General features: G+C 39.2%; 5 protein-coding genes and 1 pseudogene across 5 annotated transcripts in view; 2 read left to right on the top strand and 4 right to left on the bottom strand.

Annotated features, from left to right (window-relative positions):
• LOC128604704 (E3 ubiquitin-protein ligase UBR2-like) overlaps window positions 1-4,827 on the top strand; it is a 134,347-nt gene extending 129,520 nt beyond the window's left edge. Inside the window, exons 18-21 of the mRNA XM_053619821.1 lie at window positions 2,653-2,699; window positions 2,890-2,954; window positions 3,851-3,979; window positions 4,103-4,827. Coding sequence (XP_053475796.1) covers window positions 2,653-2,699; window positions 2,890-2,954; window positions 3,851-3,946 — 208 coding nt within the window. The 3' untranslated portion in view covers window positions 3,947-3,979; window positions 4,103-4,827. The remainder of the gene's footprint in view (window positions 1-2,652; window positions 2,700-2,889; window positions 2,955-3,850; window positions 3,980-4,102) is intronic.
• A 2,925-nt stretch (window positions 4,828-7,752) lies between these two features.
• On the top strand, window positions 7,753-14,275 carry LOC128604712 (piwi-like protein 1; annotated as a pseudogene).
• A 23,918-nt stretch (window positions 14,276-38,193) lies between these two features.
• Window positions 38,194-45,078, bottom strand: LOC128604720 (histone H3). Its single transcript, XM_053619844.1, has 2 exons — window positions 44,205-45,078; window positions 38,194-43,064 (listed from the first exon to the last, which is right to left on the bottom strand). The coding sequence occupies exon 1, from the start codon at window positions 44,806-44,808 to the stop codon at window positions 44,398-44,400; it is 411 nt and encodes a 136-aa protein (XP_053475819.1). The 5' UTR covers window positions 44,809-45,078; the 3' UTR covers window positions 38,194-43,064; window positions 44,205-44,397.
• A 257-nt stretch (window positions 45,079-45,335) lies between these two features.
• Window positions 45,336-46,291, bottom strand: LOC128604723 (histone H2A). Its single transcript, XM_053619847.1, has one exon. It carries the CDS (start codon window positions 45,866-45,868, stop codon window positions 45,482-45,484), a length of 387 nt encoding a protein of 128 aa, XP_053475822.1. The 5' UTR covers window positions 45,869-46,291; the 3' UTR covers window positions 45,336-45,481.
• A 148-nt stretch (window positions 46,292-46,439) lies between these two features.
• LOC128604716 (histone H1-like) lies at window positions 46,440-47,896 on the bottom strand. The gene has a single exon (XM_053619841.1). It carries the CDS (start codon window positions 47,056-47,058, stop codon window positions 46,456-46,458), a length of 603 nt encoding a protein of 200 aa, XP_053475816.1. The 5' UTR covers window positions 47,059-47,896; the 3' UTR covers window positions 46,440-46,455.
• A 2,084-nt stretch (window positions 47,897-49,980) lies between these two features.
• LOC128604730 (histone H2B-like) lies at window positions 49,981-50,505 on the bottom strand. The gene has a single exon (XM_053619851.1). The coding sequence runs from the start codon at window positions 50,503-50,505 to the stop codon at window positions 50,131-50,133; it is 375 nt and encodes a 124-aa protein (XP_053475826.1). The 3' UTR covers window positions 49,981-50,130.
• Between the last annotated feature and the right edge of the window lie 21,584 nt (window positions 50,506-72,089).

The raw sequence follows: 72,089 nt of genomic DNA, 5'->3' as shown, positions 1-72,089 counted from the left end.
CGATAGGACGTGACATTGTTGGAGAGTTGCATACGAGCGGACATTCAACAATATTTAGTAGAAGCCTTGTGGATGTTTTCGTCTGTGTTTGTCTGTAATATACTGGACTGTCCTACCAAGAGTTCGACCACGTACACATTCAACTGAAGCTCATACAGTCAGCATACTGAACTCTCCTTTTTGCCATAGTGCGGCCGCTTAACAGGATAAGGCCTCAGAAGTCAAGCACCAGTAGCTTGTGGCTAAAAAGCTGCAGCAGAATTGAGCTCGGCTAGGAGGTGATGGGTGACGGAAAAAAGCTGGGGAACCTCGGAAAGGAAAACAGGGCTGTGTTCCAAATCTTTTATTGCCTCCTCTTCAAACTCCAAAAACCTCTGGGCCCTACAGCTAAATCCAAAGCTGAGGAAAACAACCATTCAACTAAGAAGGCCTTCTCAAACACAATGTTTGAGCGAAGGGAGGAAATGATCAAACACAGATCAATTGGAACACAGCCCATACAGCAAAACCGTAAAAAGTTGCCATAGAGTGTAAATGATTCAAAAAGACACAAATCTAAGCCCAAACACTTCATATGACCATTGATATGACTGCTAACGAAATCTATTGTACTGTAGCTACACTGCTACAAGTGTACATAAAGATACACTGATACAACCAGTTGAACATGAATAACACGCAAAGCACATTTCACAAGCACGATATCTTTCAAAAATCTCCAAAAGCACAAATTCCCTAATAAAGGAAAAAGACATGTTTGTGCTAACACGTAAGACTTGAGTTTCTACATCTTCCAAACAAGTACACTTGAGCGTCTTCGTTACTGTAAGCTTGGCTCTGAAAATCTGCTACCACTGTTGTACCAGTAAACACACACACAGACAGAGCAAGTTAGCAAAGATTGGTCAACAAGGTGTCTTCAACACAACCACCTTTTCATACACGTACGCTCACTTCATATTGACAGTCCCTTTTTAAAAGTGAAATAAACCATGAGCAGCTGTCTTCTCAAAAGTCCTGTTCAATTTCAGAGCCCAAAAAAACTGCCTATATACACAACAATTCAGTCCCACGGCTCTGAAAGAAATGCAGAGCACAAATGTACAAATCACTGTAATTTCTATTTTTCTTAAATGAGAAAAGGATGCTTGTAAAAAGATGATAAATCTTCACTGGGAATTACTTTAAGGTGATCATCAACAATTAATTTATAAATCAGGGGAGCCTGGCTCTGGTCCTGAATTCCTGTGATCATGCACAGTGTGATGATTTCTCATCTAACACTCCTACCTAATGACCCGAGGACTTAAATCGGGTGTGATTCAGGAAAATTCCCAAACTGTACTGGACTGTAATCTTACAGGACCACAGTAAGGCTTCCCCGCTCTAAAGCGTTTCCTATAGAAATATTTATTTGAACATGATGTGGATAATCTAATCACAGACTCTGGATTAATGGTGCACACAGCGATGCTTTCACACAAAAGTGTGATGGACACTAAAAAGCTGGAGCAGCACTAATGCATGAATAGTTTGTCTCAGAGTTTGTACTTTCAATTAGAAACACATTAAACCTCTGCACAGTTTCCAACTTCATATGAATAATATTGTAAACAGTCGTATTCGTGAGAATGAGGACAAACGGTTAAATATTCACAGAAAGTTTGACTTGGTCACAAAGCAGATGTCCCTCCCCTCCCCCCACTGAGAGCATGTATGCATTGAGCAGGCTGGGAGATGTATCACAGGTTACACCACGTTGTCTTCTGTGGGCGGCTCAGCGTTGGGGGGCTGGAGGAGAGTTTGTTGAACTGTAAAATGACATTTTCACTTAGGGGTGTACTCACTTTTGTTGCCAGCGGTTTAGACATTAATGGCTGTGTGTTGAGTTATTTTGAGGGGACAGCAAATTTACTCTGTTACACAAGCTGTACACTCACTACTTTACATTGTAGCAAAGTGTCATTTCTTCAGTGTTGTCACATGAAAAGATATAATCAAATATTTACAAAATGTGAGAGGTGTTCTCACTTTTTTGTGAAATACTGTACATCTTTTTATTTACTTTAATTTTTATTCATAGTGTATATATATATATATATATATATATATATATATATATATATATATATATATATATATATATATATTAGTGTATATATGTTTATTTCATTAGAAAAAGTGCAGTACATTTTCATGGTACGGTCAGTACTGTTTATTTTTGTAATAAAGTGAACTTAACTTTTCCACTGAGTGTTATATTTTCATTCAGTAGTAATCGGTTATTAGTAGGTGCTACCCGACTTGGTTATCGGCGTCTGTAAGATCCACTATCGGTCAGCCTTTAAAATAGATTAATGTGTATGACATGTTCTTCTTTAATTAATAAAGAAATGCACTTGTTGACAACTTGCTGTGGTATAAGGGGAATAAAACACTTCAGAATGTGCAGTTCTACCTTGGGGTGGTAACGGTCACTCCACTTCATTGGATTATTGACTACTTTCCTATAACCGCATGTTTATTCCTTACATAAATTAAACACAAATCATGTAGGGGTTCTACATGCATGTAATATTTGCACAATCAATAACCTATTAGAGTAATACATTGTGGTATATAAACTGAACTTTGTGTTTGATGTGTCTGCAGTGTCCAAAGCCCGTGGTGGTGGCAGTGCATGGCGTGTGTGGGAGCAGGTCTGTTGGGAGTGTTAAGTATCATCTCATACACTCAGCAAACAATATGGATGGAACTTTCCAGAATTGTGGTATCACTTTCCTGCAAAGCTTTAACCATCAGAGAGTTATCTTTTACTGGGGCTTTTAGCTGCAGGAGACTGAATTACTAACAGTTTTTTTTTTGTGGATCTGATTTCTTCTTTCACAGGAGTGGATCTAATCACAGTCTGTGATATTCGTCTGTGCACACAGGATGCCTGGTTTCAGGTGAAGGTATGAGGAACATTAACTTGCCATACATTGCTTGCTTACATGTTTACACCAAGATCTGTAAACAAGTTATTTTTGTCCATATGATCATATATAGAGACAGTAAGTGATGAGAAGATAAGAATGGGCTGATTGTTCTGACTTGTACAAGCCCCTATGAAAGAGTTGACCACAAGGGGGTGCACACTGAACAATTATTTACATTTGCAGTTTGTTGAAGATTAAATAAACCACAGTGAGCATCAGATGTCTGGTTTTAATACAAAGTGGACTATTTTATGATATTACCATCTTGTTATTTATCAAAGAAGAACTCCAAAACCTGAAATTTGTTCATTTTTAGACAGAAAAATTCTGCAGTGTAGCTGTTCTAGTGGGCTTTCACACTGGAAGTTTAGTCCAAAACAGAGCAGTTTGCATGAAAAGTTGGTAATGTGACCGTCGTAATGTGGACTGGGAAGTGCACTGCGGTACCGAACCCGAGACTACCTGTAGAAGGTGGTCGAGTTCGGTTACACTGGAACTGTGAATGTGAATTGTCCCATGAATGTGAACGTAACTTGTATCCGGGTCCTCACTTGTTCAGGAAGTAGAGTAACCTGTGCTGAAGGCCTGTTGTGGTGATGATGTGTCATGACATGTTTTGGCCCAAATCTGCAGTAACTTTGAAAAAGTGGAGGCTCCTCTGAATATTGTGGAATTTCTTGATTTTGCGTTAATTTCTGTAATCACAAAATGGTGAAATTCTGGACTGACACATGGAAGATATGGAATGATAACAGAAGAATGTGACTTTGGGTTGTACCGTGTATTTTTTTCATGTAGCTTCATTATTTAGTATAAATGAAGGCAAGTGTGTGTTCTGTTCTTCATCTCTGCAGTCGTGTGTTGCCTGATAGTCAATGATTGCTGGAGCTCTGGAAATAGCAGGTGAGATTGCAGGCCGGAGTCCCGTCGCTGTCCAGGGAACCAAAATCAACCTCCTCTACTCCTGAGACCACAGTGTAACTGAGAGCCTAGACTACATGGTAAGAATCTGCTTAAGACATGAATAGCATTTTTAGCCTCAAGGTAGACCCATGCACACAGAGTATGGCCACAAACACAAAGTAGTGCAGTCGAAATCTGAGATTTCTCCTCTGCGTCTCCAGGCTACTTGGAACATGAACATGTTGCAGACACAGGATCTTATGAAGTCAGCGCAGGCAGCCCTGGAAAAGAAGAGTCTGAAAGACGTGCCCTTCTCCAAGCTTTAAAGGAGAAGATCCAGGGCTGTTGAAGCTGTGGTGGAACTGAGACTTCATCATCCACATATCTTTAATTCTTCTTGCTAAGTCTGAGTTTCTTTTTAGTCTTTTTATTTTTAGACTGGTCAAAAGACTGATTAGTGGAAGTGAAATGATAGATGAACTTTTAATTACTTGCTTTATTATTTGCAGGTGCCTTGTACAGTAAGACAGTGTAACTAATACTCAAAAGCTTGTTTTGTGTGTTAACATGTACAGTAGATGTACATATTTTTTCTGGTGCTGTGTGACTGCAGAATGTAGTGCAGTTAGCACATTAAATTTCCTTGGATGCTCACTTTTAACTCGAGGAGGTCACAGTTTGCCCAGACATCTTTTATTTAAATCTGTCAATCTGTCACCCACACGTCATTCTGGGGGAAGAAGAGGAGGAAGCTGGACAGATAAATTTATTTATTTATTTATCATTGCTGTGTTTCCTCAATCGAGTGCAGAAAGAAGAAAAACAACACAACTGATTTAAAAATAAAAATATAGAAAACAATCTAATGTAAGGTTCTGATCCGGTTTGCTTTCAGCAGGAAGGCTGTCCTCTTTCCTGTTGCTCTTTCCCTTCTATTAGTCCATTTGTCCAGTCTGAATCGGTTTGCTATGTTTCGAGACGATTCGAAGTCAAATAATTTTCTAGTGAGAGTCACACACTTCCAAACGAACTAGACTGAGATGAGTATTTGATTCTCACTAGAAAGTGATTCGACTCTGAATCAACTCGAAATGAATCAGTCAAACTGATTCAGACTCTATAAAAGGACTATGAGATGTGATTAAGATATATAGTCCAATGTTTTGCTTTACAATTCCACTGTGTGTGTGTGTGTGTGTGTGTGTGTGTGTGTGCGCGCACGTGTGTTTTTCAGGAGAACGAGAAACTCTGACACAACAGTACATCCTGACCATTGGTACTGTGTACACATCAACATACACACACGTCTCCATGCTGGACATCTCAGGAGCTTTCACACACGGTGCTAGGAATATCCCGGGACAGAGAAATGCACCTCCTAAGTGAGCGAGTTTAGCGTCAACCGGTGAAATTTGCTGTAGCGTGAACACTTCGCCCCCGTAAGCTTCACTCTCCGTCAGGTTCACTGTAATTTGACATAAAATGTACATGATGTTTATTTTTCATACATTTAGGATTTAATGGGTTTTTTTTACTCTTCGAGGAGCAGAAATGATCTTTTGAGGCAGCTTCTTCATCACTACTTGCTCCGTTTGTCTGAAAAATGTAACGACCGGTTTCAAAAAGTCACGATGTCTTCAGTTCATGTGATTTTACTGTTGAATTTAAGCAGGAAATGTGAAATATTTTTTTCCTTTGTTTCCTCTACTGTCTTTTTGCTGTGATCTTGAACACAGTTGTATTTTTTTTTAAATAATAAATAAATGATCATTCTAGTTCTCTCACTTTCCCTGTCCTAATTGTCCTGTATCTGTTAAATCCGTTTCATCTCTGGTCTTTCTGTCTGTATGAACACTTGTAGAAATGACATGTAGTCCATATTTTTAAATGATTTTATTCATGATTTTGAATTTAAATAAAGATATTCTTTAATTCTGTATTTTGTCATTTAATTATCATTAGAAATCAGAAGATCAGATTAAAGCCACGGCTTCTTTACCTGCCGAAGCTGTAAAACGTTCAATAAACCAGTCAATAGATCAACTGAATAAATGTAGATTTTTATTTACTGATTAGATGTATTGATGGTGTTGATAGATTATTTGAAGATTTTTATTGATCTTGGACAGAATCATTCAGATAAATATTTTTTAAAAAATAAAAAATTGATAAATAGTTGATGAAATAAATGTAGTGTAATGTACTGAGTCAAATATGAAAACTACAAATAAATAAAATCTATTTATATCTGTGTATAATTAAAAACCTCACTTAATACAAGAAATTCATATCCTAAATGTTGCAAGTGATTAATCTGATCATTTTATTCACCTGTTTAATTATTACTTTCTAAATAATAAACAAATGAATGTTCTGGATTCATGAGGAATGTTTACATTTTGTGTCCAAACTCAAAAGTTTAAACAAAGTGTATATTTATGATAATAAAGCACAAAGAACGTGAAACATCAACACGACTACAATCATCGATTAATTAAATTAAATATTAATTTTAAAAAATTAAATTGAACAAGAGTAAGATAAAGTATATTTTTAATTAAAATGTAATTAGAAAGGAGCACTTTTAAAGTGGATTTGATTAAAATAATGATAAAGCTGTTTTTTATGTATTTGTATATATTATCCTCTATCGTGTTTAAGAAGAAGAGAATAATGAAGCTTTTTATGAAATAATATTTGGGTTTATTTTATTTTATTTTCTCCTCACAGATTCAAATTTACGTCAACGTCCGTTACGTTGGTGACGTCACCGCGAGCGCGAGAAGTCGAAGTGAGGAGCAGAAGGCGTTGTTAGTGTTAGTGTTAGTTCTGGCCCGTTTGGACCCAAACTAAAGTGAGTTTATTCGGTTCTGTGTAACCAAACCCGTTCTGTTCTGTATCGTGTGTATGTGTGTAGTTAACGGTGTTAACACCTGTGTTTCAGGTGTATCAGTATGAAGCAGGCGGTGACGGCGCAGTGGTTCACTCTCGGAGCTCGGTTCACTAATGACCGAATCACTGAGGAACCGACCAAAGATAACTCACACCCGCACGGAGAAGAAGAACAAGAGGAGGAGAAGTGAGAAATAACATTTTATAACTTTTTTTATTCACTCCTCTGGTTCAATATTAATGTTAATATTATACAAATATGCTAGCGGTGCTAGCTTTTGAGGAGGCAGTCCAGTCCACGCATGCGCAGTGTAATTAATGAGCAAGCTAATCGAAATGAGATTAGCAAATAGGTCGATGTTATTTTTGATTCTATTTAAAACGATGAATTCACTCTGTCAATAACTGCCCAGTCTGAGAATACTGCATGATTTACTTTTATAAGTGGACATGGCCACCTACTGGACTGGAGTGTGGGCAGTCGATTGGCAGAAAAAATCAAATAAAATGCGGAAAAAAAAACAAAAAATACAAAAACAATACTACGTAAATAAAGGAAAAATAAAGAGATAAATAACTATATACTAGATATTTAGCCACAGTTCTTGTATATTTACTTACAACCACTGCATATAGACACGCGTATAACCTAATAGACCTATATAAGATATAACCCAGCACACCTATACTATAGCACTTGCAATGGAAACATACACTACCGTCAAACGTTTAGACACATTCATTCTTTATTCACCCCTCAAAAAAAATTAATTTTTAATTTTTGGGATCTTCAAAGTAGACGCCCTTTTTCCAGAAATGTATTCTTGGCATTTCTCACTTGATATCTTGAGGAATTTCCCTGAGATGCTTTTTAAACAGTATTAAAGGAGCCTCATTTCACTGCTGACTTTGTTCCCGTCTTAATTTCTGTGTGAGATATAATATATATTTTTTAGGAATACGATCTGCAGATCACTGATAGGAACCAGTTTCTGCTGGTCAGTCACGTTAGGAGGTTGGGTCCTGCAGCAGCTCCTCCACCAGGACCTGTCTTACTCATCCCGGAGTTCTGCTAACTCACAGGTCTCCCTCACAGAGCGGGAGAAACACAGCGCTTAATCATTGTCTGCTTCTTATCGCACTAATTGTTGTAACTTGCTCAGGTCTGACTGATAAGATGCGCATGACTTTAACATCATGAAGGACCTTTCCACTCACACCAGACTGACCCCAGAACAGTGGGAGAACCGCCTCAACAGATTCATCAACAACATGAGCAGGTACTGGATAAAAGCGACTGCATTATTAATTCAATTCTGCTTTTGTCTGTATAGCGCGTTTAACAGCGTACGATGTCACAGAGCAGCTTTACAGAAACTTATACATTCTTTACATTTAGAAATTTATCCTTAACGTGCAAGCCAGAGACAAATTTTACAAAAGAAACATTTGTAGCATGCATATAAGGGATGTGTATTTACTTTACAGAGACTATCCCGGGCAACACGAGGCTGAACATATAGCGTGATGGTTTTTCTGATTATATCATTCTTAAGTTTAATGATAGATATACACTACCGATCAAAAGTTTGTGGACACCCGACTGAAATGTTTTTCATGATCTTAAAAGCCTTTTGATCTGAAGGTGTACGATTAAATGTTTGAAATGAACGTTATACCAATTTACACTGCTGAGTTTTTCAGTGAATCTCTTCCAGGAATGCCAGTGTTCAGACTACACTCAGCACATGGGGTCTAAGCTTTGAGAACGAGCTGCTGAATCTGACTGGAAGAGTCCTTCCTGCTGAAAGGATCCTACAGGGAGTGAGAGCAGTAAGGGGGACCACAGAACACAGAGAACACAACTGTACACGACACGTGTCGCACTCTTGCTGAGTAGAGTTTGTGTGTGTGTGTGTGTGTGTGTGTGTGTGTGTGTGTGTGTGTGTGCAGTACGAGTACAACCCATGTGACGCGGATTGGTCTAAAGAGATGCGAGGTCTTCCTCTGATGACCAGCATGCCTCTGGAGATCTGGCTGCTGTCCCATACGCGCCGTAACGCTGACGTCGCTCACTCACTGCTGCAGACCCTCAACAAAGTGCCCGTGGGCATCCACCTTCAGAGGCCGGGAATGTGAGCCAACACACTTGACCAATGTTTAGAAAGAAATTGTAGCCTGTGCCATTACTGCGTCCTGGGCTCTTTTTAAAATTCACTCCCCGTGAGCTTCATGAAAGGGACGCTAGTGTGTAGCACTGTTAATTTCAAATTATTAAAACGGTCCTCGTCAATTAGGTAGTGCAGAACTTTGCTCTAATATTGACCGTATTCAGCTGCAGTCCATCAGTTAGGCACAAACATTTCAATGGTCTCTGCAAATAAACGTGTTTTCCGAACTGCACGCTCTAAAATGAAGAGCTTCTCGACAGCTTTTCTTTCATTCATAGCGGAAGGCAGTGGTTACTGTGCGTAGTGTTTTATTTGAACCAGAGCCATGTTGAGCAAGGATCATGTCTTAATTGCAGCATTAACACTTTTTATTCTCCCCCACTTCATTTTTTTTCTGTGTGCAGGACGGAGTACGATGATCGACAGGAGGCTCTGCTGAGAGCTCTGCAGCAGAGAGTGGGGAAACAGGTTCAGATGGTGGGTCTCACACACTGGGTAGAATCAAATGTGACCATGTAGTTTGTTTAGGATTCAAATATTAAAGTATTTTACTATGCTGAAAATGTTCAGGTTAGCATCCGTACTTTTTAGGGGTTAAGGTATAGAAAATGTATTGTATTGCTTAGAAAAACCGTACATGTGACTAGCAATGTAACGACCGTTATATTCATTATTTGAATGAATAAGTAATGCACTCGCTGTCCATTTTATTAGAAACACCCTCACATTCATGTAGTTATTCAATCATGGGGCAGCGGCACGATGCATAAAAAGAACTTGAGTTAACGTTCACATCAATGCATAAAAAGTTACTGTTCACGTCAAGCATCACAATGGGTGAAAATTGTGACCTCTGTGACCTTTACCGTGGCATGGTTGTTTGTATCAGATGGGCTGGTTTGAGTATTTCAGAAATTGCTGATCTCCTGGGCTTTTCACACAGAACAGTCTGTAGAGTTTACTAAGAATGGTGCAAAAAACATTGAGAGAGCAACAGTTGTGTGTGGATGGAAACGCCTTATTCCTGAAATACTCAAACCAGCCCATTTGGTACCAGTAACCATGCCATGGTTGTCTGATGTACACATTAACTGAAGCTCTTGACCTGTACCTGCATGATTTTATGCAATGTGCTGCTGGCACATGATTGGCTGATTAGATAACTGCTTGAATGTGATATGAAATATATGATTGAAAGGACTTTGATTTAAAAATAAATAAAATAAAGGGGTGGTAGAAGAAAAAACCCACATTACTATGGGTAAATAATATAGATGGCACTAGTGCTGCACAATTAATCGAATATCGATCGCGATTACGATTTTGACGGCCCACGATTAAATGAACATGATCGACTGCGATATTAACGTTAAAAGTTCGTCCTCCGCTAATAGAAAACTCAGCTGCAGGTCAAATCAAGCGCTTCCTACACTTATAGCCAATCACCATAGGGCAGCGCAGGGATGACGTCATTTTGTAGTACCAAAACCCGGAAACGGGGTTAGCATTTTAGCCCTCGAGCTGCCAGGTTCGCTTCGAGCTCCAGCGCTTTGCGTGAGGAGAAATCATGACATTAACACGCTATAAGGTGGGTTTAATTCAAACTTCTTTATTAAAAAATTCCTCACCAATCATAATCAAGAGTAGCAACTGTTCCGTCTGTAAACATACAGTACACTGCCGCTCTCCTTCACCAACTCTAATTCACTTCATTTAAACTCACGGTTGCCAGATATCACTAGAAAAGTCAACTCCAGTTTCCATGTTTTGATTTAATCCCCCAAAACATTATCAGCAGACATGGACACGGTACTGGGGAACTGATCTAAAACTGATAAACAAAAATAAAACTACTAAAATGCTAAGACAGAAAATGTGCTTAGTTATAAATAAATCATTTTATATATATATATACACATACATACAAAAATAAATAAAAAAAAATATATATATATATATATATATATATATATATATATATATATATATATATATATATATAGGGCACACGGTGGCTTAGTGTTTAGCACGTTCGCCTCACACCACCAGGGTCGGGCTCGATTCCCGTGGCCCTGTGTGTGTGGAGTTTTCATGTTCTCCCCGTGCTGCGGGGGTTTCCTCTGGGTACTCCGGTTTCCTCCCCCAGTCCAAAGACATGCATGGTAGGCTGATTGGCGTGTCTAAAGTGTCCGTAGTGTATGAATGGGTGTGTGAGTGTGTATGTGATTGTGCCCTGCGATGGACTGTCCAGGGTGTACCCCTCCTTGCACCCGATGTTCCCTGGGATAAGCTCCAGGTTGGATGGATGGATGGATATATATTATTATAATAACTTCATTAAATATAAATGAAATGAGAAATGAAATAATGTTTAATTACTATGGGTCGCATTTAATATCACTTTGACATTAAGCTTAGTTCGCTATTTCATTGAAAGCTATTAGCCTTTTTCCTAATAAGGATCACTTTTGTGTTAGTCTACTTTTAATTAGGACTCTATTGTTTTTAAGATATCTAAAAATAAATATTTTATGTTTGTTTATTTATCAATCAACCAACAGTATCATTGCTATTATTTTAATTCAGTTAACAGTGACCATGAGCAGAGAGCTTACATTTAACTGTTTATGACAGACTTCCTGATTAAAGTTTAAATAAAAAAAGATTGGTATCTGGATCAGTATCATCTGTAAAAATCCTGATCGGCGCATCAGTAATGAACACCATTAAACTAAAGCGCTTTGCATCTGACAGGTAAATGAACTCACCCAATCGCATCCTATATGAGATTATTCAGATATCTACACAATACACACAGAGCGGTTCGAGAACTGACTCCAGCCCAGAACCATGACAGTGGAAATGTCTAATAGTGTAGCTTTAAATATATTTAAGAGGAGCAGACTTCAAACACTGAACATTGAGGTTTATTGTATTTGTTTACAAGGTAAACAGGTTAACGGTTGTTTTGTGCATACAGTCTGTAAAATGAACTGAAAATATTAGATTTAGTTTATCAGAAGGTAAATTAATGTCATGGCTCACACTATGTTCCTAAAGTCTGTTATAATTGACCAGCTCAAGTTTTCTCATGCCTACTTGTGTGTTGTATTGTGGCATGAGAGAACTTAATAAATGTGAAAGTGCAATAAAAAATATGTTATCACTGAATAATCGTGATAATCGAGATCTCAGTATTAATCTAAATAATCGGGATTATCATTTTGGCCATAATCGTGCATCCCTACATGGCACTGATCCAGGACCTGATAGCAGCAAAAAACCGGTGGATCAGCCATCAGAGATAACAGAAATCAAATCATATAACTGATGCATGTAAAAGAGACGTGACTGTTCTTTCACTAGGATTGAATTCATTATATTCATACTTTATGTATGGGTTTCTGTATGAAAGTTTAATGGTAAACGAGTGCTTCAGTTAAAATAATGAGCGTTGTAGATCTTAAAGAAAACAATATCGGATGGGTATCGGCTGATACTCAAGCTTTCCATTAAGGAAAATAAAAGCTAGTATCATGACACTTCTAGTAAATAAGTCAAATGAAACTGTATTTATTTATTTATTTATTTTTTTAATTGAACGTTTAAGGATATTGCTGTTTGATTTTCTTTGTTAAAGTCGTTTCACCTTTTGTGATGTGACACACGCAGTGCAGTGCAACTGCTTCTATGTGATTTTTGTCACAGTATATCCTTTTATGGGTCTAAGCATACGGCATAGGAATATTTCAGATTAACAGCCTCAGTCTACAGATTACCATTACTTCTTGTTCTGAAGCACTCACTTTAAATCATGTGTGTAAGGTGGTTGTGATCCTGTCAACCAACCGTAAGGATAAATACGATTGCATGAAGAAGTACCTGTGTGTGGACTGTCCCACTCCAAGCCAGTGTGTGGTGGCTCACACCCTCAGCAGACCTCAGACCCTCATGACCATAGCCACAAAGATCTCCTTGCAGATGAACTGCAAGATGGAAGGAGAGCCGTGGAGCGTCGAGATCCCGGTACGGTTCTGTTCTTCAAGCACTGGGAGTTTTTCAAGTAACTGAAATATATCCGGCATTGGGATTTCAACTAAAACCAAAATCATCACTTAAAAGCATATCTGATCTTGTAACTGATCAACAGTGGCACCTCCTAACCCTGATGTTATTCTATTAAAACATTGTTTTAGTGACTTCTCCTGCTCTTTCAGTTGAAGCACCTGATGATGTTGGTATCGACTGCTACCACGACAGTGCCGCAGGAAACAGATCCATCGGTGCACTGGTGGCCAGCCTCAACCCGGGCATGTCCAGGTACTTAAAGCATGACTTGTGTGGACTCTGTAAACAGCTTTAAGAAGGGTTGTGTTTAATGAACTAGATTTTAGATTTGAACTTTTCCACCAGTCTTCAGAAGAGAGGGCATTACCCTTTGTGGTTTATCGTAACTTTAAGAGAGAGAAAAAGTACAATATCGTTCTTTTAATGATTAAAATGTTTAATTGTCAAATTGCTGAGGTATAAGGAATAAAAAGCATCAGGAAGACCTGTTTAGCTTCGTGGTGCGTCACATTACACCATCCTGTCGTTGATTGATAATCTTTCTGCATATAGCAGCATGCTCATGGTTTCTTTATTTGTTGATATTTTTTAATCCCTCGTATATCTGCATATTGTTACCACTACAAACGATCAGTAAAGATTATGAATCCAACAAGAGTTTTTCAGCTCAGTGGTGGGAAATTTCAGAGACTTTTAACACTACTTCCTGCATCTCAGGATTCTTTACTCAGGCCTGAGCTGGTTCTCTTAATCGCACACACTGTTCTCTGTATTTCCATTTCCTTCCGGTTGAAGGACAGAATCACAATTTTTTAGTCTTGAATCCTCTGAACGTTGTTTTCCTCGCTGCTACCCCACCTTCATCTTCCTCATAAAGGGTCTGGGCCATGCTCTGTATGCTATGTGCTCTGTATGCTATGTGCCACTGCTCTGTAACCATGAGAGCACCGTCCTTCTCTCAGGTGGTTTTCAAAGTGTGCAGGGTATGAAATGCACTCTGGGAGGAACATCATGCTCATAAATGACCTCGTTACACTGCAGTCTCTTTGATTCCGACTTTACACTCAGGATGAAATACTCACACTGCAGTCTGACGGAACGTGGGAGAAAAAGCGAGCAATTTTAGAATTGTCACTTCAGTTAAGAAGCGCATTAAGACATCGCTTTTTGTTTTGATTTCTTTTCATCAGCTGTGCTGAAGGCCTACTTCAAATACAACGAATGTTTGCCGTCACGCATCGTGGTGTACCGAGACGGCATGGGCGACGGCGTGCTGCTGAGCGTAGTCGACTATGAAGTGCCTCAGTTCACGCAGTCCACCAAGGCCATGGGTGAAGATTACGCGTCTTTCTGATCGCAGCTTCAGGTTGCGTTCGGTGCGTTTTAAACACTGATGGCTTGATTCGTCAGGTACAACTTCTTCCTCGTGAGTCACAAAGTGCGCTTCGGGAGTGTGGCCCCCACTCACTACAACGTGGTGTACGACAGCAGTGGCCTCAAACCAGACCACATGCAGAGACTCGCCTACAAACTCTGCCACATGTATTACAACTGGCAGGTAAAAGCCACACACACACGTTCATACAAGCCCGCTTTCTACACAACCCCAGATCATGCTGATTGATGATGTAAGGATCGAGGATGTGGTCATTTTCTTTAATCGCACGTCTATCATTAGAGAATCCGCATCGTGTGATCAAAAACGGAGAACACGCATGAATTTGTTACAGAATTTGTCCAAGATTTTATTGGGAATGTTTCGTACAGTGTTGACGATCTAAATAGCTTAATTTAGCTTAAAACCGTGTAATTGCAGGGTTAAAGATACGAGCTATACGAGATCAAGCCTGCGATCGGAGAGTCCGTATACTCGATGTTTACAAAACCGCAAGAACGGAAGCGAAATGCTATCAGTCAAACACGTCAGAGTTAATGTATTGTTCTGATGGCTGAAGGAAAATTTTACTTAACGGTTACATCTTAAGGGTGAGCTGAGGTTGTGTATAATTAGTTCAGTAGAGAGAGAGAGTAAGAGAGAGAGTGAGTGATGTAGAAAAAAGGAAATACAGAATTAACAGGTGCTGTGAATTGAGGATGTGTAGAAAAAAAAGTATATTTAAAGCAGATGAATGAGTGTATTAGAAGCCGGGAAAGGTGAGGTTTCCTTCACGTGTTTCCTGGAGGATGCAGTAGAGGTGTGTGTGTGTGATTTCCTGTATACATAGATACACTTGTATAAAATATACACATATACACACGGTTGTGTGTAGTTTTAGAAACATCTGGGACTTGAATTTTCAGTGTGCACATGGTAGATGTGCTATATAATGTAATTTAGAAACAGGTGGATTACACTAATATTTTACACTAAATATGAAACTTATTCACTTCGACTGAACATTAGTTCATTATGAATTTAATCACAGTTTGCTATGATTGCCTACTGGATTTCCTTTTTTATTTTAGTAATGATGTCAATAATTAATACATTTAAATCGAATAAAACTATTTTAGTATTTCCCTCCAGATATTGTACACTTTAAAAAAAAAAAAAAAAGGAAAATAGACAAAGAAAAACACAGCTTCTCATTGTTGCCAGATCGAGAGACTGAATGCAAATTACATATAAATAATTTTATTAGCTCATTATTTGGTTACACTTTGTTCTGATTTATTCCCAAAATGGAAATAGGAATTTCCCTGCTGAAAAAAACAAAACAAAAAACAATCACAACAGAAACCCTCATAGAATCTGTAATGTCCCTGTAGGTCTACTGGTAATTTGTTGCTTTGGTGGCATGTTATGTCTAGTGGATACCATTAAGAACCAATAATGGTACTGGTTTTAATGGTTAACAAATTAACACGCGTTCTCCGTTTTTGATCACGTGATGCGGATTCTCTAGTGATAGAAGTGCGATTAAAGAAAATGACCACATCCTCAATCCTTACATCATCAATCAGCATGATCTGGGGTTGTGTAGAAAGCGGGCTTGTATGAACACAGGTGTGTGTGTGTGTAGTGAGTGGGGGCCACGCTGCCGAAGTGCACTTTGTGACTCACGATGAAGTCGTACCTGACAAATCAAGCCATCAGCGTTTAAAACACACCGAACGCAACCTGAAGCTGTGATCAGAAAGACCACCAGAGAAAGAGAAAAAGATGGATGAACTACGCCTGAACACACCACTCGGGTCACGTGACTTCGGCGTCGATGACCATTCCGGGAGGAGGGTTGCTCGGTCAACGATTTTCATTATCGATTATTATCAACTATTATGGATTAGATGTTGCGGCTCTATTTGCAACACATTATACTAAGAATTGTGTGGTATTTTAAGATGTTTGTTCAAGGTAATCCAGTTAATACCCATTGCAGTTCTTTATACTTCGTGGTTATTACTCAGATTATAAATGTATTTGAGTGAGGACATTTATCACCTGTATGCTTTTTCTGCATTGTTATGAGCATATGTACTGTATGATTTAGTAAAATAATCATTAGCCATTACGTTGTTATTCTGATTACTCTGGGTGTGTGTGAGTGAGTTCATGCTCTTGGGTGTGTGTGCTGTGTGCTGCACTTCCTCTTTTTGGTCAGGCCCTACGCCTTGCTGTAGTTAACTTTTAAGAGACACTGTCTATAAGGAAGAGAGCGTGACTCTGTTCTTTCCCTTATTCTCAATAAATTCTCATTCTCCATATTTTATTGCCCTTGTGTTTTATTTCTATCAAAAATCTTCTCCAACACTGATAACGATCGGTCTGATGAGACCTGAGCCAGGAGAAGACCGTTCCCTTAATGCCAACAACATTTTCTAATCTATCTAGCGCAGAGGCGCCCAAACTTTTTCCTGTGAAGGGCCAAGTTTGGCCCGCAGGCCCTAGTTTGGGGACCTCTGATCTAGCGTGTAGCGGAGCGTTGATGGGGTCGCCTGATCGAGTTCTGTCGGATCAGACGGTGATCCAAATCTTACTGATGTCTGTGCGAGGTTATTGATGAAGCTCGGTGCAGTAGCTGATGTGAAAGTACATTTTATGCGGTGGCGAGGTGGAAATATGATCCATACGTATTATGAACGAGATAAGAATGATCGGAGACAACTTCAGACTGTGGAAGTGTTACAATATTTTCTATATTTAATCCGTACGTATGAGGTCAAGAGTGTGACCACCATTATGAGTAGGCCCGATTACGTTCTGATTAATCCCTACTGAATCTAAGATGGACACAACCGCTGTTCTCAGAGGGTCTTCTGGGTTATCAAATCGAATATTAAAATCACAGACGATTAATGCTTTATCTACAGACACAACCAGGTTTGAGATAAAGTCTGCAAATTCACTAAGAAATTCAGTATATGGCCCTGGGGGTCTGTAAATAATAATTAGAGGAATTGACTTATTTTTTGTGGCTACATAAGTTATGCTGGTATAAAGAATTTCAAAAGAATTAAATTTATGACTAGGTTTTTGTGTGACGCCTAGATTTTGACTATGGATGAGACCAACACCTCCTCCTCTACCAGTTGAACGAGGCTGATGTACATAACTGTATCCAGGAGGACTGGCTTCATTTAATGCTATGTACTCGTTTGGTTTAATCCAAGTTTCCGTTAAACACATTAAATTACATTCCTGATCAGTAATGATGTCGTTAACAATAAGAGCCTTAGACGCAAGAGATCTAATGTTTAATAGTCCTAGCTTCAGATTAAAGGTGCTGGATGTGCACTCAGTATGATCTAATTTTAGGTTAATTAGGTTACTAAAACAAACATTCTGAAATTGTCTATGTATTTGTATAGCTCGGGGAACAGACACAGTCTCTATAGTATGTACTACTAGTTTTATTCTTGTTCTGTTTCATTCTCATGTGAGGATAACGACTCAGAAGGCCATGTGATGTCACTGAGATCAGAATGTTTATCTGCTTACAGAGACACAAACATGTTCTTCTGTTCAATGTTCGTCTAAACATCATCTAAGATCCTAAAACAAAGCCTGTTTGAACTGCCTCAAACTGCTTCTTATCGGTACACAGAATAATGTCATGCTCTGAGTTTCATATATATAGTAGTGGTTTAGTACAAGGACTTCAGAGCGCTCTCATTATTCTGTCCTGCTTTATTCTATCCTGTATTAACCATCTTTCTGTAATAAACCTTTTTACCTTCAGAGGACGAGTCTGTGAGTGTTGTCTAATTTCCACGACAGGAACAACGCACTACAATGCACACAATGAACACCTAAAGCCCTGTTCACACGGGGACGGGTTCAAAACGGTCTGTTTAACGCCCCCTGTCGCTGTCAATGAGTTTTCACACTCGGGCATAAAACACGTGGCGGCAAAGCAACAAAAACTGGCCGCCCAATGAGATTCGTGCTTTTGCTCACGTGCCCGGAGCCAGTGAAGTTACATAAAAGTACCACTTGATGGCACTCAAGTACAACACTGTCTTACAGACGAAGAAGAAGCTGAACAAGAAGACGCAAGCACCCGCCATTTTAATGAGCAAGTATGTGCATAAGTGACCTATCAAAAGTCAAGTTACTGAATTTAGTAAAGGCACATGCAAACCCTTCTGCTCTATATGTACATTTTACACAATCTCCCACAGAAAATAAGCTCTCTTTTAAAACAAATAACTACTAATTACAGATTTAAATATAATAAACGTTGTTTTTATAATTATTTAAATATAATAAACTTGTTGGTTTTATAATAATTATTATTTAAATATAATAAACGTTTTTTTCGTTTGGATGTTTTTTGTTTGGAGAGCAGAAATGAGAAATGCTAACTCTCCAAACACTCGTTTTTAGAGGAAAAGCCAAACATACACATAGATTTGAATTGATATTAAAGTGTAAAGTTCAAACAAATAGACAAATAAAACCATTGAGCAGTACCTTCTAACCCCCTGCAGAAAGATGGCGGTGACTCTCCAGATGAGCAGTAAACACCATTAACACTCTTCTGACCGTCACACAGGAACATGTCCCACACTCGGAGGACTGAGGCCCAGGGCAGAGTTTTGGAGAAGGTGCACATGAACCACTCCATCATGTAGAGCACCGGCTTGATCTTGTGCTTGTCCAGGTTCCGATATGCCACAGAACACATTTGCTTCAACAGCGCATGCAGGATCTCTCCGTCCAGCTGAACCGCCTCCTGCACACATAACGGTTCACAATAAGCGCTATAACTTGCTGTTAAAAACACAAAACAACTATTCTCCTACACAGAGAAGCCTTGTTTCTAATAATACACTGTGCAGTGCAGAAATCAGGGAGGAAGAAATAAAACACGTAAAATTACAAAACAAAACTACAGCTCACACTAAAATACATAAACACACACTCACAATAATATAGAACATTAAACCTTAAAGAAAAAACTAAGCAAAACTGCCTCATGAACACAGCAACACATACACAAACACAAGATGGCAGTGTTGAGTCTCCTCGTACAGCGGAGCAGGGTGGGGTTTGTAGCTCCGATACATAATTTCTAACAGACCTTATGATCTGTGTGGCGTTACAAAACTAAATTACCGAGTGCGAATGTTTCCTCTACAACTTCAGACTATCACTTTGTACTTCAACAATACCAGTCGCATGGAAAACATCGGTAGTTATTCCTGTTCCCAAAAAACCTCATCAAACAGAGTTAAATCATTACAGGCCAGTATCACTAACTTAAATCATAATGAAATGCTTTGAGACAATGGTTCAAAACATGATGCTTCCATATGTTTCACCCTTTTTGGACTGCCTCCAATTTGCATATAAACAGAGGAGAGGTACAGAGGATGCAGTGGCTTGTCTCTTGCACTGTCTACTACAACACCTGGATATTCCTGGAAACTATGCCAGACTTCTCTTCATTGACTTTAGCTCCGCCTTTAACGCAATTCAGCGTCATCAGATAATCAGGAAACTACAGTGTCTGCAAGTCCCATCACCACTAATACACTGGATTTATAATTTCCTTTCTAATAGACCACAAGTGGTAAAGGTGGACAATGCATTATCGCCCATTATTGTTCTCAACACTGGTGTCCCCCAGGGGTGTGTACTTAGTCCACTTCTTTATATTCTCTATACAAATGACTGTCAGAGTCCAGTCACTGCCACTCATTACTTTAAATATGCAGACGATACTGCTATTGTTGCATTGCTTAATAAGGACAATGATTTTTTTTTGGAGCATCAACGCTCCATAGCACATTTTAGTACACGGTGTGATGATAATTTTCTCCACCTTAATATCAAAAAGACTAAGGAACTGGTTTTAGCTCTTCCAAAACACTTACCCATCCTTCTGGTATTACCATTAACGGAGAGATGGTTGAAAGTGTGGAGCATTTCAGATATCTGGGCATTACATTGGATAAATATCTCAGCTTCAATCAGCACACTCTAGGTATTTACAAATGTTGTCAACAGAGACTCACAGTTATCCATAAACTTAAATATCTGTCTGTTCAGCCTAGTCTGCTTCTTCTTCTGTACCGAAGTATTATTGAACCGGTTCTTATGTATGGTGCCATTTGTTTTTTCCATATGCTAACAGTAACCAATAAGAACAAACTTTTGAAAATAACTAATTTAGCAAGGAAAATTATTGGTATTCCCATCCCTAATTTATCGGACTGTGTCAGTTTACTTACGCTTCGGAAGGCACATAAAATTTTGAATGACCCAAACCACCCGCTTTATCAATATTTCAGTCTCCTTCCATCTGGCCGCAGGTATAGACTACCCGTGTGCAGAAAGGCCAGCTATGGTAGGAGTTTTGTTAATATGGCTATACGAGCATTAAACACATAGGTACTCAGCCATTGTGATGTCAGATGCATTGTTGTATGATGATCCTGATGTTTTTCTCCTTGTCCCCTTTTCCTCTCTATGCCTGTGATTGTTTATGTTGGTCTTGTGAGGAATTAGCCCGGGGAAGGGCGGCGTACAGACCCACAGGAGGCAGAAGAACGTTCACAAACGGTGGTTTATTGGTGCAAGGGTGAAGTGAGTGGGTTGTGAGGGGATGAGTGCGGGGCTTGTGGAGGCGTGACTGCCGGTGTAGCCTACTCGTGGCGGAGGCGGGATTCCCGAGACGGGGGCGAGAGTTTTCCCGGGCCGGCGTCCTCCGTAGGTGGGACTCTCACCACCCCGTCCGCGCTTGCACCTTTTGGGGGGGGGGGAGAGATTAGCGTGGGGCGTGAGATTACCGTCGTGCTCGGTGATTGCGAGTCGCTATGTCGCTGGAAACCACGCACAGAGTCCGTCTTGTCGCTACGGTCTTCTCTCTCCCGTACGGCCGGAAGCGCGCCCTTTTATCCTCCTCCGCCGTCGCCTGAGTGGTGGAATTTCTCCGTTGGGTCCGCCAATCGCTGGCCGGCATCGCGTCAGTCCCGCCCCGCCGCGGCGGTCCTTCCGGCTGGCGGAATGTTCGGCACGAAGCTGCCCACGTCGTGCCGGTGCGGCAGTTGGAGAAGGAGCGATTTCCTTCTTGTGTGCGCCGGCTCTCTGCCCGTCGCGACAGTCTATATGTATGACGTTGTTATGTTTTTGTACGCACCTACTGTGGAAACAAATTTCCTCTTTTTGAGGACCAATAAAATTATCTATCTATCTATCTATCTACAGGACAACTCTGTGAATGTCCTTGAGTGGCCCAGCCAGAGCCCAGACTTGAACCCGATTGGACATCTCTGTAGAGATCTGAAAATGGCTGTGCACCGACGCTCCCCATCCAACCTGATGGAGCTTGAGAGGTCCTGCAAAGAAGAATGGGAGAAACTGCCCAAAAATAGGTGTGCCAAGCTTGTAGCATCATACTCAAAAAGACTTGAGGCTGTAATTGGTGCCAAAGGTGCTTCAACAAAGTATTGAGCAAAGGCTGTGAAGACTTATGTAAATGTGCTTTTTTTTTTTGTTTTTTATTTTTAATAAATTTGCAAAGATTTCAGACAAACTTCTTTCGAGTTGTCATTATGGGGTATTGTTTGTAGAATTTTGAGGAAAATAATGAGTTTAATCCATTTTGGAATAAGGCTGTAACATAACAAAATGTGGAAAAAGTCAAGCACTGTGAATACTTTCCGGATGCACTGTAGCTATTGATGAATTTTTTTTATATAAGAAAACTTAAAATTTAAGTCTCCACCTTCCTACATGAAAATAAAAGGAGCAGCGGGGTCATTTTGAACCACCGTTCTTCTACAGAGCAAAATCTGTGCTGCTTTTCCTAGAGCTCGGACGCCACGCACTGCTCGGATTTTCCGCAAGGATACTGAAGTGTCCTTGAGCAAAACACTGAACCCTGAGTTGCTCCCGATGGCAAGTTAGCACCTTGCATGACAGCTTTGCTACCATTGGTGTGTGAGTGTGTGTGAATGGGTGAATGAGACACAGTGTAAAGCGCTTTGGATTGTAAAATTTGATTCGTATATTATTTTTTTAAATAGATAACTTAGGAATTGCTTACGAATTGTACAAAAGCTATTACAGAGCCAAACAAGATCTTTTGAGGTGACTGTGTGATGATTTTGATGATTAACTATGTAGCTGGCATGCATGAAAATACTGTGGTAACTGACTATTTGGGGTTTACATAGGAGGACTTTACAACCATGCGAAAATGTTTTTAAAGAAATCGACCCACATACATGCACTATGTTAGCAATAACACAAGTGCACACAGTTTTAAAAGAAATACGTAACTCAATGCAAAACAATAGTTACACATGAGTTCATGCACACACTCCATAATGCCGTTCTTCCAAAAAATAAACGTTTTATTCATATTTTTTATATATTTTTTAAAGAGCACTTGCTTGAAAATAATAAACATAATAAAACGAGTAGATACAGCTATTATATTCCTCATTGCCATTGTTCTTTTAGTCCTATTTAATAAAAAGTCCCCATGAAAACAAAATTGAAGTTTTGTAGCGTTCAGTATGAATGTGAGCCTTAAGGTGATCTATAAACTAGTGCTGCTCCAAAACAACGACACAATTCGCATTTAGAAGATGTACGTGTTCATAATTTACAGTCGATCTCTACCGCCAATACGGATCAACTACTTTGATGACATCATAACCGGCATTATAAATATCACCCGTTGAGCAACTGGCTATTAAAAAAAGGGGGGGGGGGGCACTGGATATGCCCCGCCCTGACTTCCTATTTCAGTGGAAATTACTTCAACACATCAAACGACGCTGTTTGTTTCAAGACACGCTAAATAAATAAATAAACAAACAAAGAAATAAATAAGTGTTTTAAAGATGGACCGTATACCTAAAATATGAATAAGTCCGTTAATAACTGAATACATTAACACTTTTAAATAAATAAATAAATAAATCGGTCTTTAAAAATGTGAATTATTTATCAACAAATACCATTCATTCATTGAATAAACTATTAATCTATTAAATCAACAAATACATTAAAAAAAAGTCAAATACACAGAAGAGGTTCGCACAAGTCCTGACTGGTGTTATGCAGTGGTCTTTTATTCTTATTTGTATTTTTTAATTTTTAATTATTAATGAAAAATTTCATGTTCTATTATTTACATATACTGTGTAAATTTCCACTCAGAGGAGCAGCTTTCCTGATTTAAATGCAAAGAAAAAGCAGCAACAGAGACTGCTCTATTAAGTAAACACATAATGCACTAATCTAACACACACACGCACACACACGCACGCGCACGCACACACACGCACGCACACATATACGAACCCTCCTCTTTACTTGAGATCACACCAGTCCCAGCAGAAGCTTAAGAGAGCTTAGGAGAAGAGAGAGTGACACACACACACACACACACACACACACACACACACACACACAAGCTGTGTGAGGACAGTTCAGTGAGATGCCGTACTTGTCCACACACAACACGGCTAATGAGACAGTGAGGCAATGTGCAGGTGTCTGAGTAATTAGTCTCCAGAACAGAGAAATAAGAGGGAGATAAAGAGATGGTGCCGAATCGAGGGGAATTTTGAAAATGTTTACGTGCATGTCGGTGTTTCGGGGAGGGGAACCAGTTATTTCAAGTGTTTATTTGGGAACTTGGAAAAGCCTCCTGTGTGAAACGCCCTCATGAGTCAGGATCAGAAGACGTAGAGAACGTGCACAGCTTCACTGGGAATACTGTTACGAATTTAGACTCTGTTTAACACTTGTGGTCATCATCATCATCATCATTATTATTATTATTATAAACCAGCAGACACTATTCAAAATGAAGAAAATCCCTTCAATGAGCAGGTACAAGCTGTATATTAACCCATAGTGTATGTGCTGTACGTTTACCTTCTTAAATCTCTTGTTGATCCATTTGTCCCAGTTCTTCAGCATCTCTAACCATTTCAGCTCTCTCTGGCTCAACAGCTGCGGGGGAACGTCCTGAGCCCTGACGAACAAACACGGACACAAACACTGTGAGCAAGACGTTAAAAGTAAGACACGTGATCTCTACGTAATACAGGTCTAACAATAAATAGATTAAAAAGCGTGTTGTTTATCAAAAAAATCAATCAAAATCATATGTTGAAAGCAGACATGTGTTTTGGAAGGAGTCTCCAGTTTCAGTGCTGAGGGAACGGCTGTTTGTAGTTCTGAGCAAGTTTCTTTTAGTAAAGTTGTGTGTAAATGTTTGCCCAAGTCAAACCAAACTAAACGTTTCTGCCAGATTTATAAAAGTTTCGGAAACGCCGATGTTCTTTGTACTTGTGTACGCGTGTTGTTCACCTCTAAAGTGCAAACCGTGTTCCTGACACAGCTCATTTCCATGTAGCAATGCCCACAAAACTCCATAAAAGGAAATGGAAGTTATTTTTGACTCACTGTTACGACCCCGGTATAGGGTCGAGGTGTAACATAAAAAAAGTATAAACAAAAACAAATCAGACTGAGAAATAATGAGGTTGACACCTCATTATCTCATTACCTCACGTCTTTCAAATCTTACAAATTTAAAGATCACAAGAAAAATAATGCAAAACAAACAGAATCACTCGGAAAGCACCACTCTTCAGGGCTGGCAAGGCCAATGTAATAAACAAAACAGTCGATATCTTCCCTGTATCAGTTTAACTAACCTAACAAAAAAGGTATGTCAAAAGAAAATAGAGTCTAACCTGACTCCCTCACTGAGGCAAAAACAGCAAACAAAAGGTAGAGCCCAAAAATAAACGCCACACAACCCCTACAGCTTTCATGACCGTAAGAAGAGAAATATTTACAATGAAAGATATATTTACAATTCAGGCGTATACTCAGCCACAACACAAGACAAAACAGGGGAATGGGACAACACAATATACTTCCACTCACTTCTTTCACTCGTACACAACACAACAAGCAAGCGATTCCACACAAACACCAGGAAAAACATTCACTACTCAATCGTACACACGCAAACACAGACACCCCACACATCCGCATTCCTCCCAACATATTGTTCGTCCTCCTTTTTAAAAGAGGGACAATCTTCTCCTCTCCAATCCCCGTGCAGCACGTCAGCACGAATTAGGGCAGAGCGACCTGTGAGAAAAAAACAGGGGGAGGGAGAGAGAACACAAACCCACACAATACGTCAGCTGACTTAACATCACTTCCATACCTTTGGAAAATATTTAGCAGCGTAACAAACAAGGTCAAATCATTAGAGAATAATTATCCAATAAGATCAATGACTGGGTTTCACTAAATTTTCTCGATGTCCCTGCAAATGTGCTTCAGGGGTTTCCTCCCCCAGTCCAAAGACAACCGTTGTAGGTGGATTGGCATCTCCAAAATCGTCCAGTGTGTGTGTGCATGAGTGATTGTGCCCTGTGATGGGTTGGCACCCTGTCCAGGGTGTCCACTGCCTTGTGCCCCAAGTTCCCTGGGATAGACTCCAGGCTCCCCACAACCCTGTGTAGGATGGATGGATGGAAGTGTACTGTGGTATAAGAAGAATAAAACACTGTTATTGGAAAACTTCAGCAGCTAGTTTGTAGCTGTATCTTGCCAGTTACTGATGATTACTTTTCTATAACAGCACACCCCAAAATGTCTTATTTTTTCCTCACTTTCATTTATTTTTCAGATTTTTTTTGTTCATTGATTGTCAAACAACCAAACTTCAAACCGCATGCTTTGCTTTAATGAGCACTTTTCTGAGTTTGTGTGCAAATGATAACATAAGCCTTTCCTTCAGCTTTTCTGTGCTTACCACTTGCTAAAAAGCAGATGGAAGCAAACGCTTTTTCACAGCACAGTATGAGTATGCAGCCTTTTACTGAGGGTGGACAAGACAGTTACCATGGTGATGAGTGATGAAGCCTCAGAGGTCAGGAGGGTCATCTACTTACAGAGAGACAGAGAAAGGGCTGTTTATGCTGGAGACAGAGGAGAGCATAGCGAAAAAAGTGAAACAAAGAGAAGCAAAAAATATTTGTACAAAGAAGAGAATTTCAGACGTGCAGTGTTAAAGCGGTCAGACAAGGCAAGGGTAACACAAATTATAGCATTCATATAATCATCTCTGAATCCAATTCATTAATTCTGACTTAATCCTATTATCCTAATGATTTACGGTGATGTTTGAGAAGCTAAAATCATCTATTCTCTACTATTCCAAGCACACCATTTGCCCTTTAACCCTATATTATTTAAACTAGTCATGAAGTGAGATAGGAGAGAATGCACTTTTAGCTCAAGTTGGACATTAACCCCAGATAACTACTAGACCCGATTCCTGGTTTTATACACTTGTATACATTACTTTGCAAAAAAAAAAAAAAAAAAGGATTTTTTCTGACACCAGAGCCAGGCTCCCCTGATTAATTAATTGTTGATGATCACCTTAAAGTAATTCCCAGTGAAGATTTATCATCTTTTTACAAGCATCCTTTTCACATTTAAGAAAAATAGAAATTGCAGTGATTTGTACATTTGTGCTCTGCATTTCTTTCAGAGCCGTGGGACTGAATTGTTGTGTATATAGGCAGTTTTTTTGTGCTCTGAAATTGAACAGGACTTTTGAGAAGATAGCTGCTCATGGTTTAATTCACTTTTAAAAAGGGACTGTCAATATGAAGTGAGCGTACGTGTATGAAAAGGTGGTTGTGTTGAAGAAACCTTGTTGACCAATCTTTGCTAACTTGCTCTGTCTGTGTGTGTGTGTTTACTGGTACAACAGTGGTAGCAGATTTTCGGAGCCGAGCTTACAGTAACGAAGACACTCAAGTGTACTTGTTTGGAAGATGTAGAAACTCAAGGCTTACATGTTAGCACAAACATGTCTTTTTCCTTTATTAGGGAATTTGTGCTTTTGGACATTTTTGAAAGATATCGTGCTCGTGAAATGTGCTTTGCGTGTTATTCATGTTCAACTGGTTGTATCGGTGTATCTTTATGTACACTTGTAGCAGTGTAGCTACAGTACAATAGATTTCGTTAGCAGTCATATCAATGGTCATATGAAGTGTTTGGGCTTAGATTTGTGTCTTTTTGAATCATTTACACTCTATGGCACCTTTTTACGGTTTTGCTGTATGGACTGTGTTCCAATTGATCTGTGTTTGATCATTTCCTCCCTTCGCTCAGACACTGTGTTTGAGAAGGCCTTCTTAGTTGAACGGTTGTTTTCCTCAGCTCTGGATTTAGCTGTAGGGCCCAGAGGTTTTTGGAGTTTGAAGAGGAGGCAATAAAAGATTTGGAACACAGCCCTGTTTTCCTTTCCGAGGTTCCCCGGCTTTTTTCCGTCACCCATCACCTCCTAGCCGAGCTCAATTCTGCTGCAGCTTTTTAGCCACAAGCTGCTGGTGCTTGACTTCTGAGGCCTTATCCTGTTAAGCGGCCGCACTATGGCAAAAAGGAGAGTTCGGTATGCTGACTGTATGAGCTTCAGTTGAATGTGTATGTGGTCGAACTCTTGGTAGGACAATCCAGTATATTACAGACGAACACAGACAAAAACATCCACAAGGCTTCTACTAAATATTGTTGAATGTCCGCTCGTATGCAACTCTCCAACAATGTCACGCCCTATCGAGAGTTTCAGTCGATGTTTATAATCTAACCCAATGGGATTTTTTTACTCTGGTGTAATTTTCTTGACCACTTTAACGCAGCATCTCTGGTGTTACTTTTGTCAAAAATGTAGAACACCAAAGACAAGGCAATGACGACGCTATCTCGTTCCTTCGTGTGTTTTTGCCTCAGATTCTGGCGACTGTTCAGACTCGGTTTGTAGCGAAATTTCAAATTCACAAATGCCTTGAACAATGTACATTTTCAACAATCCGTTTAAATCGACTGGTCCATTTCCGCTGCACGGTGGATTTGAAGGATGCACTGTGATCGTTGTGGCGACGTCTGGGAATCGAGTTACTGAAAAGGCCACGAGTTGGAGGTTACATTTAGTTTCTAAGGACATCTGGGCCCTTGGTGTCTTTTGGATAGGAACTGCAAAACTTTTTCTATAAGGGTGAAAACAGATGCATGCTTAGATTCTTCAGCTGTAGACAGTTTATCTTGCTTTCTGCATTGACGTATGAAGTTTGGACGGGTTCTGTAGAAAGAGATTAACATGAAGGGGGAAAAAAACTAAACAAAAAAAAAGATTGAAAGTGAATTTGTCCTGGATTGTTTTATTTTTTTCCATTGGGATGTCAAAAGCTTCTTCAACTTGGCCACAAATCTAACAAAGTCAGGTACATTGTCAAGTATTGCCCCAAAATACCTCTATGGTAGATAGATGTGCTCACTGATCACTTGTACATGTGCTCATTCATACAATTATCCAATCAGCCAATCATATGGCAACACCACAATGTACAACATCAAGCAGGATCAGATGAAGAGCTTCAGTCAATATTCACATCAAACACCAGAATGTAATCCAGTGATTTTATCCGTGGCATGGTTGTAAATGGTCTGGTTTGAGTATTCCAGAAACTGCGGCTCTCCTAGGATTTCCACACACACATACTTGTGTGAAAAACATCCGGTAAGTGGCAGTTCTCGGGGTGGAAACACCTTGTTGACGAAAGGAGAATGGCCAGACTGGGTCAAGTTAATAGGACGGCCATGGTAACATCAAATCACCTCTCTTTACATACATGGTGAGCGGAAAAGCATCTCAGGATGCACAGCATGCCAAACCTTGAGAACAGTAGAAAACCTCATTGGATTCCACCCGTGTCACCCAATAACAGGAATGTGAGGCTACACAGACTGGAAAAAGAGCCGGTTATTCGAGTCTTCAATAGTCCCGTTTCGGTGAACCCCATACGTTGTGCTGATGTTACATGCTTTCAAAAAAAGAAATGAAAAGTTTTTCAGTGTTCATTAAATCAGATATTCCATCGATCTTACACAGGGTCACCCTGGAGTCTATCTCAGGGGACTCGGGGCACAAGGCGGGGGCCACCGTGGACGAGGTGTAAGCCCATCATACAACTGTTCACACACTACGGACAATTTACAACGCATGTCTTTGGACTAGGGGAGGAAACCAGAGTACAACCTGGGGGTGTGAAGCAAAGAAGCTAACTACAAAGCCACTGCGCCGACCCTGATACTCCAAAAACTGTATTTTTATTACAGCCTCTCTTTAAACTTGATTTTGTCCATTTTCTAAAATGTAAAAGCATAAATACAAAAACGTTTGTAGGATTATAAAGGATTATTGACTGGTTTAACTGCAGTTAATATTTTTGCAGTCTTCTTTGAGGGTTACACATTTGGCTCCCTTAAACAGTACGTATCTCCCCATGCTCTTCAGCAAAAAACTAAACAAATAAACCAAAATAAAAACCCCTTTATCCAGCACAACACGTGAAGAAACCAGTAACTTCCGGGTCATAGTCAATCGAAGAAAATAAATAAAATGTTCAAATGAAACCTGGACATTTGACCCGTTTTCTAATCGCTTATTTTTAACTTGAGCGTGAGATTGAAAGAACGGAAAACAACTTGTTTTTTTTTTTCCCTCTGTTTCGTTTTGGATCTGTAAATGAATAATGAAATAACAAGCCATTTTTCCATTTTCGGATAATTGGATAATTGAATGTGAAAAGAACGAATGATATGATACACGGATTCTATTAATTCAATGGTGTCGAAATTTCATTTCCAAATTCAATGGATTTTCACATTCAGATCTTTGTCTCTGTTTTGCTTCCCTATCAGTAACGACACTTTTCATTACCAGTTTGATTTATTCAAACGATACCGGTGAAAAGTCCACGAGGCAGGAAAGGCCGTACAACTCAACATTTTAACACCTCCTTACAGAAACATGACAAATTGACTGTTTATTTAGTGCTTCCATATATTAGCAAGGTGAAAGGAAGGTCTGTGAGAAATGAATAATACTGACATAACTATCACGCTTCAGTGTGATGACAGAGCGGACATAAAATGGAAAGTAACTAATAAAATACAAAAACAGATGGATGATTCACTTTGGGGGGAAAAAAACAAACAAAAACCTTCAAGTAGCTAAAAACTGTATTGAAATGTTAAAAGATGAAAGGGAGTTGGCACAGAGGAGCAAATGAGGCCACAGGGAAAGATGAACATGACGTGTAAGGACAAATATATTAATACTTCTCTTTTTTACATATTTACAGGTCAAATACTAGATCGTAAATACTATGAATTCATGCTGCAGACATGCTGACTATCATTCCAAGATCCATTTTTAAGTATTAAGGATTTATAAAATGTGACACTAGGTTACTTCTCTATAGTTAAAAAAAATTGCAAACAGGAATGTGTGTGTGTGTGTGTGTGTGTGTGTGTGTGTGTGCCCGCTTCATACTCATCCACTCCCTACTTGTGCCTGAGAGTGTATTCATTGAGTAAAGACAGCGTGTGCTCTTAAATGTGTGTGTGTGTGTGTGTGTGCGCACGTGTGTGTGCGCTTGTGTATTTAGACGGCAGTGTGAAGTGGTGTACCACTATGTGAGGAGGGAGAAGTATGCTCTGAGGATGAGGAGATGGAGCAGGATGACGTGGCCTCTCTCTGGAGCTCCTCCATGTTCTTCACGCAAAAACAATAACTCTCTCAAATTCTGATGGAGCGGCATCTACATAAGAATCAACAAAGCACACAAACATCCGTTTCGTTTTGGGACACCGATTTTCTAAATCATTACATTCGCTTTCTATTTATTTATGTATCATTATTAAAAGATCAATCATCAAGCCGGTGTAACCTTAATCTTTATCGCTAGCTGCTCCTGAAGTGTTTTGGAAATCGTTTCAGCCACATCATGTTCACTCACCGTCCACTTTATTAGGAACACCTGTACGTTCATGTAGTTTTCTAACCAGCCAATCATGAAATATACAGGAATATAGAGGAATCACAAGAAAACTCCATTTCAACACATTTAAAAAAAAAAAAATCTCACAATGTTGGATTTGAGTTTGTAATGCAGTGAGCACAACCAAGGAGTGCATTTTAAAAAGAAAACTTCACTGTTGAAGACTGAAACCTGTACCTACAAACTAGAACTGAAAATGGAACCACTGAAGAGTCAACAGTGTCAGAGATCCTCGTGTGTCCAGTTCCACTGTGTACGGCACTTTTTATGCTTACCGACCCATTACTCCAGCTTTTGTGTTTTTTTAGCTTTGTGCTGATACAAATGGTTTAGTTTTTTTAAAGCAAACTTGGTGTTAAAACCCAGAAACATCTAGTAATAAAAAGTGACATTCATCATGTGTTTGAAGTGACACTGTTCAGTTATACAAGTAACTAGGTATTTTGGTATATATTGGAAGCACTATTTTTGAGGATTTCCCCAGAATTTCATAGAGTGTGGTTTGCAGTATAAGCACCTGTGGTCTCATGCGTGAGTTCCAGCGCACATAATAACCCATCCAGAGCTCCAGATGTGCGAGACTGGCCAGTGGATACAGCACCTGGTTTTTACAGTCCACATAGAAGGGGTTAGTGAAGTCCTCCGGCTGACTGTTAATGTAGGACCGCAGTGACCGTTTTACCCTGTACTTCCTAAAAACAAAAGAGGAGAGAGAGAGAGAGAGAGAGAGAGAGAGAGAGAGAGAGAGAGAGAGACAGAGACAGAGAGACAAGTCATAATACACTTAGACAAATTCATTTCCATTCAGAAAAATCAAACAGGCTGGAAAGCCTCCGCCCATTAGTGGAGAAATGTGGAGCGTACCTTTTCCATTCTCTCCTGCTCACTGCTGTAGAGGAACGTACCAAACAGGCAGCTGTAGGGGCGATCCAAGATGGGGATGAGAAAAAGCTCTTTGAACTCAGAAGCAGAAGGAAACTGAAAGAAAGAACACAAACACTGGGTTTAACAGTGTATAGTAAGATGCTTAAATGTGGATCTGCACAATAACGCCTGAACAGATAATCAGTCTTTTGTTCAGTACGGAAATTATATTTATTTCTTACAAAAGTATTGGAACATCAAGGCCAATTCTATTGCTTTTGCTATACAGTGACTTTTGGGTTTGAGATAAAAGACGAATGTGAGACGATAGATCAGAATTTCAGCTTTCATTTCCTCATATTTACATCTAGACATGTTAAACAGATTAAAACATGACAGCTTTTTTTTTTGAAGCCACCCTATTCATTAAGTGTTCAAAAATACTGGAACGAGTGACTGATGGGTTTTTCTTGCTGCCCAGGTGTACCTTGTTAAATTAACTGTAAAGAATGAATAGCTCTGAATGTCTTCTCTTGGTTTGAGCCCTGGGTTTCACCTGTGGAGACAGCATTTGTTGTTAAAAAGAATAAACCGACATGAAGACCAGAGAGCTGTCTATGGGAGAAAAGCAAGCCATTTTGAAGCTGAGAAAAGAGGAAAAACCGGTCTGAGCCATTGCACAAACATGGGGCATAGCCAAAGAACAATTTGGAACAGGGCTCCAGGCAAAAAAAATAATCTAGGAGCCGTTGGCTCCTAAACCCAAAATATTTTGGCGCCAAATCAAATTTTCAGGTGCCAAAATAGAGTGTTGTCATATGACATATGATGATATTGTTAAATGGCTACCTCACACTGCCTTTTCTTTCCCCTCTGTACTGTCTGCCTTTGTTTACTCTGCATCCCATAGTTTACACAATGTATTCTTTACATCCACAATATGTGTAATGTTCAGTACATCATATTGAATCATATTACCGTAAATACTTAAATGTCCAGTCATTTGATTCTTTTTTTCACTTTCTTATTCAACTATGTACAATTAGTTGTTTCCTGCTTATTCAGGCTCAGTCATGTGGGAATTGCAGCCTACATCTCTTCTTCAGCGACTTTATCACTAGCACATTGCACTGCTGTCACGATTGGGGTGGTACGAGGGGCAGACCTAGCAATGACACAATCCCTGGCGTTCTTATGTTTTTTTACTGTCTCCATGCTTCTTCACGGTTTCTTTTTTTAAATGACTCGAACTGGTAATGAACTCTGTTTTACCAGCAATATCTTGTCCTGCTTTAGCACAAAAGGTGCAGTACATTTTCCCTTTGTCATAACGTAACCAGGCGTACTCTTGTAGCCAAGCTGATTTAAACTGTCTTGTCGGGATGAGAGCCGCAGGGACGGGAGAAGACTCAATTCGCTGCGCTTGGCTGTCATCATCTATAAAAGATTGCACACCGATTGAAACGGGCTGGGATGACTCAAATGTCACTTGAGAACTTTCACTGGTCGAGTTGGTCTCAACATCGTTGGCATCTGATGTAGAGGAGGCAGGGTTTGGACAGGCAGGGAATGAGGAAAAGTCTGATATTTTTCTTGTCAGCTGGCTAACATTAGTTAACTACGCAGTTAGCTAGCCTACATATAACAGATACAGTCAAATTCCAACGAACTACACCACATCAAACTAAATTAAACACCTTTAATAAAGTTCACTTCCAACTTTTTAACCCGATAAACGTGACGTTAAACCTGTTTCTGTTCATCTATGGAAACCATACAGGAGTGCAGGCGATAGGGCAGGTACACGCATGCGCAAGTGGGGATGTGAGTTCAGTAGCCCAACACAACAAGACGTATGGTCATTTCTATTTAATTCGTTTTTTAATTTTGTTTGTGGGTAACGGTGGCCACTGGCAGAAAAAACATGGTCGCAAAATTAAAAAGCACTAAAAACCATTTTAGTCGCCATCTGGAGCCCTGTGGAATGTCCTGGAAAAGAGAGTTAGTTCTCATTATGATCTCTTACTTTATAACATTAAAATAAAACAATAGTTCCCTCACAAACCTCTCTTTTTCTATGACGACCCATTGACCTCCACTTCACACCTATTGTAAATTTTCCTTTGACCAGGACGATTCTCATTTCACCCTGATACTTTATATCCGCAAAAACAACCTTAGCGCCTTCATTATGTCTGTTTCATGATGAATTCAGTTGAACCGTGAAAGGATTCTGAAGTTCTGATGTATTCACAGCATTGTAATTTCTCTGTTAATTTTAGTTATCATATTTTATAATGATAAAAGGGGGAATGTGAGGGAAATTATTCATTTCTACTTTGTAATAAGTTTGTTCTTGTTCTGTTTCATTCTCATGTGAGGATAACGACTCAGAAGGCCATGTGATGTCACTGAGATCAGTACAGAATGTTTCTGCTTACAGAGACACAAACACGTTCTTCTGTTCTAGGCTCGTCTAAACATCTTCTAAGATCCTGAAACAAAGCCTGTTTGAACTGCCTCAAACCGCTTCTTATCGGTACACAGAATGATGTCATGCTCTGAGTTTCATATATATAGTAGTGGTTTAGTACAAGCGCTTCGGAGCACTCTCATTAAGAGCGCTCTATTCTATTCTGCTTTATTCTATCCTGTATTAACCATCTTTCTGTAATAAACCTTTTTACCTTCAGAGGACGAGTCTGCGAATGTTGTCTAATTTCCACGACAGGTCAGAGGTCACATCAAGTACTCGGCGCAAACCTGTTAAATCTGTTAAGCGTTTATTTTAGAAACAAGCTTTTATACACATAATCAGAAGCTGTGTAACTATGAAACAGTGTGACTTCCTGTTACACAACCATCACAGATGTGTGTGTGTGTGTGTGTGTGTGTGTGTGTGTGTGAGTGTGTGTGAGTGTGTGTGAGTGTGTGTGCGTGTGTGTGTGTGTGTGTGTGTGTGTGTGTGTGTGTAAAATCTCAGTGTGTCTCATCGGTGAGGAGGTCGGACCTCTTTCTCCTGGCTCCTCCCTCTGATCCGTCCTTCCCTGGGCTTCTGGGTCCGGGACTCGAACACACACACACACATTCCGAGTTTTAAATAAAAGTTTTTAAGTTTAAATGAAATCACACCGCATTCGTATTGTCTGCATTTTACACTCACTCAGGAACGTCAGCACAATTCCACATCATTTCACAAAATACACTGACAAATCTAAAGAAATTATTTTTATTTTATTTATTTTTTTAAATACACTCCGACTTCTTCCCCCTTACATCTTGTCCAAAATCGAATGCCTCTCAGTTGACATTTTATGCAATATATGCACTTGTCACAGGTGTAATCAGTGTTTTTACTATAAATAATTCAGTGCAACAATGCTGTGATCAGTTTTTGGGTCAAAAAAAAACAAAAAGCCCGAATTAAACTATAGTCCTAAATTAATAATATATATTCTGGTGTGTGTGTGTGTGTGTGTGTGTGTGTGGGTTCTTTTCTGTTTTGTACAAACAGTTGTGTAATGTTTTACTGTGAAGTTTATATTTGTTACACTCAGCCTGTGGACTTTATTTTAAATAAACAAAAACAAATGGTACTGAAAGTTCGCTCCACCCCATCCGATTAATCAAAAAAATTATTGGCCAACTAATCGATTATGAAAATGATCGTTAGTTGCAGCCCTAATAATAATAATAATAATAATAATAATAATAATAATAATAATAACAATGCTGTTAAACAGTTCAGAAGCTCCGTGTATTGTCCTTGATACGTGAAAACTAGACAATGCACAGTAATAACACTGATGAGCTGCGTTATTATTATTATTATTCTATGAGAAATAAGCTCATAGCAACACTGATGAAATACACATACAGTACAAAAAACCACACACACAAATAGAGAATGTGTTTAGCATTTTTTACATCTGCACATAATTTAGTCTGCACATAGTTTAGCAGCTGTTTTAGAATTAAAAATGTCATGTATAAGTCTTTATTGGTCACATATTCAATAGAGCACAGTGAAATTGTTTTCTTCACATACCCCAACATGTCAGGAAGCTGGGGTCAGAGCACAGGGTCATGATATGGTGACCTGACCTTCTGATCAGTAAACCAGAGCCTTAACCACTAAGCCACCTCTGCCCCAGTGGTGAGAGAGACATGAATTTTCATAGCATCTAATACTTCTTACCCAACTATTTGCTAAGTACTACAAAGATAGACTTCTAAACACCGCCCTTAAAAGCTTAATAACAGAATACTGCAATTTTTGGGAAATTGCCGTTCGCGAGTTTGGCCACACGAGTCATGTTCCATCCAGCACAACACACGACGCCGCCTAAAACAGAAGGTAGGTTGTAGGTATTTTACTATTACTACTACTACTACTAATAATGACCTCAATCGAAGTAATTAAATACGTAATGAAAATTGTTGTCTATATAGCTGACCTCATTTTCCTACACAGTGAGTTAAAGGCGCACAACTATCAGAATCCCAGTTCATAATTGTGTTTGATTGGCCAAGTAGAATAAAGTGTGCGAGGAATCCGACTCTTTTTGAGCTTATTGGACATTACACATTGCTGAAACTATCTCATTGGCACTACTTAATTGCTCATAGTTTATTTGACGAATGCAACTGCTGCGACATATTTTGCCAATCTTAAACTCAGCTGTCATTCTGGAGGCGCAGTTTTGGTTGATGCATGACATTTAGGTTCAAACACAGTGCGTACTCTGACTGTAACACAGATAGTGAAAATGGAAATGGGAAAAGAGAAGGCCAGTGATTAGACAGTGCGAAGGCTGACTTTGTTTTCCTACTTGTGTGTGATGTGTGTTATGTTAGTTTCTCTTGCACAACTGTCGAAGTGCATATGCTTTCCTTGTGAGTGACACTTTTTAAGAATGAGATGAGGGTTTGAGACAATGTAGCTAATTTCGACCTTCGAGAGTCCATTATATCGTGCATTTGCGAGAGCTGATAAAGCAAGGCCTGAGTGCTGCTCTCCCACGAATGTTCAGGCTTTTGGGTAATTCTAGCAGTCTGCTAAATGCAGAGATGAGTAAATCTCAACAGGGTTGTAGCACGGTTTCTGGGGGTTGTATAATCTGAGCAATGCAAAATGGGGCTTTAGCAGCACAAAGTTATTCGTATTAAGATTGTAGCAACAGGAAGTAACTGAAAATGGTATTCTAGTAGCATGTAGAAATTCGAACTAAGGTTCTAGAAGCACATAAAAATTCTAAATACTGTTGTAATAGCATGTAGTCATTCAAAACAGTGTTCCAGCAGCACAAAGTCATTCAAAAGAATGTTCTAGCAGCATGGAATACAACACACACACACACACACAAGGCAATAGCGGAGCTGGGATAAAGGGCATTAGGGTGACTGTGCTCGTTAGGGTCAGGGAGGAATCGGACTGAGTTAAGAGGAGGAGGCCGGATGGGCTGGCTGGTGCTAACTAGGCGCGCCTGTTTGGCCCGGGACTACAAGAGCGGAGCGCCGCGCCGCGTACGAGGAGCGCCAGCCCGAGTGGCGAAGCCCGGACGCTGGCAATGACAGAGGGAGTCTTCTGACCTACACCTATAATCACATTTTCTTGTTGGACATGCTTTCTCCCCTACAACTAACAATGTCTTACTCTTGTCTTTGCTCCTCTGTTCAGCTCTTCCTACTTTCCTACTGACTGTTTCCCACCCACCTAGTCAACTTTTATTCAACATTTGTTCTTTTCATCTAGACTTTAAATTTATTTACTCTTCACCATCTATTCATATGCTTTCAGTTTGAATGAAAGTGAGCACATGTGATTTCTAGCATGCTAGCCGTGTTAATGAATGATAGCTACCATGCAAAGTTTGCTCCTGTCGAAGAATAGCTTGTTTCTCTATGAATGTGACTGTTGTGTAAACTTCTCCTTTGAAACTGCTTTATCCTCTTTACTCTGAAGCTAAAATTTTGTCTATATGATTAATGTGTGGGATTTTAGCTTGTTCTTATGAAATGGGGGTTTGACTCCTGCACTTATGTTGCTTTTTTCTAAAGCCGACAAACATTTGCCTTATCTGCCACAAGCTCTCCCATTTTCTCCAAACTACTGAATTTGTGATACAACAAACTTTTTTTGGACAAACAGTTTTGAGCCTTTGCTTTTATTTCTTTTAACTATATGCTTTGAGAACTAATAATTTTCCCCCAATATCTGATTTTAACTATTGTGCTGGTAGGTCATTAAGGCTTGAACCTTATGAAAACTTCATTAAGACTGATTTGCTAGCCTAAGCTCAATCGGTTTTGTCCGATCTAATCCACAAACTGAGCAGGAGTCACACCCGACTCCACCTGTTAAATCGGTCGATCTTGACTTTCAATAGACTCGGGTGTGGCTTCTGCTTGGTCAGAATGAAAACCTGCACCTGAGTTCTGAGTTCCTGAATACTAGATGTTCATACTAAATTACTACAGTCTTTCACTTATCCCAGTATTTTTTAGATAGTTTATTAGGGGACAGTGCATTTTCCCAGATGTTTTTTCCCCAGCAAGTTCTTTAGTGTCATGTTTTGCATTCCAATTCACATCTCTAGCTCAGTTCTCTCCTCCTGATATCTTTTGCAGTCTAACAGAATGTGTTTTACCGTCTCTTGTGTATTGCAGTGTGTGCAGAGTCCAGTGGGGTGTTTTCCTATTCTGTGTAATGTTAGATTTAAGCCAGCATGAACTATTCTAAGACACATAATTATCATCTCTTCCTTTGGGTTCCTGCTTTGCCTCATACATATGTCCCAGTATTCCTGCCGTATTTTATGTGTCTCTTTATAATGGTTTTAACATCTGCTCTACTTAATGGTACTTGTATATCAACTGTTTCATGCTTTATCAATCTTTTTGCCAGTACATCCACAGTTTCATTTTCTTCCACCCCTACATGTGCAGGAACCCAAAAGAAGGAAACATTCAGCTCCCTACCATGGAGTATGAGAAGCAGATAATATATTTGTTAACCAATGTCTTGTCTACATGATGTTTTCCCAGACTGTATATTTGATAGTGCAGATAGACTGTCAGAAGCTATAGCGACATCTTAGTTCTGATTATTTTTTTCCGACCGCTGCAGTGACAATAGGACTCCTGATAGTTCTACGGTGTACGCTGATAAATGATCGGTCGCTCTTTTTTTGACTGCTACTTCACGAGGAATGAACAAAGCCACACCGGTGTGGCCAGTCTTGAGCCATCTGTATATACAAGTCATTTATCCTGATAATGGTCCATATATTTTTGAAGTATTATCCACTGTGGTGCTATTTTAGATTCCTCTTTTAATATTTGTTGTAATCTTGTATCTACAGATGGTTGTATGAATTTCCAGGGTGGTACAGTTCACCTCAATGGGGCTTTCTTGTAGCTGGCTGAGGCCTGCATTTTGTGCCTTTACATTTCTTACCCATCCCAAACTCTTAAAGAAGTTAGTCCTATAAAACTCTGAGCATTCTTGGGGTACACCCTGCTATGCCCTCATAGATTTATCCAATATAAATCACAGCATCTCTCCTGTCTCGACCTGTAACGCAGTCACTGGTGATGATTTAAATGCTCTAGTACAGATCCAGAGTTCTTGCGCCTGTTCCACGTCAAGCTTTTTAAGATTTTTAAGATACATTAGGCGACCGTAATCAAAGACAACTCTTGTAAGAGCCTGATAGATATTTATGAGCGATGCCCTACTTGCTCCCCGGTCTCAGAACATTATTCATCTTTTTACATTTGTTCTTAATTTTATCAGTATGCTGACACCAGGTAAACTTCTCATCAAAAAGCTCTCCTAAAAATCACACAGCCTTGACCTGTTCAAGATCTTGCCTGTACAGTTTCAATGGTGCTGTTTTATGACGTTTAGAAAAACATATACCTTGTGATTTTGAAATTGATAGTTTAAAACCCTATTCATTTGCCCACTGTTCTACTTTCCCTATTGCGTGTTGCATTTTCTTTCTTACATATTCTATATCCCGACCCCTAACCTCGTCAGCTGCATAAAGCGACTTACCTATATTTTCTCCGACCTGATCAAATGTCTTTAATCATAATATTATACAGTATTGGGCTACATACACTGCCTTGTGGGGTAAAATTTTCCACTGCATATCTATTTGAGTACTCTGCACCTACTCTAACTTCTATTGGCCTTCTGTTCAGGAAGTCTAATACCCAATTATATATATCTTTCCGTTTATTCCTAATTCGTCAAGTTTAATAAGAAGTCCATCCTTCCCAAGGGTATCATACATCTTTTCGACATTGAAAAATACAGAGATGACACTTTCTTTGTTAGTTCGAGCTTTCCTAACTTCTGGCTCTAGGCATAAAATGGATTCTACCATTCTCCCCCTCCCTTTACGAAATCCTGACTGATACGGTGAGAGAAGAATTTTACTTTCTATATAGTGATCTAATCTATCTGTTATCATCCTCTCTGTAGTTTTCCCTGTGACGTTAACACTGTGGGTCTGTAACTTGACGGATCTGACTGTATTTGCCGGGTTTGAGTATTGGAACCGTTTCCGTGTTAGTGGGATTTTTCCTGTATTCCATACCATATTGAACAGTCTTAATAATACATCAAGCGTGATGTCTCTCATGTGGCCTAACATGCTATAGCATGTACTGTACTTCCCTGATGTCGTTTGCCGTGCGTTTGATATAACTCTTTTGAACTCAAATAGAGTAAATGGCAAGTCCTTCTTTCTACTATCACTGGATTTTGGGCAAGTGTCTGATCTCTACACTGCTTGGCTGTTGAGGATAGGTTTTCAGTACTGTGGAGCTTCACAAAAGTTTTTACCAAAAGTTCTGTTTTTTTTCTGCATTGCTGATTGCATTTTTATTGTTGCTATTTAACACTGGTATTTACACATTGTTTCTTATTCCACTCATTTTCCTAATTGTTCTCCATATGTCTGATAGCTGGGTTTCTCTTCCAATTTTACTGCAGAATTGTCTCCAATATACACGTTTGGCTGATCTGATTGTTTTCTTACCTACTGCTTGCGCCATTTTATAGTTAATCAAAGTTTCCAGTGTACGGTGAGCTTCGAGTTTCCTAAAAGCTTTATTTCTCTTTTTAATTGCTACAGTACAGCTCTCATCCCACCGTGGCACGCTCTTTCTTCGTTTACTTCCTATCTTTTTTGGCATTGTTTCTTCATCTGGTCGTATAATGGCCGTGGTCACTTTTCCGTTCGTTTCTTCGACATCTGTTATATCCTTATTCGCTAATCCCACACGTTTCATTTCGCTCTACGTTTGGAACATCTGCTGGTCGGCTTTCTCTAACTTCCACCTTGGCGTTCTCGCTACCTACTGTCGAATGGTCTAAACCCTCCCGGGTGTTGATTCCTGCAATTTCAGTTGACGTTATTGTCAGATCGATAGCGCTTTCTGCATTATGTGAACTACAATACCACGTGTCCTTCCCGTCATTAACACATACCAAATTTTTATCGTGTATAAATTCCTCGATCACTGATTCATTTATATCTGTATTCTTACTCCCCTGTATTGTGCTGTGTGTGTGTGTGTGTGTTAAAATCCCCACACCGTACTAATTTCCCTCACGTCAACCCACATACTGCATTTGGAGTATCAGTGCTCTGTCTATTACGGGGATTGTAAAAGTTGAATATCGTTATACTGTCTTTTCCTGTCCGTATTTTGACTACCACAGATTCGTGTTCTTTCCCTTTATTGATTAGATTATATCTCACATCATTTCTTACAAAAGTTGCTACCCCTCCACCTTTACCCTTTTCCCAATCATTTCTGATTGTACACAGCAAATTTTAAAGTGTTATTTTTACACTCACAGTGTTAAAATTAACACTTATCAAGAGTTTATATAGGTCCACACTAAATAGAGTTCAATTTACACTTTCAGTATTGTTTTTTTTTCTACACTCTCATAGTGTTGAACAAGCACTGTAAGTGTTCACTGTTAGCACCATTGGTGTAGTTTTTTTACTCCTCACAGGCTCCATTTACACTAAGAAAGTGTTGAATCTACAGTAAATGTGTCAATAGCTCAACCTGATTGAGTTATTTTCAACACTAGTGTAATTAAATGTGATCTACACCCTGTCTGCCTAAAAATGCAGACCTTTAAAATGTGTGTACTCGTCAATAAAAGAACAGCTAACACATCAGTTGCTGTATAAGGTTGAACTTTTATTTTCAACACAGTATCTTAGATGTAACAAACCAGCATGAATTGAGGTGCAATATATTCACCTCATAGTGAATATATTCATCTGACCCATTTGGACCCTGTAGATCAAAAGGCATGTAGAACTTCAAACTCCGGGCTTTTACAAGTTCACCCAAGTCACATACTGTCGGCTACAGCCACGCTGTGCACATAATAACTTAAACTTTAACGAAGGATAGAAACTGTGCGTGACTCTCGTGGCTTTGCATGCAGACTTTGACAACAGAAACACTAACATTTAACCTAGTGCAAAAGCTTTGCACGCAATTCCTTTACTCTGGGAGACTGACTGGTAAGACCAACATCAATGTTGTAGATCGTAGTCTGCAGGAAGGTAAAGATGTTGACAAGGGCTTCCTCATATGACAGTTTGAACACATAGTGGACTTTGAAGAGTTCATCTATAGCACTCAAGGAGCTGGTTCCTGTGCAAGGGATGAGGTGCTTATCCACTACCACGTAGAATTTGTCAATCCTGCCCTTGATCCTTCCTAATGCCAGTAGAGACGGCTGGAGGCCCTCCCTGGCACTGAGATGGCCTTCAATACTGGTGGATGACTAGAAAAAAAACCCAGCAACGATAAAAACTAGATTAAAAATACAAAATACACCAATTACGATGTGCAATGACGAAATCCCTGAAATGTGGTCCTTGACACATTCAGACATTGTGATGAAAAATGTGCTATAATCATAACTAGGAAACACAACAAACCTTAATTCAATATGTGCAAAATAACTCCAGTTCGTATCATTCTTTATGTATTACTGCAACAGGACAACTTCATCAAAGGAATATTTCAACCAAAAAAGAAAGTTCTTATGTGACTTTCTTTCTTCATCCGAGCACAAAGAATTTTCAAAGGAAATTCGAGTTCTGTAAGTCAGTAGAATGCACGTGAATGGGTGCCATCTTTTTGAGAGTCCAAAATGTACATTTAGACAGTGTCACAGTAATAAAAGAACAGTTATTCAAAGAGCTCACAAGCTGTACACTCACTACTGTACTACTACACTGTAGCAAAGTGTCATTTCTTCAGTGTTGTCACATGAAAAGATATAATCAAATATTTCCAAAAATGCAAGGGGTGTACTCACTTTTGTGAGATACTGATATATATATATATATATATATATATATATATATATATATATATATATATAATGTGTGTGTATGAGAGAGAGAAATATAGAGGTATGTTTCTACTAAAACCGTCTTCTAACTCGTTTTAAACAAACACATTAAATAATATTTAATACAGTGCACATACATACATATATATATATATATATATATATATAGACACAGAGAGAGAGAGAGAGAATATCCACAAATAGGGAAGAAGATTTCAAAGATAAGGTCATGTCTACAATTATTAAATTACAAAAACAATTATCATGGACGGGACAAAAGGGATGATGGATGAAATGTATGTATGATGTAATAGCTCTTGCCCAGAAATCCGCTTCTAGAAAGTTGCCGTTCCCGAGTTTGGACACACGGGGGCAGTCAAGCTCCATCCAGCACAACGCCGCCCGAAACAGAAGGTAGGTTTGGGCTATTTTACAGACACAGTTCATTACTGTGCATTGTATTGTTCGGACATAACCACAATTAACGGCTCATCTATAAAAACAAACATTATGTAATACTCATAGGACTATATTTATCATGAAAATGTAAAATAAATAACCAACCTTTTTCTAATGTTGATAGATATAGAAAGCCGTGTACTTCATTTACACACACACATACATAATTATTACTGTTCCTTCTCCCTCTGTACCACGTTCTAATACTTAAACTGCCCAAGAAAGAAAATTTGCTGTTTTCTGAGACGATGAAGTGGCTCTTAAAAGAGCCTTTGTGTCTATTAGACGGATTTGTAGTTTAAGCGCGTTCTCCGCGAATACGGCGGGCCAGCTGAATATCCTTGGGCATGATGGTCACTCTCTTGGCGTGGATAGCGCACAGGTTGGTGTCCTCGAACAGACCGACCAGGTATGCCTCGCTCGCCTCCTGCAGGGCCATGACGGCCGAACTCTGGAAACGCAAGTCGGTCTTGAAATCCTGAGCGATTTCTCTCACCAGGCGCTGGAAGGGCAGCTTGCGGATGAGCAGCTCAGTAGACTTCTGATAACGGCGGATCTCCCTCAGAGCCACGGTGCCAGGCCTGTAACGGTGAGGCTTCTTCACGCCGCCGGTAGCCGGCGCGCTCTTGCGGGCAGCCTTAGTGGCGAGCTGCTTCCTTGGCGCTTTGCCACCGGTGGACTTACGGGCGGTCTGCTTGGTTCTTGCCATAGCGTCGAGCTCTGTATTTCACGGATAGAAAAACAGAATAAACGGCGCGCTCGAACGCGGCCTTTTTAAGCCATAACGCCGCCCTGCGCTGATTGGGCGTCTCGAACGCGCTCGTCTGCTATTCGATAGAACGTTTTACGTCACCTGTTGACTATTGGACCGTCTTCTCTGCCACCGTTCGAAACACAAGACGCCCGCCACAATTCTATTCTATTGGCGCTCTCTCTAACACAAATGCTTTGTTCATTAGGAACACACACAACGCCGTCACAAACCATTTTCACTCCTGACTTCATTTAACCATCACGCTAACTGCTATTGTTCTTATAGTCATTACTTAAATATGGTATCAAATCATGACTAGAAAATTATCAAGTCCTTTTTTATTTATAAATATGCTGTCTTAGAAGTGCACTTTCACCCCTTGGATTTCATTTAAGCAACAGGCTAACTACCACTATTATTATTATTATTATTATTATTATTACTACTATTACTTAACGTTAATCACGTAATTATTAGCAAAGTATAACGCTTGTGTTTTCATTTCAAACGTGCTGACTTTCTAGTGCACACTTTCAGTAGAAAAAGGGGTGTAAAATTGCACTTTTGAAGCAGAGATGGTGGCTCTTAAAAGAGCCTTTGGGTACTGACAAAGCAGCAGTGGACGAGTTTACTTGGTCTTGACGGCCTTCTCGGTCTTTTTAGGCAGAAGCACAGCCTGAATGTTCGGTAGCACACCACCCTGAGCGATGGTCACTCCGCCGAGCAGTTTGTTCAGCTCCTCGTCGTTACGCACGGCGAGCTGCAAGTGGCGGGGAATGATACGAGTTTTCTTATTGTCACGGGCGGCGTTACCGGCCAATTCCAGGATCTCAGCGGTCAGATACTCCAACACTGCGGCCAGGTAGACCGGAGCGCCGGCACCGACGCGCTCGGCATAGTTGCCTTTACGCAGAAGCCTGTGCACACGTCCCACGGGGAACTGAAGTCCAGCCCTGGATGAACGAGTCTTGGCCTTAGCTCTAGCCTTTCCGCCGGTTTTTCCTCTGCCACTCATCTTGATGCTCAGATCTGTTCTAACAACAACTCCGAAATAAACGTTACACCCCGAGCTCTCCGTGATATAGACAAAACGGCCACTCTCTTATTCGCTAAGAACGCAGTGGCACATTAGCCAATCACAAACAGGCCGTCGAATTCCAGCGTCACCCCTCCCACCCCTGTTTGTGCGTGTGTGAGTGTGTGAGAGAGAGAGCGCGCGAATGAAAACAGACAGAAGGGAATATTCATACAAAAGCACAAAGTAACAACTATATACTGAATTCATTTATTCTTATCATTAACATTGATTTATTATGCATCAATATGTTATCCTACATATTCTGTGATGGTTTTGGAGATCAGGAATGACGTTAAGGAATCACGATCAGGATTCTATTCTACTGTACTAAAATCAGCATCAGCGTGTGGTTATGTATACATATGTAGCAGATATGTGTATCCATAGTATTGTATGTTTCTAACGTGTATTGCTTTGATTCCATAAAGCTTGACTGAAAATGAATTGTCGCTCTTTAAAGGAAAATATGGGTGGCTCTTAAAAGAGCCGTTTAAGGAACAAAAGCATGAAAGAAACAAACGTCTTTACTTCTTTTTGGGTGCTGCCTTCTTCGCCTTTGTCGCTTTAGGTTTTGTGGTCTTGGGCTTGACAGCTTTCGCTTTCTTGGGGCTCTTGGCTGCCTTTTTAGGGGTTGCGGGCTTTTTCGCCTTCTTCGGGCTCTTGGTGGCTTTCTTTGCGGCGGCTGTGGGCTTCTTCGCCTTCTTAGGAGACTTCTTGGCCGCGGCGGCGGGTTTCTTGGCTGCTACCTTCTTGGGCTTCTTAGTAGCGGCGGGCTTTTTCGCTTTGGGCGCGGCTTTCTTCACGGGCTTCTTGGCTTCGGTCTGCTTCTTGTTCAGCTTGAAAGAGCCAGACGCGCCGGTCCCTTTGGTCTGCACCAGAGTGCCTTTAGTCACGAGACCCTTAACGGCGATCTTGACGCGGGAGTTGTTCTTCTCCACATCATATCCGCCGGCAGCCAGCGCTTTCTTCAGAGCAGCGAGAGACACGCCGCTCCTCTCCTTAGACGAGGAAACGGCTTTGACGATCAGCTCGCCGACGCTAGGGCCGGCTTTTTGTGCTCTCGAAGCTGCTTTCTTCTTGGGCGCTTTGGCCGGCGCGGCAGCGGGAGCGGGTGCGACTTCTGCCATCTCTCTTGGAACTACGTAGAATACACGAGTCGTACGCTGTACGTTAGTGTGTAACACAGGATCCTCCCTCCCCGCGGCCGGGGGGGCTGGTCTTAAAAACAGATATGAGAGCGTTGTAGACTCAACTCGGGCGCCGCTGAATGAATGCACGGACGCGGCGCGCGCTCAGATGTGTTTTCTCATGGCATTTCTCGGTGAAAATCCCACTCGCAAGACGAGATTCAAAACGTTGAAGCACACGCTGAGCGAGGACGGGCTTTCTCGTTTCTCCCGTGGCCCGGCCTGGCCGGCTAGAGAGCAACAGTCTCGCGCAGCGCACATGAAAAGGCGCGGCGCGCGTTGTACTCAAGCCGGCGGGCTGCGCATTTGGTGCGATGTGGTGTGTAAAAACGGGCGAAAAGCAGGCACGGCCGTCGTATGCGTTCTGGGCCGAGTTAAAGAGGAGCCTTGTGAACGAGCCTGATGTCTTTGCAGCTGTCGAGTGGTGTGTGTAGTATCGGAAGCAGAGCGCGTTGGGGGCCGTGTAAAGCACAGCGCGCGTGACTATAGGCTCCGCTATAGCCTTGTGTGTGTGTGTGTGTGTGTTGTATTCCATGCTGCTAGAACATTCTTTTCAATATCTATGTGCTACTAGAACATTCTTTTGAATGTCTTTGTGCTAATTAATTGATGCTGATCTTCATTTCTAATTTAACATTTTTTTAAATTTATTTTTGAGCTACAAAAAATGTAAATTGAAATTAAATGTAGAGAATAAGAATTAGAATTTTATTTAATGTACATGCGTACTTCAAGGCCAGCATGCATCGCGACAGTCAACAAACAGGTAATAATGGAGAGATCCAGGCACTGGCACACAGACAAGAGGAAATTTAAAAAGGTTTGGCAAGTTGACTTTTTATTTACTGAAATCAATTCAAAGGCAGTGTGTCTAGTTTGCAAGCAGTCAGTTGCTGTTTTGAAAGAGTACAATATCCGTCATTATGAAACAAAACGTTCTTCAGCTTTCTCAAAGGACAGCGGCGAGGCATGAAAACAGAAGGCTAACGACCTGCTTGCTAAACTTCGATCTGAGCAGAGCGCGCTGCTACGTCCTTCATCAGCTCAAGAAAGTGCCACACGGGCCAGCTATCAGATTTCCTGTATTTTACATCAAGAACAGCTATGTGCCCAATCCATCGGGCTTGTGGATGTGATGCGTGACGTCGTCAAAATTGTGAATGATATACGCTCCAAGGCGCTCTCTCTCACCTGCAGTTCAAGGTACTGTTGGATGAGATGGATGTGCAATATGGTGATGTGTTGTACCACCAGGAGGTTAGATGGCTGAGCAGAGGAAAAGTTCTCAGGAGATTTTTTGATCTGCGTGATGAGATCAGAGCTTTTCAGGAAAGCAAGATTGGTAGTATTCAAGTGCCCATGGATAAGAAATGGTTTTCTGACCTGGCTTTCCTGGTGGACGTCACAGAGCTGCTCAATGTTTTAAATGTTCAGCTCCAGGGAAAAGACCAGATTATCACCCAGCATTTTTATCACGTCAGAGCCTTCAAACAAAAACTACTGCTGCTCAGAAGACATCTCTCAGCAGCTAACATTCACAATTATAATATTCACCATAGTTTTATGTGCAGTTATTGTTATTATTAATACTTATATTTAGTTAGCATTTATATCCAGTGGTGTCAGCTTTGGGTTTTTTTGTTAATCAAGCTGATAAATTTTGTGTCAAAGTTCTCTTAAATGATCATGATTTAATTTCCTTGTTTTGTCAGTTATTTATTCTATTTTCCTCCCTCTCTCTTCTTTCACTCCCCATCTCACACTGTTCCTCTCTCTCATCTCCACATCCAGGAAATGTAGCCCATTTTCCCTGTTTTAGAGAGGCAGGCATGATGAAAGAGAAGGTACCCGAGTATGATGCTGTTCTCAGCAACCTTTTCCAGGAGTTTGACAGTCGCTTTGAGGACTTCAGACACAATGCTTCTGACTGAGTGGTTTGTTCAACCCTTCACCATCAGTGTGGACACAGTCAGTGATGATCTACAGATGGAACCAATTGAGCTTCAGTGTGATTCAGAACTCAAACACAAGTTCAGGTCCCTTCCCTTGACAGACTTCTACAAATGTGTCCCAGCAAACAGGTACAGATGTGCAAACGGGCACAAGTGATGCTGTCTCTGTTTGGCAGTACCTACCACTGTGAACAGACTTTCAGTCTGATGAACTTAAACAAGTGTAAACTGAGATGCAAAGTAACTGACTCTTACCACCATAATATCCTGACTTTGACAGTAAGTCCGCTGCATCCCAATTTGGAAAAACGTTTGAAAAATAAGGACCAGCTTCATGTGTCTCATTAGAGGTCACTGATATTGCAGGCATGTGGCTGTATTGCTTATAGCTTGAATAGTTGTATTAGGTATTGAACATGTATTATAAATGGGATTGGTTCTATGTTTTAATTATACTATAAGTTTCATTGAACTATAGAACTCTGAAAATAAAACTGCATTAGTGCAGCAGATACAGACTAACATTTTCTATTAATTTATTTGTAAATATTATGAAATGATAAATGAGAACCATGGCAACTTTAATTTTAATATAATATAGTTTGGTATAATGCAACATTTACTTTTGGCCCACAGCCCTCAATCAAGTTTGATTTTTGGCCCTTCACAGGAAAAAGTTTGGGCACCCCTGATTTAGAATGATTATGTGCTACTAGAAAACCATTTTCAACTACTTCCTGTTAGTACAATCTTAATACGAATAACTTCGTGCTGCTAAAGTCCCATTTTGCATTGCTCAGATTATACAACCCCCTAAACCGTGCTACAACCCTGTTTAGATTTACTCATCTCTGCATTTAACAGACTGCTAGAATTACCCAAAAGCCTGAACATCCGCGGGAGTGCAGCGCTTCAGAAGTCCCCCTCCCCCTCACACACACACACACACACACACACACAGCGAGAGAGAGAAAGCGAAAGAGAGGAAATTACTCTTTGTATGAAAAGTGGGTGGCTCTTAAAAGAGCCGTTGGGTTGATGAAGACGGCGGTAACGCGCTTTACTTGGAGCTGGTGTACTTGGTGACGGCTTTTGTACCCTCGGACACGGCGTGCTTGGCCAGCTCGCCGGGAAGCAACAGGCGCACGGCGGTCTGGATCTCCCTGGAGGTGATGGTGGAGCGTTTGTTGTAATGAGCCAGACGAGAAGACTCACCAGCGATGCGCTCAAAAATATCATTCACGAAGGAGTTCATGATGCCCATGGCCTTGGATGAGATGCCGGTGTCAGGGTGCACCTGCTTCAGGACCTTGTACACGTAGATGGCGTAGCTCTCCTTCCGGGATTTTCTGCGCTTCTTGCCTCCTTTGCCGGCCGTCTTGGTCACGGCTTTCTTTGATCCCTTCTTGGGCGCGGTCTTGGCTGGATCGGGCATGCTGCTGTTTCTCGAATAAACGAATAGAAAATGACTGGCGCCCGCCTCGCGCCCGCTCTATTTACAGACCCACATGCTAATGACGCCCAGACAAGACACCTTTTTTTGATTGGCCAAAATTCGATACCTCCCCCTGCATGGCGCCTCCTACTGCACTCTGCTTCCTCCCTGCCTCCATGCTTCCTCCCTCCTCCTCGTCCTCCGCTACGCTTTGTTTCCCTTCCCGCCCTTGTACTTTCAGGACAACGTGCACTATGAAAAAACAATTGGCTTGAGAAAAAATCGTTTTATATTATATATGCATGTATGCGTGTGTATGAGAGAGAGAGAGAGAGAGAAATATAGAAGTTTCTACTAAAATCATCTTCTAAATCGTTTTAATCAAGCATTTCATAATATTTAATACTGTGCATATATATAGAGTTTATTACAAAAAATACAAATAGACCTACCACTTATGCTACTTCTGTACAGCGTTTGATGCCTTATGCTTCATGAAAGAAAAAGCCTTTTTTTTTTCCACACGGAACAGCTCTTTTTCTAGACATGTGGGTGGCTCTTAAAAGAGCCGTTGTATTCGCGTCGTTCGGTGTTAGAGCGTTTAACCGCCGAAGCCGTACAGGGTGCGTCCCTGGCGTTTCAGGGCGTACACCACATCCATGGCGGTCACGGTCTTTCTCTTGGCATGCTCGGTGTAGGTGACGGCGTCGCGGATCACGTTCTCTAGAAACACCTTCAGCACACCGCGAGTCTCTTCATAGATCAGACCAGAAATACGCTTTACACCACCACGGCGAGCCAGACGGCGAATAGCCAGCTTGGTGATCCCCTGGATGTTATCACGAAGCACCTTGCGATGACGCTTAGCGCCTCCTTTGCCGAGTCCTTTACCACCCTTGCTTTTTTTTTTTTTAATGAGTTTTATTGAATTTATGCAAAATTTACAATCTTACACAAGTCATATTCAGAAAGAAAGGGAGAAAAAAAAAAAAAAACTTACATAGTCAAAGTACAATTACACGCAAATATTGTCCCACACTGAAGAGTCTTTAAACCAAGATGTGCTGCTTTTTAGTCTTCTTAGCTCTTTTTGAATGTCCTTGAATACAACATCACTGGATATAAACGTTTGATTTATAGTCATTCTAGACCTTGTTTTCCAGAGTTTAGATTTAGTCAAACATATTATGAACCAAATGAAGTCATGCTTGGTCTTGCTACAATTTTCTTTAAAAATGCCATAGAAAATTGAGTTCATATTTATTTCTATATTGAGACCAATGATTTTTAATTTAGCCCATGTTTCTTTAGAGCGATAACACTCTAACAGGAAATGTTCGAGTGTTTCCTCTTCATTACAGTTAGGCATCGGGCATTTACTGGTTTTTACAAAACAGCTCCATTTCACAACCGCTCTTACTGGGAGCCTTCTTACAGCGACTAACCAAGTTGTATCTCTCAGGTGTTCAGATAGGATTTTATTCTGTAAATTTTGGAGACATTCTTTGTTTTGGTCTTCCTCCAAATTTCTGAAAGCCACAGGGTTACTATAAACTCGATCAACAATTAAAAGATATATTTCTTTGCTCGAGTCTTCCACCCAATCGTTGTTTAGATCTTTAAATTTGTTAGTGAAGTCGGAAAACATCAGTTTATAATACGGAATTCCTTTCCTCGATGGACCTTTTTTAGATTTCCAGTTGGAGATGTTCCCTATCCATTCGGTTTGCCTGGCAATACCACTCGCGATGATTTTGCACACTGCTATTTTAGTTTTTAGGGATATATCGACAGCCCCAAGGCCTCCCAGTTCCCTTCTCTTAAAAAGGAGCTCACGTTTTGTAACCTCACGAGTTGTATCCCATATGAAATTACAGCATATTTTATGAAGTCTTTTTATCCAAACTTCTGTCGGAGGTAAGATGCATGATAAAAACAGTATTTTTGATAATAGAAAAGTTTTATAATATTTATTCTAGTTTTATAACTTAGATTACATGATTTCCATTTATCAATTTCATCTTGTATTACTTCTTCTTTTTTTGACCAGTTATGGTCGACACAGCCATTATTATCTATATATATACCTAAAACCTTTAATTGCTGAACTTCTAGGACATCTATGGGAAATTTGTTTTTTTCATTTCCAATCCAGACACATTCCGTTTTAGCTTTATTTAGGGAGGCTCCAGAGACTTGCTCATACTCGCTAAAATATTCAAAGATGATGTCTAGTTCTTGTTTAGATTTCACAAATACAGTTATGTCATCAGCATAAGCAGAGATCACGACTCTGTTCTTTCCTATTTGAAGACCCTTAAGTCTATGATCATCTTGGATTTTTTGTACAAGTGGGTTTATAGATAAAATATATAGGGCTGCACTCAGAGGGCACCCTTGCTTTACACCCCGCATAACTTCAAATGGTTCAGTCAAGGAACCGTTAACATTTACTTCAACCGTCGATTTAACATAAAGGCATTTAATCATGTTTATGAAATTTTCAGGGAATTGATACAGTTTTAAAATCTCCCACAAATAGTCTCTTGAGATATAGTCAAATGCTTTTCTTTGGTCCAAAGCCACAATGTAAAAACTGTCACCATTTTTATCAAAAACTAGTTCTCTTAATGTGTTCAAGTTGTCCCACATAAATCTTCCCTTTATTGCACATGTTTGTTGTTTAGCTATTATTACGTCCAAATAGTCACTCATCCTGTTCATAATGGTCTTTGCAAAAATCTTATAATCGACATTCATTAGGGTGAGATGTCTCCAGTTGTTGATATCACACATTTCACCCTTTTTATACAACAAGGATAAAACGCCTTCATAGAACGAGTCATGCATGTAACCTCTAGCGATCCCATCATTGAAGGCTTGCGTTAATAATTCAGCCAAATCTATGGCGCATGCATGATAAAAATCAGACGGGAGACCATCTTTCCCTGGAGACTTTTTTAAATTTAATTGTTTAATGGCATCAACAACCTCAGCCTCTTTTATTTCCTCACCTAAGCTCTTGGAAGGATGGATCGACACTATTTTTTACATTCAAAAAGGTTTTTAGAAGTTTAGCATCTATTTCAATTGAGTTATACATGTTTGAACAAAGGATCCGAACAGCATCTCTGACATCTTTAGGATTTTTCGCTATAGTTCCATTATCTGTTTTAATGGCTTCGATATATTGGGCTTCTTTCCTTTTATTAAATAGTGAAATTGCTTTTGTTTGATTTAGAAGTTCATCGGAAATTATTCCTGCTCGGACTTGAATGTTCAGTAAAAACTCATTATTTAAAGTTTGTATCTCTTTTTTCAAATCCTTTAAGTTGTTTTCCTCACTTTCATCTCTTGTATTTTTTAGTTTTAGGTTTATATATTGTGTCATAATTGTATTGTACTTCTCATTTTTTTCTTTATTAAAACATAGACATTTGTATTTAAGTAATTTTTTAATCTGGATCTTAAAAACTTCCCACAAATCACAATAATTGGTAGTGAGGATATCTAAAGTTTTAATCCTATTAATTTCTTCTTTTAATTGTATAATCAATAAAGGACTTTTCAAAATTTGTGTGTTTAATTTCCAATAGTTTCTTCTTTCATCATTTTTAAATCTAATGCCACATATAACTGTCAAGTGGTCCGACTCAACCAAGAGTTTTGTTGTATAAAATTTTGCCTCAAAATTATTATTAATATATATCCTGTCAATTCTAGTTTTACATGTTTTATCAAACCTTGTGAAGTCCACTTTCTCTGGATATAATGTCCTAAATATGTCGGTGAAATGTTGTTCATTCATTATAGATTTAAGGACACCACCTTCTCTCCTAATTTTACATATTTTGGAAGAAATTTTATCATTATCATCTGTGATTGTATTAAAATCACCGCATACAATGGTATAGAAACCGACACACAGGAGCATTTTAAGCTTTTTAAAAAGCCGGATTTTACCAACAGTATCCTGTGCTGTGTATACATTTATTACTCTAATTTTTTTTGTGCAATAAAACACATCTATAAACATTAATCGACCAGGAATTATTTCACGGCTCTTAATTATTTTAAATTTATTGTTATAAAATAAGGTCGCAATACCATCAGCTTTACTTTCACCTATTGAAAAGATTGAAGGACCTTTGATCCATAAACTTTGGGCGTTCTGTACGTCTGCAAAACTGCTTAATCTGGTCTCTTGTATACATAAAATATCAACATGTTCTCCACTCAATATATTTAACTTTTTCACTTGATTAATTTTTGCCTGAATCCCTCTAACATTACATGTGGCAACAGTTAAATTTGAAAAAACCATAAAAATTAAGATAAGGATCTTCTCCGATAGATATTATTGTATGTCCATTAGTCCACATTTTCTCAACATTATCCACATCATTTAACCTCAATTCCTGCAGACATATATCACATTTCTTTTTAAGTAATATAGGAATTGAAGTTAAAATCAAAGACATTGTGTCAAAAAAAAAAAAAAAGGGAAGAAAAGTAGGCAATATACATCATTCCTTAACCTTTTTTGCATTGTCAACATTTCCAGGAGAATTCCTCTTTCGCCTTTGGCAGTTTATATGGATAGTCTAAAGTGTTTTTACCTTTCGCCAGCGTGGGAGTGTCCGCAGTGTCACCTGTGTTGTCGGCGATTGTCTGGGTTGTTCCACTTTCACCAGCTGGATGCGATGACTCCTCTCGGCACTGTAGACTTCCTGCAGGTGTAGAAATGATCTGGGTCGCTCCGGTCTCTCCCTCTGAGCACGTAGGCTCCTCTGGGGCTTGTAGACCTCCTTCAGGGGTTGAGCCGATCCGAGTCTCGCCGACTTCTACAGCTGATAGCGCAGGAAACTCCGATGCTTGCCGTTTCTCCACAGACGAAAGACTGGGCGGAGATGCTCCGCTGCTTCCAGCAGGTACTTCCGGTGTCTTCCGTCTCCCTTCCGGGGTCAGAGATTCGGCGCTGCTCTCAGAGTCCTCGCCGTCTTCGCTGTCGCTGGTATCGGTGCTGCTTGAGTCACTCCCAGATGTCGAGTCGTCCTCACTTGTGTGTAGTTTATTTTCTTCCCAGTTGTTATCCGCTTTATCGTTTGTTTTGGTTTCTGTGTTATGTGCGCTTTGTGTTACATTCTGGTCAATGTCTTTTTGATTTTTCGGCATTCTTAGTTTATAGCTGTAAGAATTTGGGCATTGAAAATATATATGCCCGGTTTCATTACATAAATTACATACTTGTGTATTTCTACAACTCTTTCCTTTGTGGCCAAAGCTTCCGCATTTCCAGCACTTTGTTTTCTCACAGTCCTTTGCCTGATGGTCGGAATCGTTACATATAAAACATCGTTTTGTTTGGCCGGGATATGTAATCGTTCCATTGTATGGTCCCATGGAAATGGAATTTGGTATCTGGAATATACTTCCGTCGGGGTTTTTCTTAAGTTTTATTTTATATCTCCTGACTCCATACCATATCCCGAACTGGTCCAGCGGCTTGTCAACAGGGTTCAGTATCTCACCAAACCTTAAGAGGTATTGTTCTACATCCGAGTCAGCGATTCTCCCAGTCCAAAACTTTACTACAATGCTCTTTATGTCTTGGGGAGCTGATGTAGTCATCTCCCAGTTTTTCCAGAATTCACTTCCTGTATTATTATTAAAAATTTGAGAAAATGTTTGAAGTGCCTGTTCTTTGGTAAAACATATTTCATACTCTTTTCTGTTAGGCATTGCAATAAAAGAGTATACATCTGTAGTCGATATCCATTGACTACTTAAAAGGTTTACTCCGACTTCAGACCTGTCTGGCGCTTCTCCTTCTCCACTGTAACGTAGTCTGACCCAGTGCCTCCCCGCCGACGGCGAGGAGGCCACACGGGGTGACATACCGAACCCCGGGTGGCGATAATTATCACCTCGTTAAAGGTGTTTTTGTTGTTGATGTTGTTGTCGTTAAAGTCTTTAGTTTCAAATTACTAACGAGGATACCACTTGCAAAAAGAGAGTATTAATTACCACCCTTGCTTTTTTTTTTTTTTTTAATGAGTTTTATTGAAATTATGCAAAATTCACAATCTTACACAAGTCATATTCAGAAAGAAAGGGAGAAAAAAACAAAAAACAAAAAACAAAACAAACTTACATAGTCAAAGTACAATTACACGCAAATATTGTCCCACACTGAAGAGTCTTTAAACCAAGATGTGCTGCTTTTTAGTCTTCTTAGCTCTTTTTGAATGTCCTTGAATACAACATCACTGGATATAAACGTTTGATTTATAGTCATTCTACACCTTGTTTTCCAGAGTTTAGATTTAGTCAAACATATTATGAACCAAATGAAGTCATGCTTGGTCTTGCTACAATTTTCTTTAAAAATGCCATAGAAAATTGAGTTCATATTTATTTCTATATTGAGACCAATGATTTTTAATTTAGCCCATGTTTCTTTAGAGCGATAACACTCTAACAGGAAATGTTCGAGTGTTTCCTCTTCATTACAATTAGGCATCGGGCATTTACTGGTTTTTACAAAACAGCTCCATTTTACAACCGCTCTTACTGGGAGCCTTCTTACAGCGACTAACCAAGTTGTATCTCTCAGGTGTTCCGATAGGATTTTATTCTGTAAATTTTGGAGACATTCTTTGTTTTGGTCTTCCTCCAAATTTCTGAAAGCCACAGGGTTACTATAAACTCGATCAACAATTAAAAGATATATTTCTTTGCTTGAGTCTTTCACCCAATCGATGTTTAGATCTTTAAATTTGTTAGTGAAGTCGGAAAACATCAGTTTATAATACGGAATTCCTTTCCTTGATGGACCTTTTTTAGATTTCCAGTTAGAGATGTTCCCTATCCATTCAGTTTGCCTGGCAATACCACTCGCGATGATTTTACACACTGCTATTTTAGTTTTTACGGATATATCGACAGCCCCAAGGCCTCCCAGTTCCCTTCTCTTAAAAAGGAGCTCACGTTTTGTAACCTCACGAGTCGTATCCCATATGAAATTACAGCATATTTTATGAAGTCTTTTTATCCAAACTTCTGTCGGAGGTAAGATGCATGATAAAAACAGTATTTTTGATAATAGAAAAGTTTTAATAATATTTATTCTAGTTTTATAACTTAGATTACACGATTTCCATTTATCAATTTCATCTTGTATTATTTCTTCTTTTTTTGACCAGTTATGGTCGACACAGCCATTATTATCTATATATATACCTAAAACCTTTAATTGCTGAACTTCTGGGACATCTATGGGAAATTTGTTTTTTTCATTTCCAATCCAGACACATTCCGTTTTAGCTTTATTTAAGGAGGCTCCAGAGACTTGCTCATACTCGCTAAAATATTCAAAGATGATGTCTAGTTCTTGTTTAGATTTCACAAATACAGTTATGTCATCAGCATAAGCAGAGATCACGACTCTGTTCTTTCCTATTTGAAGACCCTTAAGTCTATGATCATCTTGGATTTTTTGTACAAGTGGGTTTATAGATAAAATATATAGGGCTGCACTCAGAGGGCACCCTTGCTTTACACCCCGCATAACTTCAAATGGTTCAGTCAAAGAACCGTTAACATTTACTTCAACTGTCGATTTAACATAAAGGCATTTAATCATGTTTATGAAATTTTCAGGGAATTGATACAGTTTTAAAATCTCCCACAAATAGTCTCTTGAGATATAATCAAATGCTTTTCTTTGGTCCAAAGCCACAATGTAAAAACTGTCACCATTTTTATCAAAAACTAGTTCTCTTAATGTGTTCAAGTTGTCCCACATAAATCTTCCCTTTATTGCACATGTTTGTTGTTTAGCTATTATTACGTCCAAATAGTCACTCATCCTGTTCATAATGGTCTTTGCAAAAATCTTATAATCGACATTCATTAGGGTGAGATGTCTCCAGTTGTTGATATCACACATTTCACCCTTTTTATACAACAAGGATAAAACGCCTTCATAGAACGAGTCATGCATGTAACCTCTAGCGATCCCATCATTGAAGGCTTGCGTTAATAATTTAGCCAAATCTATGGCGCATGCATGATAAAAATCAGACGGGAGACCATCTTTCCCTGGAGACTTTTTTAAATTTAATTGTTTAATGGCATCAACAACCTCAGCCTCTTTTATTTCCTCACCTAAGCTCTTGGAAGGCGGGTCAACACTATTTTTTACATTCAAAAAGGTTTTTAGAAGTTTAGCATCTATTTCAATTGAGTTATACATGTTTGAACAAAGGATCCGAACAGCATCTCTGACATCTTTAGGATTTTTCGCTATAGTTCCATTATCTGTTTTAATGGCTTCGATATATTGGGCTTCTTTCCTTTTATTAAATAGTGAAATTGCTTTTGTTTGATTTAGAAGTTCATCGGAAATTATTCCTGCTCGGACTTGAATGTTCAGTAAAAACTCATTATTTAAAGTTTCTATCTCTTTTTTCAAATCCTTTAAGTTGTTTTCCTCACTTTCATCTCTTGTATTTTTTAGTTTTAGGTTTATATATTGTGTCATAATTGTATTGTACTTCTCATTTTTTTCTTTATTAAAACATAGACATTTGTATTTAAGAAATTTTTTAATCTGGATCTTAAAAACTTCCCACAAATCACAATAATTGGTAGTGAGGATATCTAAAGTTTTAATCCTATTAATTTCTTCTTTTAATTGTATAATCAATAAAGGACTTTTCAAAATTTGTGTGTTTAATTTCCAATAGTTTCTTCTTTCTTCATTTTTAAATCTGATGCCACATATAACTGTCAAGTGGTCCGACTCAACCAAGAGTTTTGTTGTATAAAATTTTGCCTCAAAATTATTATTAATATATATCCTGTCAATTCTAGTTTTACATGTTTTATCAAACCTCGTGAAGTCCACTTTCTCTGGATATAATGTCCTAAATATGTCGGTGAAATGCTGTTCATTCATTATAGATCTAAGGACACCACCTTCTCTCCTAATTTTACATATTTTGGAAGAAATTTTATCATTATCATCTGTGATTGTATTAAAATCACCGCATACAATGGTATAGAAACCGACACACAGGAGCATTTTAAGCTTTTTAAAAAGCCGGATTTTACCAACAGTATCCTGTGCTGTGTATACATTTATTACTCTAATTTTTTTTGTGCAATAAAACACATCTATAAACATTAATCGACCAGGAATTATTTCACGGCTCTTAATTATTTTAAATTTATTGTTATAAAATAAGGTCGCAATACCATCAGCTTTACTTTCACCTATTGAAAAGATTGAAGGACCTTTGATCCATAAACTTTGGGCGTTCTGTACGTCTGCAAAACTGCTTAATCTGGTCTCTTGTATACATAAAATATCAACATGTTCTCCACTCAATATATTTAACTTTTTCACTTGATTAATTTTTGCCTGAATCCCTCTAACATTACATGTGGCAACAGTTAAATTTGAAAAAACCATAAAAATTAAGATAAGGATCTTCTCCGATAGATATTATTGTATGTCCATTAGTCCACATTTTCTCAACATTATCCACATCATTTAACCTCAATTCCTGCAGACATATATCACATTTCTTTTTAAGTAATATAGGAATTGAAGTTAAAATCAAAGACATTGTGTCAAAAAAAAAAAAAAAAAAGGGAAGAAAAGTAGGCAATATACATCATTCCTTAACCTTTTTTGCATTGTCAACATTTCCAGGAGAATTCCTCTTTCGCCTTTGGCGTTTATATGGATAGTCTAAAGTGTTTTTACCTTTCGCCAGCGTGGGAGTGTCCGCAGTGTCACCTGTGTTGTCGGCGATTGTCTGGGTTGTTCCACTTTCACCAGCTGGATGCGATGACTCCTCTCGGCCCTGTAGACTTCCTGCAGGTGTAGAAATGATCTGGGTCGCTCCGGTCTCTCCCTCTGAGCACGTAGGCTCCTCTGGGGCTTGTAGACCTCCTTCAGGGGTTGAGCCGATCCGAGTCTCGCCGACTTCTACAGCTGATAGCGCAGGAAACTCCGATGCTTGCCGTTTCTCCACAGACGAAAGACTGGGCGGAGATGCTCCGCTGCTTCCAGCAGGTACTTCCGGTGTCTTCCGTCTCCCTTCCGGGGTCAGAGATTCGGCGCTGCTCTCAGAGTCCTCGCCGTCTTCGCTGTCGCTGGTATCGGTGCTGCTTGAGTCACTCCCAGATGTCGAGTCATCCTCACTTGTGTGTAGTTTATTTTCTTCCCAGTTGTTATCCGCTTTATCGTTTGTTTTGGTTTCTGTGTTATGTGCGCTTTGTGTTACATTCTGGTCAATGTCTTTTTGATTTTTCGGCATTCTTAGTTTATAGCTGTAAGAATTTGGGCATTGAAAATATATATGCCCGGTTTCATTACATAAATTACATACTTGTGTATTTCTACAACTCTTTCCTTTGTGGCCAAAGCTTCCGCATTTCCAGCACTTTGTTTTCTCACAGTCCTTTGCCTGATGGTCGGAATCGTTACATATAAAACATCGTTTTGTTTGGCCGGGATATGTAATCGTTCCATTGTATGGTCCCATGGAAATGGAATTTGGTATCTGGAATATACTTCCGTCGGGGTTTTTCTTAAGTTTTATTTTATATCTCCTGACTCCATACCATATCCCGAACTGGTCCAGCGGCTTGTCAACAGGGTTCAGTATCTCACCAAACCTTAAGAGGTATTGTTCTACATCCGAGTCAGCGATTCTCCCAGTCCAAAACTTTACTACAATGCTCTTTATGTCTTGGGGAGCTGATGTAGTCATCTCCCAGTTTTTCCAGAATTCACTTCCTGTATTATTATTAAAAATTTGAGAAAATGTTTGAAGTGCCTGTTCTTTGGTAAAACATATTTCATACTCTTTTCTGTTAGGCATTGCAATAAAAGAGTATACATCTGTAGTCGATATCCATTGACTACTTAAAAGGTTTACTCCGACTTCAGACCTGTCTGGCGCTTCTCCTTCTCCACTGTAACGTAGTCTGACCCAGTGCCTCCCCGCCGACGGCGAGGAGGCCACACGGGGTGACATACCGAACCCCGGGTGGCGATAATTATCACCTCGTTAAAGGTGTTTTTGTTGTTGATGTTGTTGTCGTTAAAGTCTTTAGTTTCAAATTACTAACGAGGGTACCACTTGCAAAAAGAGAGTATTAATTACCACCCTTGCCTCTGCCAGACATGATGCTGCTCTCGAAGTCAAGCCACTCAATGAAAGTTCTCGCGCAGCGCCCACCTATTTATCCACACTCGACAGGACCTAGTTGAGAACAGGCGAGGAGGCGGGCCTTACACCAACGGTCACACAATAGCTCTCTTTTTCGAAAACAATCACTAGGCACTGCTTTTCACCTGCTAACGTCTTCTTCTTCCCCATTCTCTCTCTCTCTCTCTACAAACACACACAGATACAAAACATTATTAGTATTTTCAGTACTAATGTTTTGGTTCAATTAGTAGTAGTAGTAGTAGTAGTAGTAGTACAACACAATAGTCAGGAACTTTGGGTAAAACATACATAGTAAAGCATACAGCCAAAACACTCATCAGCGTAAGGAGGTTAGAAAAAGCTGTCTGTGTTTGTACAACATTGACATTACTGTTTCAAACACAAGACGTTCCTTTTGAGCACGTCCTTGGACTCAAGGCCCGTATATACTACAGTCCTACGTCCACTGCAACTACAGGTCACACATAGCAGCACAAGCCTTTATTAGTAGGCCCAGCATTCAGCGGATCAGCACCAATGTCTGTGTTCACTTTGAAGCCAGTCCACATTCTACCACACAAGTACTTCACTAACTTACAAGCACCACAGAAAGGAATGCAAACACAACTCTCAGGCCTTGCTTTATCAGCTCTCGCAAATGCATGATATAATGGACTCTCGAAGGTCGAAATTAGCTACATTGTCTCAAACCCTCATCTCATTCTTAAAAAGTGTCACTCACAAGGAAAGCATATGCACTTCGACAGTTGTGCAAGAGAAACTAACATAACAAACATCACACACAAGTAGGAATACAAAGTCAGCCTTCACACTGTCTAATCACTGGCCTTCTCTTTTCCCATACGCACTGTGTTTGAACCTAAATGTCATGCATCAACCAAAACTGCACCTCCAGAATGACAGCTGAGTTTAAGATTGGCAAAATATGTCGCAGCAGTTGCATTCGTCAAATAAACTATGAGCAATTAAGTAGTGCCAATGAGATAGTTACAGCAATGTGTAATGTCCAATAAGCTCAAAAAGAGTCGGACACTTTATTCTACTTGGCCAATCAAACACAATTATGAACTGGGATTCTGATAGTTGTGCGCCTTTAACTCACTGTGTAGGAAAATGAGGTCAGCTATATAGACAACACCTTTCATTACGTATTTAATTACTTCGATTGACGTCATTACTAGAATCAGTAGTAGTAGTACAATACCTACAACCTACCTTCTGTTTTAGGCGGCGTCGTGTGTTGTGCCGGATGGGACATGACTGCCCTCGTGTGGCCAAAATCGGGAACGGCAATTTCCCAAAAATTGCAGTATTCTGTTATTAAGCTTTTATTGGCAGTGTTCAGAAGTCTATATTTGTAGTAGTTAGAAAACAGTGGGGTAAGAAGTAGTAGATGCTATGAAAATTCACTCACTCACTCACTCACTCACTCTCACTCACTCACTCACTCTCTCTCTCTCGCTCTCTCTCCTCTCTCACATCTCTCACCCCATACCCCTCTCACCCCTCTCACTCCCACACACTGGGGCAGTGGTGGCTTAGCGGTTAATGCTCTTGCTTACTGATCAGTAGGTTGGGGGTTCAATCCCCAGCACTGTCAAGCTGCCCATTGAGCAAGGTCCTTAACCCTCTCTGCTCCTGGGGTGCCATATCATGACCCTGCACTCTGACCCCAGCCTCCTGACATGTTGGAGTATGTGAAGAAAACAATTTCACTGTACTCTACTGTATATGTGACCAATAAAGACTCATTATATAGACTTATACATGACTTTTTTTATTCTAAAAAAGCTGCTAAACTAATAATTATGGGCAGATGTAAAAAAAAAAAAATGCTAAACACATTCTCTATTTGTGTGTGTGGTTTTTTTTGTACTGTATGTGTATTTCATCAGTGTTGCTATGAGCGTATTTCTCGTAGTAGCAATCTTCTTATAGCCTAGGCCATCTTTATGTAGAGCAACAATTCTTTTTTCAGATCCTCAGAGAGTTCTTTGCCATGAGGTGCCATGTTGAACTTCCAGTGACCAGTATGAGGGAGTGTGAGAGCGATGACACCAAATTTAACACACCTGCTCCCCATTCACACCTGAGACCTTGTAACACTAACAAGTCACATGATACCGGGGAGGGAAAATGGCTAATTGGGCCCAATTTGGACATTTTCACTTAGGGGTGTACTCACTTTTGTTGCCAGCGGTTTAGACATTAATGGCTGTGTGTTGAGTTATTTTGAGGGGACAGCAAATTTACACTGTTACACAAGCTGTACACTCACTACTTTACATTGTAGCAAAGTGTCATTTCTTTAGTGTTGTCACATGAAAAGATATAATCAAATATTTACAAAAATGTGAGGGGTGTACTCACTTTTGTGAGATACTGTAGAAGGGGAAAATAAGAGAAAGAAACTGAAAAAAACCTCAGTCTTCCACACACGCTCTCACCAACACGCTTCACTCACTCCACTGTACTCATGCATGCGCACACACACACACACACACACACACACACACACACACACACAGAGAGAGAGAGAGAGAGAGAGAGAGAGAGAGAGAGAGAGAGAGAAATGAGGGGAACTGTATTTAGTTTTACATATTAAGTTAAATCCAAAGTTAATAATGTTTAATAAATCTGTCACCACCCTGAAGTTGATTATTTTCATACCAGAGTGTGCAGAAGAATTTCTTATTTTATTAAAGAATGACACATCATACTTTTTCTCAGTTTATAGTCATGTTTAATGTTACAGAACACCTGTGAGACAAGTTAGTTCCTGTTATCCCTTACATTATAGCAGCTATAGACAGTCATTCATGCACCACCCTCTATTTTTTCTCTCCCCCAAAGTTAATAAGAAAAATGCAGCCCTCCATTCTAAAGAATTTCCCATGAAAGGAAAATAAAATGAAATAAAAACCTTCCTAATTAAACCCTTCTGTGCTTCATACTGTGTCACTATTCATCCATCCATCCATCTTCAACCGCTTAGTCCTTTTCAGGGTCACGGGGAACCTGGAGCCTATCCCAGGGAGCATCAGGCACAAGGCGGGGTACGCCCTGGACAGGGTGCCAGTCCATCGCAGGGCACTGTGTCACTATTCCTTCTAAGAAATAGACGGATTCCCCATTGTCTGGAGGGAAGATGAGAAAATTTATTATGTAGTTAAGTTACTATGTAGTTACTGTATAGCACACACACACACACACACACACAGAGAGAGAGAGAGAGACATACTGCAGTATTCTAATATCCATCCATGTCCTTGTATAAGTTTTAATTATAGGACTAACATGTTACAGTGAGAGCAATCATTTAAACCTGCAATTTGGCATGTAGCCAGAACTACTTTCAGTAAGTAGTAATTCATTCCTTGTCAATTTACATGTCAGAATTACACAATTTATACAATTAAAAATGTCCTTGCCAATCAGATAAAGATCTGCAGTAATATATTTTACGTAGATTTTCTGTAATAAGTTTGTTTAAATGTTGCTGAGTTATACTTCAGTAAAATAAAGTGTACAATACTAAATGAGCAATACTACAGTAAACTTATGAGTGACTATTTAAGCATTAATTAATGTCATTTAAAATATTTCACAATCTATTTATTAAGTCTTAAAGTGCTTTATAATTATGTATATTACATAAAGAACAGTTTTACTGGAATGTTGTAATGCCTCATTAGAGTTGTAAATATATACAATTATTTGTTACCAAATTGCAAAGCCTTATATTCAGCAAGCTTTTTAAAATGTTAATAAAATTCTATAAATAAACTCTTACTCATTTAGGCCGATATTTTTATATAAATTATTTTTTTTTATATTTCACCTGGGGTTGTTGTTGACCAAGGAGTTGCTAATGTGAATCTCAGCACCATTTATCCGTTCTGAACAGCAGTCGCCTCTGTTAGTGACGATTACACTGCTAATATCATACACCGCCAATGATCCACCCTCCACCATGGGTTATACTGAGGATTTGTAGCAGTACATGAGTTGAAATTCATGTTAGATGCTTTGTTGTCATCAATAGCAAAGTAAGCAGGATAATTGTTAGTGTAAAGAAGATTGTATTGCTATTCCTCCTAAGGCCACATCGACTGGAGGGGAGAAGAGAACATATTTATTCATTCATTTATCTTACACAAAATTTTATTTTCATTAATAGTTTGTTTACATACACACAGACACACACGCACACGCACGCACGCACGCACGCACACACACACACACACACACACACACACACACACACACACACAGTCGGGGCCAAAAGTCTGAGAGCACTAGTGGAAAATGTTTCTATTTTACTTTTTTTTTATTTATTTAATTTTAGAATTTTCATTCGAAATTGTATTATTGACTACAACTTCAGTAAAAAAAAAAAAGTAGAATCTTTAAAATATTTACAAGAGATTCAGAGTTTCTTAATGTTTACAGTTGCAGAATTTTAAAAATTAAATATCCAAAATATTAAACATTTACTTTCTTTGTTTTAAATATTAATAAAATAAATTCTAAAACCTATTTATTTCAAAATGTAAAAGAGAAAAAAAATCCAGATTTTCAATGTGGTCTCAGACATTTGTGTGTGTGTGTGTGTGTGTGTGTGTGTGTGTGTGTGTGTGTGTGTGTGTGTGTGTGTGTGTATTTCTGTATTCTACTATACTGTATTCTTACCTTGCTGATGGGTCAGAATCGACTGCAATGAGAAAATGCATATCCCTGCACAAAAAATATATACATTATAGGAACATTTGATAGGTTGTGTTTTTAATCTATAAAAGGTATTGTCTTTTTAAATTATGACAATTTACAAGTGATATTAAATCAATCATAGTGTACTGTAAAACGAGATTTTTTTTAAATACTTGAAATCAGAGTTTCAAGTAAAAGAAAAAGGATGGGCCTCTGTGAATTCTCCATTTTCTGCTTAACTAGAAAGATACCAACTTTAGACAATTTACAAGAGCACTCAAGGATTAAAAAGAAAATAGCCAATTGAGGAAGCAATGTACCATTCACCACTTAATAATCAGACTTTAACTGTGCACATCAAATTATATGAAGTGCATCATATAACAAATATATCATTCATTGTGCCAAAATAAAGGCACAGTTTAGAGAGGTTTCTTACCTTCTTCGACATAAATCAGAAAGTCCTCTCTTTGACCCTTTAAACTCTGAGCTGTCCACTTGGTGTATCACTAAATGATTATTTAGTTTATTTAAAAGGCAAATGCACTTTGTGTTCTTCAAATGCAAATAAGTTTGACTCAAACTACAGTCCTCAGCAAAGTTTAAAAAAACATGAAGCAAAAACCTTCCATTTACATTTTATACATACATAAATATATACATATATAATATAGGTATAGGTTTTATCCAGCGAGATAATTGATTTATGAATCAATCAATGTCTGATTATTCATAAAAACTGTTGTACAAATGTGTGACGCAAAAGCAAAAATGTCAGGCTAAAACTGATGTGACGGATCATCCAGCATTCCCTTTAGTCATCTGATAATGCATTTATTATAGATTCTCCTTCAAACATTGTTTAATTGACTTTCAGAGTTAAGAGGTTTTCATTTTTGGCAGTGAGACACAGAATCATTACTGTGACAAAACATTAATAACTTCTCCATTTGAACTGTTAAAATGTGCAGATTCATTGTATTTCAATATGAAACTGTTCTCAAAAAATATTAGACACCAGGATAATATTAATTAATAATAGCACATAATATTCATTAGCATTGAATTTATTAAAACACTGTGCTATTCTATCACACACCTTTGAATCATGTTAATTTAAATACTATAGTTATAGTACCTGTCAGTGCCAACATCCCCACAAGATTTCATAATGTAATGGGTTTACATTAATACTACATGAATTGATCACGCTCACTTTATATAATTCAACCTTGTAATTAGAAACTTGTGTAAATTAAGCTTAGCATAAGCAGTGAAATCGTGTTTTGATGAGAAATGTAATATTTCTTTGTAAACTATAAATCATATTTTTTCTCAAATCTAGTCTACCGCATGTTCCATGTTTTGTTGAAACATTGTAATTGTAAAGCGACATTGGTTATGAGTAAGGAGCTATATAAATTACACATATTATTATTATTATTATTATTATTATTATTATTAATAATAATAATAATAATAATAATAATAATAATGTATTTATTTATTTATTATATATTTTAACTGTTGAAGCATATGTAATTAAATGGTGATTTCAATGGTGGTAACACTGTATACAGTGCCTTGAATCCAGTTTCAGGTGTTTTGGAGTTCTTAATGATCTGTTTTAGGAAAAATAGTATTTTGAATACATTTTGCATTAGGTTACTCAAAGCAGCTGGAGTGCCGATCTTATTTGCTTCTGCAGGATGTGTTTGAAAAAGAACTTAACTAATTCATGTGGCAGCTGCGCAATGCATAAAATCATGCAGATACAGGTAAGTATTTCAGTAAGCTTCAGTTAATATTCACACCAAACATCAGAATCTCAGTGATCTCAGTGATGATGGTATGAATGTTGGTGCCAGACTCAATTCAATTCAATTCAATTCAATTTTATTTGTATAGCGCTTTTTACAATAGACATTGTCTCAAAGCAGCTTTACAGAAATATCAACATGGTATACAGATATTAAAGGTGCGAATTTATCCCAACTGAGCAAGCCACTGAGTGGCGACGGTGGCAAGGAAAAACTCCCTAAGATGTTTTAAGAGGAAGAAACCTTGAGAGGAACCCGACTCAGAAGGGAACCCATCCTCATCTGGGTAACAACAGATAGTGTGAAAAAGTTCATTATGGATTTATATGAAGTCTGTATGGCCTTAGGAGCAGCCGTAGTCCCAGCAGTCTGGAATTAGAGAAGATTTGAGCTCCATCCAGAGGCAGAAAGGATCTGGATCTCTAGTATCTCCATAAATTCGTGTGGGGCTCGGCGAAAGGAGAGAGGGAGAAAAAAGATAATTATGACTGCGAAGTAGTAGAACAGAATCTAGTCAGGGTAGGCTTGAGTAAACAAATACGTTTTAAGCCTAGACTTAAACACTGAGACTGTGTCTGAGTCCCGAACACTAATAGGAAGACTGTTCCATAACTGTGGGGCTCTATAAGAGAAAGCTCTTCCCCCTGCTGTAGCCTTCACTATTCGAGGTACCGTCAAATAGCCTGCATCTTTTGATCTAAGTAGGCGTGGCGGATTATATAAAACTAAAAGGTCGCTTAGATATTGTGGCGCGAGACCATTTAGTGCTTTATAGGTTAATAAAAGTATTTTATAGTTAATGCGAGATTTTACTGGGAGCCAATGCAGTATTGATAATATCGGTGTGATATGGTCGTACCTTCTGGTTCTAGTTAGGACTCTAGCAGCTGCATTCTGGACTAACTGGAGCTTATTTATATTCCTACTGGAACATCCAGACAGTAAGGCATTACAGTAATCTAATCTAGAGGTGACGAATGCATGAACTAGTATTTCCGCATCATGTAGTGACAATATGTTTCTTATTTTAGAAATATTTCTGAGATAAAAGAAGGCTATCCTAGTAATATTATCTACATGAGCATCAAATGATAGGCTGGAGTCAATAATCACTCCAAGGTCTTTAACTGCTGCACATGATGAAACAGAAAGACCATCCAGAGTAACCATGTGATCAGAAAGATTACTTCTAGCTACACGTGGGCCTAATAAAAGTATTTCTGTTTTATCAGAATTAAGTAGAAGGAAGTTAGTTAACATCCAATGTCTAATGTCCTTTACACAATCCTCAGCTTTACTAAGCTTCTGTCTGTCCTCTGGCTTCGCTGAAACATACAGCTGTGTATCATCAGCATAACAGTGGAAGCTAATTCCATGTTTACGAATAATTTGACCTAGGGGTAGCATATATAAAGTAAAGAGCAGTGGGCCTAAAACAGAACCCTGTGGAACTCCAAAAGTAACCTCAGTACGCATGGAGAATTCACCATTTACATCTACGAACTGATAACGATCGGTCAGATAAGACCTGAGCCAGGAGAGGACTGTTCCCTTAATACCAACAACATTTTCTAATCTATCAAGGAGAATAGTGTGATCTATAGTATCAAAAGCTGCACTAAGGTCGAGTAACACAAGCAGCGAGACACAACCCTGATCGTAGGTCAGTAGAAGGTCATTTACTACTTTAACTAATGCTGTCTCTGTGCTATGATGAGGTCTAAATCCTGACTGATACATTTCATGAATGTTATTCCTATCTAAGTACGAGCATAACTGCTTTGCTACAACCTTTTCTAAAATCTTAGAGATGAAGGGGAGATTTGATATAGGTCTATAGCTGGACAATTGAGACGGGTCAAGATCAGGTTTTTTAATCAAGGGTTTAATAACTGCTAATTTAAGTGATTTAGGTACATAGCCAGTGCTTAGGGAAGAATTGATTATATTTAAAAGTGGTTCAATTACTCCTGGACAAATCTGTTTAAACAAACATGTAGGTACGGGATCTAGTATGCAAGTTGATGAATTGGCTGAAGAGATTAATGTAGCTAGTTCGGTCTCTCTAAGCGAAGCAAAATACTCTAACCATTGATCTGATATTGCTACATTGTCATGTAATGGGTTTGTTACAGTACTGTCCGGTTTTAATTTAATGGCCTGTATTTCACGTCTAATATTTTCAACCTTATCGATGAAAAATTTCATGAAATCTTCACTGCTATGTAATGATTGAGTGTTTCTCTCTGTAGTGGTTTTATTCCTAGTTAATTTTGCTACTGTGTTGAAAAGGAATCTAGAATTGTTTTTGTTGTCTCCTATTAAGGTGGAGAAATAGATTTTTCTAGCATCGCCAAGAGATTTCCTATATTTCAGTAGGCTCTCCTTCCATGCTGTTTGAAATATCACCACTTTGGTTTGACGCCGTTTACGTTCTAATTGTCGAGTTGTCTGTTTTAAGGTTCGCGTTTGATCGTTATACCAGGGTGCTAATTTTTTTTTCTCTAATTATTTTCCTTTTGAGTGGAGCCACTCTATCTAGTGTGTAGCGGAGTGTTGACTCCAAGCTTTCAGTCGCCTGATCGAGTTCTATGTGATCTGACGGTGATCCCAATCTAATTGATGTTTCTGCGAGGTTATTTATGAAGCTCAAAACCAGACGAGCTGGTTTGCGAATTTTAGAGGCTGATCTGGGATTTTCACAGACAGCAATCTCTTGAGTTTGAGTCTTGAGTCACCAGTCACAGAATGGTGGAGAAAAACAAACACCTTGTTGATGAGAGAGGACAGAGGAGAATGGACAGACTGGTTCGAGCTGACAGAAAGGCTATGGTAATGATAATTCTTTACAAGTGTGGGGAGCAGAAAACCCTCTTGCAACATACAATACGTCTAACCAAATGAGGTGGATAAGCTACAACCATATTAGGTTCCACTCCTGTCTGTAAGCCAAGAACAGGAACCTGAGGCTAGAGTGGGCGTGGACTCACTGGAACTGGACAGTTGAAGCATGGAAAAACATTGCCTGATTTGATGAATCTTGATTTCTGTTGTGACATGTAGATGATAGGGTCAGACATTGGCATCAGCAGCATGAACCTGCCTTGTGTCAACAGTCCAGACTGCTGCTGGTGGTATAACGGTGTGTAGAATGTTTTCTTTCTATTATGTGATCCTATGTGAACCTTTGCTTTCAGCATATGGTGTGAACCCCTTGGTCAGAAATAACCGAAACTAAACATTGTCCCTGTTTTTACTGTTGATCAGTCCTGCACATCGGCTTGTACGAATTTTAGCTCGTTTCTCAGAACAGAACAGCTTCAACTCTGGAATGCTGGTGATTTTCCTGACATGACCTGCTTGTTTGCGGTCCTTCCACAACATTTCTATTGGATTAAGGTCAGGACATTGACTTGGCAAATTCTGAAACATGAATTTTATTCTCTTTTAACCATACTTTGGTGGACCCTTATGTGCTTTTTGTGATTAGGGCTGTTGGCCTGCTGCATGACCCACTTCCTCTTGAGATTCAGTTCACAGACAGATGTCCTGAAACTTTCCTTTAGAATTCACTGTTATAATTCAGAATTCACTGTTCCATCAATTATTGAAAGGTTCTTGTAAGTAAGGTTCTTATGCTGGAATGTAGTGTTTGCTTTCTCCAAACATAACACTTCTTATTTAAACCAAAAGGTTATATTTTTCCACACAAAACATTTTTCCAAAAGACTTTTCCACGTAATCATTAGCAAACTGCAGATGGGCTGTAATGTTCTTTTTGGAGAGCAGTGGTTTTCTCCTT

The sequence above is a fragment of the Ictalurus furcatus genome, unplaced genomic scaffold (assembly GCF_023375685.1).
Source record: "Ictalurus furcatus strain D&B unplaced genomic scaffold, Billie_1.0 scf2, whole genome shotgun sequence".
Classification (NCBI taxonomy): Eukaryota; Metazoa; Chordata; class Actinopteri; order Siluriformes; family Ictaluridae; genus Ictalurus; species Ictalurus furcatus.
The sequence above is the reverse complement of the archived record's forward strand: the minus strand, read 5'-3'. Positions and strand labels throughout refer to the sequence as shown.

Coding starts and splice junctions, on each gene's coding strand:
- LOC128604720 (XM_053619844.1), bottom strand. CDS start 44,808: ATGGCAAGAACCAAGCAGACCGCCCGTAAGTCCACCGGTGGCAAAGCG.
- LOC128604723 (XM_053619847.1), bottom strand. CDS start 45,868: ATGAGTGGCAGAGGAAAAACCGGCGGAAAGGCTAGAGCTAAGGCCAAG.
- LOC128604716 (XM_053619841.1), bottom strand. CDS start 47,058: ATGGCAGAAGTCGCACCCGCTCCCGCTGCCGCGCCGGCCAAAGCGCCC.
- LOC128604730 (XM_053619851.1), bottom strand. CDS start 50,505: ATGCCCGATCCAGCCAAGACCGCGCCCAAGAAGGGATCAAAGAAAGCC.